Source organism: Triticum urartu, chromosome 2A (genome assembly GCF_056163025.1).
Source record: "Triticum urartu cultivar PI428250 chromosome 2A, HENAU_Tu73, whole genome shotgun sequence".
NCBI classification, from domain to species: Eukaryota; Viridiplantae; Streptophyta; class Magnoliopsida; order Poales; family Poaceae; genus Triticum; species Triticum urartu.
Window position 1 is genome coordinate 44,250,618 of NC_141874.1, and position 72,089 is coordinate 44,322,706.

Below are 72,089 nucleotides of genomic sequence, written 5' to 3' on the forward strand. Positions count from 1 at the left end.
GGTATGCCTTGGTGCCAGAACTCCCTCTCGTATCCGATGAACACCATCTTGGTGCTACGATCAGCAAGCTTTGAGAGATGCGGCTCCGCCGTCTTCACATGCGCCACGCACCCAAATGTCCATAGATGAGACACATTCGGCTTCCGTCCGTAAATTGCTTCATACGGAGTCTTACCGATCACCGCCTTCGTTGGAGTTCGGTTGAGAAGATAGACCGCCGTCGAGATAGCTTCTCCCCAAAAAGTCCTCGGGAAGTTCTTGCTCTTGAGTAAACTTCTCGCCATGTCAACGACGGTTCGATTGCGCCTTTCAACAACCCCGTTCTGCCGCGGCATATAAGGTGCCGTGAGGAACCTCTTTATGCCAATCTTCTCGCAGTAGTCGTTGAACTCGTTTGACGTAAACTCTCTGCCGCGATCTGTCTGTAGAGCGCGAACCTTCAACTTGTGTTCCATCTCCGTTGTAGCCTTCAACTTCTTGAACGCTTCAAACGCCCCATCTTTAGATCATAGGAGAACGACCCACATATATCTCGAGTAGTCATCTACCACTAGGAAGAAATACTTCTTTCCCCTGTGAGTTGCTGGGGTGATAGGGCCACATAGATCACCATGGAGCAGCTCGAGTGCATCACTTGCACGATAGGTAGACTGAGCAGGGAACGGCCTGCAGTGCTGTTTTTCAACCAAACACCCATCACATACTCGATTAACATGGTCGATAAACGGCATCCCCGATACCATCTCCATCTTCGATATCTTCTTCAAGGCGTAGAAGTTGACGTGTCCAAATCTAGCATGCCATAACCACGAATCATCATCACTCTTGGCAAGCCAACACTCCGGTTGAGATTGATCAAGGTTGAGGATATAGAGCCTGTTCTGTGTGCGATTAACACGAGCTAGCACATTTCGGAGGTTGTCGAAGATCGTCATCACTCCGTTCTCAATGTCCACCTTGCATCCATTCTCATCAAGTTTCCCGACAGAGATGATGTTATTGCGAAGCCTTGGGATGTAGTATACTCCGATGAGTATGTGATGTTCTCCTGTGAGACCCTCGAAAAGGATAGAACCTTGCCCGCAAATCTCCACATTTAAACCATCACCGAACTTGACCAAGCCTTGAACATCATATTCCAGCTCGAGGAACTTCTCCTTGCACCCCGTCATGTGGTTACTGGCCCCTGTGTCTAGATACCACGACACGTTCTGGCTTCCGGATAACTTTGGTGTTACCTTTTTCTCATGAAGTAGCACCTTCCTGTTTGGTTTCACAACCGCTGTTTGGATGAGATCACAAACTTCGGCCATCAGAAGACCTGGACGTTCGTCTTCCTACTTTGCCAAATTTGCCTTGATCTCCCGCTTGTTAGGCTCCGGAAAATTCTTCGCAAAGTGACCCATCTCGTTGCAGTTATAGCACTTGACCTCGAACATAACCAAGTTCCATGGCTTCCGCTCTTTAGATCGGTCCGCCTTACCACGACTTTGTGGCTTTCCTTTTCCTTTGTCTTTTCCGGTTTGTCCGCCACGCTTCGCGTTGCTTGAGCCTTCACCACCGTCACACCTTCCTTTGCTACTTGGAGCCTCCCAATCTGCGCGCGAGTACATGAGTTGGTCGCTACCTCCTCCTTTGCCTTTCCGACAGCCACGAGCATTCTCTTCCCATGTCCGCAAGCGTCCGATCGCCTCCGTTATGGTCATGTCGCCGATGTCGTAAAGTTGCTCGAGCGTGCCGATGATGTACGTGAATTTATCAGTCACCGAACTGAAAAACTTCTCCACAATCTCGGCTTCCTCGAGCTTTGCACCAAGCGCGCGGATCTCTCCCACCAAAGTAGTCAGACGCATGGCATAGTCATTCACCGATTCAGTTTCCTCCATCTGCAACTTGTGAAATTGGCGCTTCAGCACTTATGCCCGAGCCTTCGTGACGCGATCTTCTCCGATCCTCATCTCTTTGACTGTGTTCCATGCCTCTCTTGTTGTCTCGAACTCTGCCAATGACATCAGCACGAAATCTGGCACAGACTGGGCTATGGCGGCTATGGCACCTTCGTCCCACTTCTCGTCGATGTCGTCGTCCGTGATGGCCTGCCACACTCTTAGGGTTCGGAGAATGATCTTCATCTTCACTGCCCACACGCCGTAGTTGGCGTCGGTGAGCATCGGGTACTGAATAGGGATGTTGCGATGCGCCAGTACGTTGGCGCCGCCCATTCCGCCACCACTAGTCGCTGACTTGCCGCCCTTCTTCATCTTGTCGCCGTTCTTGTTCGCCTTGGAACCGCCGTTGCCGGACTTGTTCCCCTTGGAACCGCCGTTATCGTACTTGACTGACTCAGCGTCGTTGTCCGTCATCGTAGATCGTCGAGGCTCTAGATATCAATTGGTTGTTTCCTGCCAAGTTACGCGAGAGTTCCGTCTGACGACGCCAACGTAAATCGATTAGATAAGAAGAGCTGGCGTCCAGGTCGCTACGTGCGTGTACTGTTGCATGCAAAATCGATCAAGCTGCTAGCTTGTTTGCTTGCTAGCTTTGCACTACGTGTGTGTGAGATCCTGGGTGATTTGATCTAGGGATCAAAAGCCAATAATGCTGTTACAAAATACATGTTCTAGACTGCAATATATTCAGTACAGTAAACTGTGTACATAGTATGTCGATTTTTTTTGAGGATGGTTAATTTGTATTTTCAACATGCTTGGGGCTGGTTAATTTGTATTTTCAACATGCTTGGGGCTGTTCTTCCATTCTACTAGAATTTGGGGTGTGCTTATCTCATGCGTATGGGACGTCCGTGTCAGCCAGTTGGTTGAGCATAGAAGTTATATATTGATGTCCTAGCTGCATGATTGCCCTTCTGCATGACAAAGTAAGGTAGGTTCATCATAGTTTTATGGCTGCTCCAGCTATACTGCTATAGTAGCTAACACAGTAGTATAAATACTATGCACTTCACTGGTTTAACCCATCCTATATTTGCTATTATAGTTCAGAACTATGAAGTGGATACATATATATATATTTCCTTTGCATATTATATAGAGTATGCATGAGATATTGGAGTATAACAAAATACAACTTCTGTAACGAAATAGCTAAAGCTTGCTAAGTTGGTGCAGGGAGTCTTCTCGATCATTGTCAGCAGTGTTGGTAAACAAGGTTGTCGACCGACTTTCTAATGGATCCAGGCGAAACCTCAGCTCTCCTCCCTGGGATCCAAGCCAATCACGACGATGTAACTGCGGCTTCGTGGTCTGTTGGTTGCTTTGGTTCAGGATGCCCGGTTGGAACTCCCACTTGAAGGTCATCGAGCCCAGAATCTTACACCATTAGAGCAAAGCGGTTCAAAAAAAAAAGACACCAATAGAGCAACAAATAGGGAAAAAAAATGCAAGAAGCAGCATGCTCGATCTCCCTAACCTATGCACTTGTACGCAGAAGCAGGTTATTTTTTTATGAGACCGTTTTAGTACGAATAACATGTCAAAGCACGCATTGTACTAGGAGGAAAGCTGTACATTAACACGGGGATACAAACACACTTAGAGTATAATTAAGGAAGATGCGCTCAACAGAGTATTGACTATTTTCTCTTGTACGATCTAGGTTTTGGGGTCCACTTGTGCAACTACCATGCAGATGAAGAGGACGGCACACAAACTGAAGGTTTGCATGCTCTAATACACCATGAAAACACTTCTAAGTCTGACGTCCTCCAGAAAAGTTTCATCCTGTCATAACCACTGATTCTCGTCCCATCGGCTAGTGCATGCATCTTTCACCGCCGCATCATTTAATTCCAGATACGTGAGATGTCATTTTGTTACCAAAACTTCATTTTGTGAGATGTCTTTTTATTCCTTGATGCAGATATTTCGGTGCTGCATTGTATGCTGACTTTTGGCCATGTCATCTTGTGGTAAAGTTTGGCGGATATTGTCCAGTCTCCTGCAATTAAATCTTATGGGATTGGAGTGGACTGGACAAGGAATGGTGGAAATGACCGACGTGCCTGTTGTGATTGTTCCACCCTAGGAGCTCATTTTAAGACAAGAAATAGGTGAGCTCGGTCCGTGACTGGTACAATAAAAAACACAGAGAATCCCTGCGAAATATTTCTTACGCATGTATGCCTATCCAGTTTCAGTGCAAGATTGAGCCTACCTGATGGGTTCAGGTGTAGTACATTATGGCTTGATTGCAATGTCCGTCGAGGGTAAAGCTGCTGCCGTTGAAGGTCTCGCTGAAGCGCCAGTTTGAACAGGGAAGGAGATGGCAAGGATGGCGTTTCACTGCTAGTTCTGCCCGCCCCGTGGCTGCGCGACACGGGAAAGCAGGAATGCTTGATCACGATCAGCGTATCTTGCAGATGCAGTAATTCATTTAGTGGAGAGTAATTCGCTTCCTGCTGTATTTTGTGGTGGCCACTGTCATGTTACTAATGTATGTACAAATGCCCGTGCCATTGAAGTTTCTTTCATTGGATGTACTATAGTAATGTGGATTTTTTTCGATGTAGCGTGTACTGCAATATACACCATGGAGCACACAAAGTGCAATTCCTTGGCACAATCAAATCCCCTATGGAGCACACTGTGTGGAGGGCTTGGGCTCCTCCCAAAGTCAAGTTCTTCGCTTGGCTGGCTATTCAAAACAGAATTTGGACGGCGGACAGATTGGAGAAGCGCGGATGGCCAAACTGTGGCCTTTGTACACTTTGCAAGCGGGAGCAAGAGTCTGTTGACCACCTTTTCTACAAATGCCGCTTCTCTATCCGCCTATGGGGATTGGTCAAGGACTGGTTGCAACTGGTGAGCATCGATACATCCTCATGGCACCTCTCGGACAACATCGAAGAGTGGTGGGTGGGCCTCTCCGACACATCTACCCCCAACAGGAAGGCGATGACCTCGCTCACCATGCTCGTCGCCTGAACCATTTGGAATGAGAGGAATGCGCGAGTGTTCCATCAGAAGAGCGCCCCACCGACGGTCCTACTCGCCAACATCAAGAAGGAGGCCATGCTTTGGGTAACTGCGGGTGCTAGAAAGTTGGGATACTTGATGACGCGAGAGTAGTTGGTCACATTCATTTGTGTTGTTGCGGCGCTGTCTGTGTTGTAACACAACCATAAACTCTATTCCTTTTATTAAATGAATGAGGCAAATCTTTTGCCTCTCTTCAAAAAAAAAATACACCATACTCTGTTCCAACAGATCTTAGTGTCATTACTCCGCTTTGACAGCAAAGTGTGCTAGCATTATCAATGAGTTATACTTATTATTTGCTAGTATTATTTGCAATAAGCTACCGTACTAATTTATGAAGACGATATGTAACTATGTATCGCAAACTCCTATAACTAAATGTCTAGTATTGTGATAACAAAAAGGTATTGCCATGCTTCTCCACTCATCAAGCACGCTTGTCTGCTAGTCGGTTGAGCATAGAAGTTATATGATGGTTCTAACTATCATGATCTGCATGCCAGTTAGTTAGGTTCACCCAAGTCATATGACATATTATGAGGGTAATAGCAATCCTAGTAGTATAAATACTTCTCCAAAAAAAGTAGTATAAATACTAAGCGCTTCTTCCCATTTAAGCTGTTATCAGTTCCACTGATGTTGAGGATTAAGATGATACATACATTTCTCTATATTTAAGAGAGTATGAGATATTGGGGGGTATACCAAAAGATAGAAGGTTTAAGGATCCGATTTCTCCGCAGCAGCATTAATGTCTCCTCTTCCCTCTAGTATTTGTCTTCCCGGTAGACATTCTCCCTCTTCCCGCTAGTATATTTCTTCCTCGTAGACATATCTGGCCAGAACATTGGAGCCATTAAATTGCTTTGTGTCGTCGGAAGCTTCAGCCAGGAGTGCCACGACCAAGGGATGTGCCTTCGTCTAGTTGCCCCTTCCAAGGAAATCTGGTCGCTGCTAGACGGCCGTACGTGTGGAAGGCTACATATTGTTGTTTCTCGCTTGTCGTTGTGGAATTTGTTGTAGTGCTGTCCACGAAGCAGCCGTTGTTGCCACTGGTCTTTTGCATGTAGGGAACCCAGTCTGTGCAGGTACTGCTAGCACTTGTGATTGCTGCACAAATAGGTGCTTTATTACATGCATATTCTTCTAGTCTGCCTCACACCTTGTGAGTCATGAAAGCTAAAAGTGCAGAGATGTCAGAGGTTCCAGTGTTGACAAATCATGGGAGAGTATGCATAAATTGTTTGCTCAGCTTGTTGAGTAATCCCAACAAAAATCTAAACAAACCATCACTTTGGAGCCTAATCCGGTCAAGTTTTCTGGACCGCATAATTATTTCAGTTGGTCACGGCATGCAACTCTGATTTAGGATCTCATGGTCTGAAACATTTTATAGACACCCTCACACACAAAAAAAAAACATTTCATAGACGGAGCGTTTGTTAAACCAGATGATAAAGTTGAGTTAGAGCAATTTTAAATTGAACGAGCACCATGTTTTGGCGTGGTTCTTGGGGTCGATGGAGCCTTTAGTTCGTGAGCAGGTTGAGAATCTACAAACTGCAGCAGAAGTGTATAAGGAAATTGAACAATAACTCTTGGGGAAAACAAACATAATGAGTGACACGAGTGCTCCATGAGATGAGATGAAACAAGGTGAGAGGTCTATATAACTAACAAATGGAAGAAAAATACATACATCGTCAAAGGGTCTTCTATTTAACTGCCACAGAACATCCAAAACTACAGTTGCACACTGATGAATATTGATGTGCAAATTAGTCGACTTAAAATTAAGGGTGAATTCCGATTTTTACCCCCTATTTTAACATTTTTGACACTAATTACCCCATTTAACGGGATTTTATCTGCTTTACCGCATTTAGCAAAAGTGTTGCCACAATTTACCCTGTTTAAAATTGTGTGAGCGTTCTGGCCGATGGGTCCCAATTGTAAGGTCCAGCTGGCATGCCACATAGGCGGATTTTTTTCCTGATGGTTTTTCTGCACGCTGAACCACATCGCCGAGCTTCTCCCGACCGGCCAACCTCGATATGATCGCACCAGAGCAGCTCGCCGGATGGCCAAGTCGCCCAGGTCGGGCTGCACCACATTGGGCTCCATTATTCACGGCACACATCACTCGCATTCTAATTGCATGCATGATCCTGCCCTAGTCTGACCCAAAATGACTGCCTCATTCATTAGGAGGGGGTAGGAAGATGTAGGCGACAGCGGCAGGCAGGACTTCAAGGTGTGGCCACTGGCGGTCGTCGAGCAAACGACAACTAGTACGACAATCTTTTCCCGTCCCATGCATGCTGCATCCTCTATTTGTCACCCCTGGTGGTTAGGTTTTTTGTGGCTAGATTTTCTCTCAGTCTGGGATGCATATTAGATAGGTTTAGGCTACTCGTTTCTAGTTCAAAGAAGTATTGTGATAAGATGACTGTACTTGATCAGCGTGGCATGTTGTCATTGAATAAATTATAGGAGGAACTTTTGCTGATATAATATGAAATCACATATGTTTTTCTTCAGTATTATCGTATACGACCTTAAGTATGAATGATTCTGTGGATCAGATTAAAAGTGGTGTAAATATACCACTTCACTAAGTCTGATGCGTACATATCTACATACCTGGTCAAGAATGAACTAGGTAAATGATGTTTTAGAAGTTTCCTTTCCAAGTATTAGAAATATATTGACTTGTAGAGAGTTACTATGTGTTTCCCAAGCTGCTCTGGTGCGATCATATCGAGTTGGCTGGTTGGGAGAAGCTAGGGCGATCTGGTTCAGCGTGTAGAAAACCGTTGTGAAAAAACCCGGTGACTTGGCATTCTAGCTGGACCTTACAATTGCGACCCATCGGTCAGAATGCTCACAAAATTTTAAACAGGGTAAATTGTGGCAACACTTTTGCTAAATGTGATAAAATGGATGAAACCCCGCTAAACAGGGCAATTAGTGTTAAAAATGTCAAAATACGGGGTAAAAACCAGAATTCACTTTAAAATTAATCAGCCAGTCTAGAGCAATCTTCTGATAATAATTAAATTCAATATTTATAAAGTTTAGAATGTTTTATATCTTAAGAAAAATTCATAACATGGCCACTAAATGTCGGGAAGTACACAATACGGCAGGTAGCAGGGATTGCTCTAGAGACACTGCCTTTGAGTTCCTGCTCAACTCTTTGTACATAAGAGAGTGGGAACAACAGACCAAGTGCATGCAAGTCTGTTATTACTATCTTCCACACAATAGCTCATGCTCTTGTTAATTTCATTTGGCGATTCCTCTCAAGCATTGAATGTACTCGTCTGCCACTCGGCTGAGCATAGAATTTGTATGACAGGTCTAGCTGTATATGACTTTCCTGATCTGCATGATTAAGTTAGTTAGGTTCATCTAAATCGTATGACATATAGCTGTAGTAGTAATGCTAGTAGTATAAATACCGAGAACTTCTCCACACTTCTTCAAATTGCACCCACTCTCAATTCTACTGCATATATTTCCCTATATTTAATAGTGTATGAGATATTGGAGTACACCAAAAGGTAGAAGGTTTGAGGTTCCGGCTGTATCCTATATTAGGATTAAAATATTGTCTTCCCACTAATGTCTGCTTCTCTTGTGGACGCCAGTGTGTGGTGGCGTGCAGTTTGTGCACCATATGTTGGTGAATCGAAGTCTGAATAGGCTAGTTACTATCACATTCATTTTGGCACAACAAGGATGAATAATTCAACGTTTGGTAGCAAAGGCAGTTGATAGCAACTCAAATACACACCACACGTGCAATATCTCCATTGTTGACCAAGATCCTGGTGCCGCACCGAGGATTCCTGGGTGCATCCAAGCGCGGCGGAACGCCATGGTTGTGCTTTCGGGTCACGGACCACAGTTCAGACCTCCCTCCCAATCGCATCATGTGTGCCCTCGCAATCACCTGGTGGGAGCTTTTTTACAGTACCCTATACTGCTAGGGGTGAGACGACCAGTATAACAAAACCCGAGAGTTGATTTCGTGTGGGTAGGGGGTTGTTGACGGGCCAAGATGCCAGGCTATTTCGTACTAATAGCTGGGAATCGACATCCCTTGCTCGCTCCCATTGCCGCCATGGTAGAGTTGACATTGCTGCCACTACCGCCACGCCGTAGTCGATCTTGCTGCCGCATACTGGGACCAGCACCCATGAGACAGGCTGGCACCGCCACCAGGTCCTTTTTCAACGTCTCTGCCGCTCCTTGACCTCGCCGCGACCGCCACCATGCTCTCGCTGACCTTGCTGGCGCGTACTGGAACCGGGCCGCGCGCTCATCTACCTTGGCGTCTCGTCCCCATTTGTCTCGCCACGGTGCTCAGCCCCATCACCTACATACGTGGACCAAGACATGGTCGCCATGACTCCGTCCTGCCCAAGCACCATGGCCGAGACGACGAGCTTCTGTACACGGCAAGCATCTGCGTCGACGGACAACAGCGCCAAGTGGTTTCTTCGCCACCGTTGTGAACCAGGACGAAACGAGCACGGTTTGGAGGTATGCTCAGCCATGGAAGGGGCACAGGGCAACGCCTCATTGTTGTCGGACCTAATTGAGAAGGAGGCTCGGCGGTGGCCGCCGGAACTCTACCAGCATCGGTGTACCAGAACAATGGGCTGGGTGGGTCGTAGAAATCCCAAAATGCCCTCAGAATATGTATACCGCTGGGCAAGAACGAGCAGTGCTATCTATACTGCTCGCCATGCTGCTGGCCTTACTGAAGCGGTACAAATCGGGCATGGCCATTGGATTTCACGGATGAAAGGTCTATATTCACTACAGGGTACCATAAAAAAGCTCCCTGGTGAGGGGAGGGTGATGGATGAGCTGTGGAGCAATTGCATTGAGGAGTAGGCGGTGCTCTTATGAAATGTGCAGACAGAGGAGATTGGAGGCGAGACACACTTGACGGAGAGGGGAGGGAGAGAGAAGTCAAAACCGCCATCAGCAAGGTGTCACCGGCACTAAGTGTCATCCCACGTTGCCCAGTTCTTTGAGCATCCAAGTTTATGGCTGTCCTAGCTGTATACGATTATACCGACAAAGTTACGTAGGCTCATCAAAGTGTTATGACTGTTCAAGCTATAGTAGTTAGTATAAATAGTAAGCACTTCACCTGATTTACCCGTTCCAAAGTCTTGCTACTGTTGTTGAGAACTATGAAGTGGACACATATGTTTCCTTTGCCTATTATATAGAGTATGCTTGAGATATTGGAGTACAACAAAATATAACTTCAGTTAGAAACTAGCCTGTTAAGTTGACGAAGGGAGTCTCCTTCGGTGGTTTTAGGAGGATTGTCCCGAGGCAGTGTTTTTTTTCTTTTCTTTTCAAAATGGTAGGATTCCTGCATTCAGGCCGATCACCTTGTAATGGCTCCAGATGAAAATTGATGTGCGCTCGTTTGATCCAGGGATACTGGCCGGTGCCCCAATGGGAGTGTCGTGCAATTTGGAGTTTGATCAAAATGTGTTTTCAGCATGTTTCAGCTGTGTTTTTGTTTTGGAATCCGGTGATGTACATGTTATCATCAGCCGTTGTTAGCTGGAATGGTTCGCTAGGTGTGTTTTGCCTGCCCCGTTAACCACCACCACCAAATTTTGCAATGAAATCCAAATCGTACTGGAGTAATTTGAATGGCATGTCGAAGCATGCCTACTAGGAGGAAAGCTGCACATAACCTGGACTCCTGGAGTACCCAACAACACATCACTAAAAGATCAAAGCCAACTGGGGCAGATCCATTTGGTTTGGGGAACCAGATATTTGGTCCTTTCCTTGGCACTTGGCATGTAAGCTAAAACGAGAACAAGAATGATAAATTGATGATTCATGAAAGTTGTGTGACCTTGGGTTGGGGTCCAAGTACCATGCGGATGAAGAAGACGACACACAAACGGAAAGTTTTCGCATGCTTGAATACAAAGGGCCAGAACGCTTCTCCTGTCGCCCGTCTTTGGAGCAAAGGTCGATGACCGTCGCCACCCCAACCTATAGAGCTCATATTGACGGTCCTCCTCCTCGATGCACTCCAGGTACTGGCGCAGCGGAGCTTCGCCATGTTTTCTTTTTAGAAAATAAGGATAAATCCTCTGGCCCCTGCATCCATCGTTGCATACAATCATCTTTATTAACTAGGACATATGCCCGTGCGTTGCAACGGGGGATGTACTTGACGTGTTCATCAAAAAGTTTATAATATCACGCTACGACATCATTCAGGAGATGCAACTCGGCGGCAGCAAAGAGGCGGAAGCCAAGGTTTAGCACAAATATATACCAGCCTCACATTAAGAATCATATGTACGATACTTTGTGTTATGATTTTTGTATGACATGTCCGATCATATTATCCATAATAATCAAAATGCAGCAGAACCATTAGATTATTTAAGGGTCATACTCGCTCCATCTTGCATGCTTCGTTGGGCGTTAATTCCTTCACTCCTCGCAAATGTCTTCTTCTAAATAGTTATTATATTATAGCATACCGTGCGTTGTAACGCAAGACAAACTGACATATACTCAAATTTATGCGCTCGCGACTCTTGAAGTGTCGTCTCCTTGAATTATCCTTGAATTGATGCGTCCTCATTTAATTATGCGCCATCAATCCATCTCATTGAAACAAAAGCTATATCGTCCCCTATTGCAACGCACTATACTAACAAATATGCCCGTGCCTTGCAATGGGGAAAACAAAAGCTTGCATGTCCGACTCATCCATGTTATCAATTCTAATCTTTGGTACCATCAGAAATGGTGGCCAACTTATCCATCTATTCAACACCGGTCTCTGTTATACTTGATCCATGCATTGTCTGAACTAAATCACCAATTACCGTGAAGTAGTTAAACGGATCAACTTATAAATAGTGAAGGAAGTCAAGGCCCTCCTGGTGAATGGATGATGAACCTTGTTAAGGTTCGTCATAGTAAAAAAATTGCTAGCCACGTTAAGGCTGTAGTAGGTAGACAACGCATGGCTTATTGGTTGTAAATTTTCGAATTCTTCTTTGAATGTTACAAAAGTTATACAACAATGTGACCAGTTGATGACATTCTAGTTTCCACACAAAATCCGGAAACTTTGCGAGCGCGAATGTGATCTCCATGCCAAGTATGCGATTGACACAACGAGTGAGATGGGGTGTTTGGTATCGGATAAGTCATCCGTAGCCATCCATTATTCTGATCTCTATCTCGATGGGTCAGCCCGAATGGGCGGAGCCCGACCGTAGTTGAAACAGGTGTCCTGCACCACGGTCTCTTTGACATCTAACGTGATAGAGTCGGATAGTAGAAACCCACATTTTTTTGTCAAAAGAGTTGAGTCCATATGTATTATATGTGTCTTTTTTTTGGAAATTATATGTATTTTATCAATAATATGCAAATAAAGTAATAAACCAATAAAATTATATTAGAAGTGAATAGTTAGTGTGTATATACCGAAAAAGGCTTTCGCCCCGCTTTATATATAAAGCAATGACCGACCACAGCTCAGATACAAATGCACACCACCACAACACACGCACACACCCAAGGCTGGATACATAGGCGCTGAGCGTAGCGACACTACCCCTAGTACTACAAGAGCAACCGGAGTCTTCAATCGTGGACACGCCAACGCAAAGAGAAGAAACCGCATATAATGAACCGTGTGCTCCAAAGCGGCGCCTTCAAGAAGATTATGACACTAGAGCGCCATCACCGCCCGACCCGAGGATCAGAGTTTCCCCTAGAGCAACACGAGGGCAATGAGAGCCGCGATGACGCCTTCAAGAAGGGAGCGAGCTTCGCCGCCGCCAGTCCGTCCGAAGATAGAACATGTTTTCACCCCGGCCAACACTCACCACCTCCGGACGACACATCCCATTGACCACGCCGCCCACACGACCATGGCCACCGGGCAGCACCTAACCACGGGCTCTGCCCAAGAGCACCGCGGAGCCACCACCAAGGCCGCCACCCTGGCATCCAAGACCTGGACACCACCTCACTCGAGACCCACCGCTACCCCAACCAAAGATACGAGCGGAAAGGAACCGCCTTTCGCACCCCTGGGCTGCCCCCGACGCCAAAACCCAGAGGCCGGCCAAAATTGGCCTCCATCGACCCGTCCTGCAGTCGGGCGCGAGACGAGCACGGTCCTGCAGCCGGGCGCGAGACGAGCATGGTCCTGCTGCCGGGCGCGAGACGAGGTCGGTCCTGCTGCCGGGCACGAGACGAGGTCGATCCTGCTGCCGAGCGCGAGACGGGCGATGGACCGAAGTCGGGGGAGGGCCGAACCTTCGACGGAGGTAGCAACCAGTCGATGAGGAGAGGGCCAAAGGTTGAAACGGGTCGCCTAGAGACAAGCCGACGCCGGAAAGCCAGCCGCTGCCCCAGTCGGCCCGCCGAGCTGCTGTGGAGTCGGCATGGCAAAAGCCACCACGCCGCCGGGACCGCAGCCGCGCCGGGGCCCCAAACCCGCGCCGCCGGCCAGAAAAGAGGCGAAATCCGGCCAGCACGCAACACCATCACCGCCACCATGCCGACGACGACGAGAGCATCAGCCGCCGCGCGCCGCCGGCAGGCCCTTGAGCAGCCGCCACCGCAGCAACCCCCACACGCCCCACCACCAACCACGCCGCCCGAAGCCCGACAGGAACACCGGAGCCCACCACGACCCCGTGCGCCGCCGCGCCGCGACGCCCGGCACCCACGCTGCGCCCAGGATGGAGGGGCTGCGCCGCGCCAACCGGTCGCCGGGGCGGCGGCTAGAGGCGCCGGATTTGGAGCCCACCGGTCGCCGCGCGGGGCCGACCCTGGAGGGAGCAGAGGGAGGAGGGAGGATCTTTACTGGGTACGCGTATCAGAGCTGCAACAGAGAGGTACTTGCTTTTGACAAAGATGGAAGCCTCATTTCTAGAGAATCGACTCTAGTGTGTATATTTATTTGCTCATCAGCAGATTTAATCGCATGATTCTTTCCCACTAATTCCTCCACAAATCCCATAATTTAATCCCATAATTTTCTCCCAGTAATCCCTTCATGATTTAATCAGCATGGCTTCAGCCAAATTTAATCCCATAATTTTCTCCCACTAATCCCTCCATGATTTAATATCGGCATGGCTTCAGCCAAGTTCTTTCCCACTATTTCCTCCGTGAATGCTCGGATCTCTCTCTCTTTCCATTAATTTCGGCCCACTCATTACCCTCTCCTTATTAATCTCAAGGCGCTTATTGATTTCAACTTGTACTCATATATAAATTGGTGAAATTATATGCAAAGACGCGAGGTGGTACTATACAATACATACGAAATCTCTTTTGTTCACACAAGCCTTATTTAGATCAGTTGGATCTATGTGAGAAAAACTGTTGGCGGATGGTGAGTTCGATCCCTGAAAGCAGCGCATGCCCCGCTGAAAGGCTGAAAATCTTGGACCAAAATTAGAGAGGAAAGAAGCAATAGCCCTTTAATTAATTAATTAGTAGAATGCCCGTGCGTTGCAACGGGCTGCATCGACAACTACTTTTTTACCCTTAAAGCTCTCTTCTTTTCTTTCTTTCTTGATTCTCCCAACTAAAAATTATTTATCAAAGCGATATATGAATCGATAAATTTATGACCATACCAAAATATTAAGAGCTAAAAACATATTTATCAAAGAACATTTTTAGACCACATTTGACATGAAAGTTGTCATGTCTGAGAGATTATGAACAAACACAACGGGCTGCATCGACAACTACTTTTTTACCCTTAAAGCTCTCTTCTTTTCTTTCTTTCTTGATTCTCCCAACTAAAAATTATTTATCAAAGCGATATATGAATCGATAAATTTATGACCATACCAAAATATTAAGAGCTAAAAACATATTTATCAAAGAACATTTCTAGACCACATTTGACATGAAAGTTGTCATGTCTGAGAGATTATGAACAAACACAACGGGCTGCATCGACAACTACTTTTTTACCCTTAAAGCTCTCTTCTTTTCTTTCTTTCTTGATTCTCCCAACTAAAAATTATTTATCAAAGCGATATTTGAATCGATAAATTTACGACCATACCAAAATATTAAGAGCTAAAAACATATTTATCAAAGAACATTTCTAGACCACATTTGACATGAAAGTTGTCATGTCTGAGAGATTATGAACAAACACAATGATGACTTATCACCAAATCCCATTTATATTTTAGAACGTGATTGAAATTATAGCCTTATAGAAAAAAAAACTTATCAGAAATGTGCTACAAAAATCACATCTTATGCTTAAAGCCATAGAAGCGAAGATCTTTAATAAGGCCATAAGACATGTAGAAAGCAACATAGTACTCCCATCGGTCCTTTTTACTCGCATATAAAATTTGTCTAAAATCAAACTTTGTAAAGTTTACCAACTTTATAGAAAATACAAATAATCACAATATGGAATCAATATCATTAGATGCATCATGAGTTCAACTTTTATAATGTATAACTTTCGTATTGCATAAGTTGATATTTTTTTCATATAAATATGGTCAAAAATATTCTAAATGTCTCAATATTAAGGGTGACGCTATATGTCAGACTAAGAAATTTGATGCAAAGTTGATTTTTCTGGGCTGTTGGATCTTCATCGGATGGTTGTTGTTTATCCTCTACCTCTGGTCTCTTCCTCTTACTGAACCGCCAACTACCACCGGCCGATCCACCCATTGCCGCCACCCCCGACCGCCTTGCTTCCTTGCCCTCCCCTCTCGCCATCCTCGACCATCCCTCTGGACCACTCCGGCGACCAGATTTTTTCGGCGAGCCATCGCACCCCCACCTACACCTGTCAACCCTCTTCCCGCCTTCGACTATGACGACACTCCTCGAGCAACGTTGGATCTTCATTGAATGGTTGTTGTTTGTCTTCTACCTCCGACTTCTTCCTCCTTAACAGCCAACCACCACCCGCCGATCTGCTAGCCGCGGCCGCCACCCCCGACCATCCCTCTGAACCAGCCTAGCGACCAGACTTTTCCAATGAACCACCACACCCTCACAAACCTTGTTCTTTGCCTCCGACTGTGACACCACTCCTCACTACCGCTTGAAGTGTCGTCCTTGTCTCCGACAAGGTCCTAGCTGGGCCTCGCAGTGCCATCAACGACTTTGGCCTTATGTTGCACTTGTGTTCTCCTAGAAATCAACTTGCACAGATTCAAAATTGAATTGAATTACAAATAGCTCATGCACAGTATTAATCATGTCTAACTTGTTACCTTTAAACACTTACATGGACATCACATTTCTCCCATTGCGCGTGCATTGCAACGGGGGCAGACTTATTCTGGTGATTTAACAGTGACCTTACTTAAATCTATCTACCACCAATACAATGTTGTCATCACCATACCCGACTCGCAATCTCTTCTATCCATGCCCCCATTCAACCAGAATGGTAATAGTCATTTTCAAACATAAACATCAATATAAATTAACTAAACTGTACTTGATATTGACCTAAAATAAGAAGCCGAAAGATCAAACTTCCTTTTGAACAAGAGCTGTTGTACAAAAGGTTTACCTAGCTAACCATGATTTATGTTGCAACGCACGGGCTGCATCGACAACTACTTTTTTACCCTTAAAGCTCTCTTCTTTTCTTTCTTTCTTGATTCTCCCAACTAAAAATTATTTATCAAAGCGATATATGAATCGATAAATTTATGACCATACCAAAATATTAAGAGCTAAAAACATATTTATCAAAGAACATTTTTAGACCACATTTGACATGAAAGTTGTCATGTCTGAGAGATTATGAACAAACACAACGGGCTGCATCGACAACTACTTTTTTACCCTTAAAGCTCTCTTCTTTTCTTTCTTTCTTGATTCTCCCAACTAAAAATTATTTATCAAAGCGATATATGAATCGATAAATTTATGACCATACCAAAATATTAAGAGCTAAAAACATATTTATCAAAGAACATTTCTAGACCACATTTGACATGAAAGTTGTCATGTCTGAGAGATTATGAACAAACACAACGGGCTGCATCGACAACTACTTTTTTACCCTTAAAGCTCTCTTCTTTTCTTTCTTTCTTGATTCTCCCAACTAAAAATTATTTATCAAAGCGATATTTGAATCGATAAATTTACGACCATACCAAAATATTAAGAGCTAAAAACATATTTATCAAAGAACATTTCTAGACCACATTTGACATGAAAGTTGTCATGTCTGAGAGATTATGAACAAACACAATGATGACTTATCACCAAATCCCATTTATATTTTAGAACGTGATTGAAATTATAGCCTTATAGAAAAAAAAACTTATCAGAAATGTGCTACAAAAATCACATCTTATGCTTAAAGCCATAGAAGCGAAGATCTTTAATAAGGCCATAAGACATGTAGAAAGCAACATAGTACTCCCATCGGTCCTTTTTACTCGCATATAAAATTTGTCTAAAATCAAACTTTGTAAAGTTTACCAACTTTATAGAAAATACAAATAATCACAATATGGAATCAATATCATTAGATGCATCATGAGTTCAACTTTTATAATGTATAACTTTCGTATTGCATAAGTTGATATTTTTTTCATATAAATATGGTCAAAAATATTCTAAATGTCTCAATATTAAGGGTGACGCTATATGTCAGACTAAGAAATTTGATGCAAAGTTGATTTTTCTGGGCTGTTGGATCTTCATCGGATGGTTGTTGTTTATCCTCTACCTCTGGTCTCTTCCTCTTACTGAACCGCCAACTACCACCGGCCGATCCACCCATTGCCGCCACCCCCGACCGCCTTGCTTCCTTGCCCGCCCCTCTCGCCATCCTCGACCATCCCTCTGGACCACTCCGGCGACCAGATTTTTTCGGCGAGCCATCGCACCCCCACCTACACCTGTCAACCCTCTTCCCGCCTTCGACTATGACGACACTCCTCGAGCAACGTTGGATCTTCATTGAATGGTTGTTGTTTGTCTTCTACCTCCGACTTCTTCCTCCTTAACAGCCAACCACCACCCGCCGATCTGCTAGCCGCGGCCGCCACCCCCGACCATCCCTCTGAACCAGCCTAGCGACCAGACTTTTCCAATGAACCACCACACCCTCACAAACCTTGTTCTTTGCCTCCGACTGTGACACCACTCCTCACTACCGCTTGAAGTGTCGTCCTTGTCTCCGACAAGGTCCTAGCTGGGCCTCGCAGTGCCATCAACGACTTTGGCCTTATGTTGCACTTGTGTTCTCCTAGAAATCAACTTGCACAGATTCAAAATTGAATTGAATTACAAATAGCTCATGCACAGTATTAATCATGTCTAACTTGTTACCTTTAAACACTTACATGGACATCACATTTCTCCCATTGCGCGTGCATTGCAACGGGGGCAGACTTATTCTGGTGATTTAACAGTGACCTTACTTAAATCTATCTACCACCAATACAATGTTGTCATCACCATACCCGACTCGCAATCTCTTCTATCCATGCCCCCATTCAACCAGAATGGTAATAGTCATTTTCAAACATAAACATCAATATAAATTAACTAAACTGTACTTGATATTGACCTAAAATAAGAAGCCGAAAGATCAAACTTCCTTTTGAACAAGAGCTGTTGTACAAAAGGTTTACCTAGCTAACCATGATTTATAAGAGAGTATGAAATTAGTCAGACAAAAATCCTCAAGAAGCACCTCCACCCTGTCCTTCTCCCTCTTTCTAGCCATATCCTCTTTCACCCCTCTTCTCTCTTCTCGCATCCATCCTCTTCCTTTTCACATCCATCCGCACTCTACAACCTTCTTCCTTGCCTAAAGAAAAATAGATAATAAGATGTTAAGGTAAAAACGCATCAACATGGAGTCCCAAAGCTGAAAAAACGTTATGTAATAAAAATAGATGCATGTAACATTAAAAAATGCAGACACCAATACAGAAAGCCTCTGAGTAACTAATAGGTTGTTGTATCAACTACTTGCACGTATACATGAATTCAACTTGTATTTCTAAGAAAGGAATGCAGGTTGTGGGGTTTACCGTTATTGCCCTATCAGCGGAACCAAGACAAAACCATCTGTTCCCTGGATCAAATGGTACAGATCACACCCATCCCAAGTGACCACTAATGACCTGTATTACGGAAATAGAAACTGTATTTTATCGCTTACTGAAAACTAAGGTGCTCTCATAGACCAATATAATTCCAAGAAAATATGCAAAAGAATCTAGAAGATTTAACTATTTTGACCAGTATATAAAAGCTCAGAGTAGGGTTATTGCAATTGCATGCATGATCGAACTAAATCTTATTTTTCTAATCCAAATATGACATTGGTATTTCAAGAACTTATCCGAGGTGCCAAACCTATCAGTTACAACATAAATTGGAAGGTCGCACTTGAAAATCGTACAACAAACAAAATACTCCGATGGATCATGCCATGGAGGTTTAGGCTATTAGTGCAGATGTCAAGAATTTGAAAGACATATGAAGACATGGGAAATTTAAAATAACAACCAAAAGTGCACATTACGTCCTAAAAGTACAATGTCCCAAAGTACAATGATCGGACAACCATAAATAGCCCCACGTCTGCTTGTCCTCTCACATGCCACCGCATCCCTACAAAGAGCAGTGATATACATAAGACATTATGTCGTCTGATACCAGCGACACGAGCATCCATGCCCATGGGCCATGGTTATCCCAGGAGAAGAAAGATCAAGTAAAGAATCAAGTGAATCTGCTAGCCACGTTGAGTCGTACAACCATCAGGGTAAAAGTATAGTACACAAGGCATTACCGAGCATCGAATTGCAAAGGTTATCCAGGAGCTCGCCTAGTCTGAAATCAACTGAGGTGACCTTGTGGTAGCCTGGTAGGCCTAGTCTGAAAGGACAAGCAAGGGTTGGTAGTATATATACTCATCTAAAGCTCGAAAATACATGAACAGATTCATAAACATCATTATATGTGACAAAAAATTGTCCAGTGACAAAAGAATGCCAATGTAAATACTAAAAAGAATGTGTTAATCATAGTTGTATGTGTTACATTTTCCTATAAAGAGAAATAAATATGCAGCACTTGGTCGTCAGTGGCAGCATTAAGGACCAACAGAATATGCAAGAACATAAATGATAATGCAGCATCTCGCAAAAAAATATATGCTAATGCGGCAATAAAGTCCATAGTAGAATAAAACAGATACCTTGGACGTTCAGAATCAGTTAAATAAAAAAGTCAACCGTCCACCTTTGAAATAAAAATGAATTTTGACCTTTTTTCTAATTCTTCAGATTCCATGAGTTGTATCTTCAATCTCTTGCATTAATCAACGGTTCAAATTGTCATGTTTTAGCTGTGAGTGTAGATCGAGAATTTAAGTCTGGTGATACCCAGACACAAAAGATGGTCTAGATTTCGGAGAAGAGAATACCCGTGGTTGGCTTGACCGCCAACACCTACGGCCGAGATAAAGAGGCCCCAAAAGATGGGAACAACCACACGGAAGAAACATGTCTAGACTCTATACCCGGGAAAGACACCCCATCAGCGGGAACAAGTTAAGAAGCGGGGGAGGAATAAATCAAAATGCAAAAAGGCGAGGTAAACCTGAAGAACCCAACACAGGACGTTTTCCTTCATCAATCTCTCGACGGCGCCGCTACAATTCAGCAGAATTCTTTTGTCCTCCTAAACAAATTCACAAACAATTATTCCAAAGAGGAAACAACAATTAAAAATGGCTTGCGAGAACGGCAAAGTCAAGGAAAATTACTCACGAACAACAGTAAAATCCAGCACCAAATTATCCACAATGGGGACATGTACGTGAGAAGGATGCATACCGTCGTACGTGCTGCAGATCATCAGACCAATCCGAAGCACGGAGATTCAGACTGCTAGCTGACAACGAACCCTGACGCCCCCCTCTCGTGCGCACATTAGAACTGGAAGAAATTGTCCTTTGCAAAATAGATGGGCAGCCAGCATCTCCGTACATATGAATATCCACCAAGCAAGAAGAGCCCAAAGACGAAATATCTAGCACAGCAGCCAATGCACCAGCAAAGAGAGGGGCCGCAGGAACTGTCGGCGAGACAGCAGAATTAGGAAGACCGGCAATGGCCATGTGAAACAGAAGCACCACGCGAGGAAGATACAAGACAAAGGCCCGCGGCATAGCACCAGCTGAAACACCACTCAGACCAGGAGGAGGCGTGCCCAAAAATAGACCATCCGCAGAAGCCGAGGGAACATACTTTTTCTCTGGAATCTCTCGAAAAGGGTGCTTCCCCTCACAAATATCCCGACGACAGCGGCGCGCCTCAGCAGGATTAACAACTTCATCTGCAAAAATACAATCTTAAACACAAGAAGAACACAACATGGCAAGATGATCCATACTCTATGCCAATCATGCATCCTGATTACAGAACATTATTTTGAGATGTGAATAATAAAACATAGATGTACAAAATATTCGAGCAACTATTCAAGAAAATATTTGTATAAATTTGAATGCCTTAAGTCAAGAGCTTTGACAACTATTATTTGATCCAGGGTGACAAGAAAAGCACATCAATAGTTAGGTTCCGGAAAAGAATAGAAGGCAACATGCCTTGTTGTTGCTGTCACCGGAGAGTGGTAGCTGCTTGGTACTGCCTCTTGTGTATCCGGGCCTCCATCTGGTAGGTCACATGATTATAGTACCAAGAATCAGCATACTGATTTATGAAGCATAAAGCTGGAAATAAATAATTCAAACAAATCAAAGCCATGAATCAAGATCTCTCTTGTAACACTAAATCATATTTCATTTTCAGCCCGGCAAGTTTTGATAAACTGTACACCACATGTTGGGGAACGTTGCAGAAAACAAAATTTTTCCTACGGTTTCACCAAGATCCATCTATGAGTTCATCTAGCAACGAGTGATCAGATGCATCTACATACCTTTGTAGATCGCGAGCGGAAGCGTTCAAAGAACGGGGATGAGGTAGTCGAACACGACGTGATCCAAATCACCGGAGATCCTAGCACCGAACGGACGGCACCTCCGCGTTCAACACACGTACGGTCTGCGTAATGTCTCCTTCTTCTTGATCCAGCAAGAGGGAAGGAGAGGTTGAGGAAGATGGCTTCAGCAGCAGCACGACGGCGTGGTGGTGATGGAGCTGCAGTACTCCGTCAGGGCTTCGCCAAGCACTATGGAGGAGGAGGAGGTGTTGGAGAGGGAGAAGGAGGCAACCAAAGGCGTGGATCAAAAGGCCCTCCTTCCCCCACTATATATAGGGGTGCCAGGGGGCGCCGGCCCTAGGAGATCCAATCTCCTAGGGGGGGAGGCGGCCAAGGGAGGTTTCCCTCCCCCCCAAGGCACCTAGGGGTGCCTTCCACTTGTGGGACTCTCCCCTTTGGAAACCCTAGGCGCATGGGCCCCTTGGGGCTGGTGCCCTTGGCCCATGTAGGCCAAGGCGCACCCCCTTACAGCCCATGTGGCCCCCCCGGGGCAGGTGGACCCACCCGGTGGACCCCTGGGTCCCTTCCGGTGGTCCCGGTACAATACCGGTGACCCTGAAACTTGTCCCGATGGCCGAAACAGCACTTCCTATATATCATTCTTTACCTCTGGACCATTCCGGAACTCCTCGTGACGTCCGGGATCTCATCCGGGACTCCGAACAACATTTGGGTTACTGCATATACATATCCCTACAACCCTAGCGTCACCGAACCTTAAGTGTGTAGACCCTACGGGTTCGGGAGACATGTAGACATGACCGAGATCGCTCTCCGGTTAATAACCAACAGCGGGATCTGGATACCCATGTTGGCTCCCACATGCTCCTCGATGATCTCATCGGATGAACCACGATGTCGAGGATTCAAGCAACCCCGTATACAGTTCCCTTTGTCAATCGGTATGTTACTTGCCCGAGATCTGATCGTCGGTATCCCAATACCTCATTCAATCTCGTTACCGGCAAGTCACTTTACTCGTACCGTAATGCATGATCCCGTGACCAGACACTTGGTCACTTTGAGCTCATTATGATGATGCATTACCGAGTGGGCCAAGTGATACCTCTCCGTCATACGGAGTGACAAATCCCAGTCTTGATCCATGTCAACCCAACAGACACTTTCGGAGATACCCGTAGTATACCTTTATAGTTACCCAGTTATGTTGTGACGTTTGGTATACCCAAAGCACTCCTACGGTATCCGGGAGTTACACGATCTCATGGTCTAAGGAAAAGATACTTGACATTGGAAAACTCTAGCAAACGAACTATACGATCTTGTGCTATGTTTAGGATTGGGTCTTGTCCATCACATCATTCTCCTAGTGATGTGATCTCGTTATCAATGACATCCAATGTCCATAGTCAGGAAACCATGACTATCTGTTGATCAACGAGCTAGTCAACTAGAGGCTTACTAGGGACATGTTGGTGTCTATTATTCACACATGTATTATGATTTCCGGATAACACAATTATAGCATGAATAAAGACAATTATCATGAACAAGGAAATATAATAATACTGCTTTTATTATTGCCTCTAGGGCATATTTCCAATAGTCTCCCACTTGCACTAGAGTCAATAATCTAGTTACATTGTGATGAATCGAACACCCATGGAATTCTGCTGTTGATCATGTTTTGCTCTAGGGAGAGGTTTAGTCAACGGATCTGCTACATTCAGGTCCGTGTGTACTTTACAAATATCTATGTCTCCATTTTGAACATTTTCACGAATGGAGTTGAAGCGACGCTTGATGTGCCTTGTCTTCTTGTGAAACCTGGGCTCCTTGGCAAGAGCAATAGCTCCAGTGTTGTCACAGAAGAGTTTGATTGGCCCCGACGCATTGGGTATGACTCCTAGGTCGGTGATGAACTCCTTCACCCATATTGCTTCATGTGCTGCCTTACGACGAGCTCTTCGTCACCTCCATAAACGAGAAACATTTCCTTAGTCCTTTTCAGGTACTTCAGGATATTCTTGACCGCTGTCCAGTGTTCCTTGCCGGGATTACTTTGGTACCTTCCTACCAAACTTACGGCAAGGTTTACATCAGGTCTGGTACACAGCATGGCATACATAATAGAACCTATGGCTGAGGCATAGGGGATGAGACTCATCTCTTCTATATCTTCTGCCGTGGTCGGACATTGAGCTGAGCTCAATTTCATACCTTGTAACACAGGCAAGAACCCCTTCTTAGATTGATCCATATTGAACTTCTTCAATATCTTATCAAGGTATGTGCTTTGTGAAAGACCTATGAGGCGTCTTGATCTATCTCTATAGATCTTGATGCCTAATATATAAGCAGCTTCACCAAGGTCCTTCATTGAAAAACTCTTATTCAAGTAGGCCTTGATGCTGTCCAAGAGTTCTATATCATTTCCCATCAAAAGTATGTCATCTACATATAATATGAGAAATGCTACAGAGCTCCCACTCACTTTCTTGTAAACGCAGGCTTCTCCATAAGTCTGCGTAAACCCAAACGCTTTGATCATCTCATCAAAGCGAATGTTCCAACTCCGAGATGCTTGCACCAGCCCATAAATCGAGCGTTGGAGCTTGCACACCTTGTCAGCATTCTTAGGATCGACAAAACCTTCCTGCTGCATCATATACAATTCTTCCTTAAGGAAACCATTAAGGAATGCCGTTTTGACGTCCATTTGCCATATCTCATAATCGTAGAATGCGGCAATTGCTAACATGATTCAGACGGACTTTAGCTTCGCTACCGGTGAGAAAGTCTCATCGTAGTCAACCCCTTGAACTTGTCGATAACCCTTAGCGACAAGCCGAGCTTTATAGATAGTCACATTACCATCCGCGTCTGTCTTCTTCTTAAAGATCCATTTATTTTCTATGGCTCGCCGTTCAACGGGCAAGTCAGTCAAAGTCCATACTTCGTTTTCATACATGGATCCTATCTCGGATTTCATGGCTTCTAGCCATTTGTCGGAATCCGGGCCCGCCATCGCTTCTTCATAGTTCGAAGGTTCACCGTTGTCTAACAACATGATTTCTAAGACAGGGTTGCCGTACCACTCTGGTGCGGAACGTGTCCTTGTGGACCTTTGAATTTCAGTAGGAGCTTGATCAGAAGTATCTTGATCATCATCATGATCTTCCTCTCTTGTCGGTGCAGGCACCTCAGGAACATTTTCTTGAGTTGCGCAATTTTCTGGTTCAAGAGGTAATACTTCATCAAGTTCTACTTTCCTCCCACTTACTTCTTTCGAGAGAAACTCCTTCTCTATAAAGGATCCATTCTTGGCAACAAAGGTCTTGCCTTCAGATCTGAGGTAGAAGGTATACCCAACAGTTTCTTTAGGGTATCCTATGAAGACGCATTTCTCCGACTTGGGTTCGAGCTTTTCAGGTTGAAGTTTCTTGACATAAGCATCGCATCCCCAAACTTTTAGAAACGACAACTTAGGTTTCTTACCAAACCATAATTCAAACGGTGTCGTCTCAATGGATTTCGACGGAGCCCTATTTAAAGTGAATGCGGCAGTCTCTAAAGCATAGCCCCAAAAAGATAGCGGTAAATCGGTAAGAGACATCATAGATCGCACCATATCTAATAGAGTGCGATTAGGACGTTCGGACACACCATTACGCTGAGGTGTTCCAGGCGGCGTGAGTTGTGAAACTATTCCACATTTTCTTAAGTGTGTGCCAAACTCGTGACTCAAGTATTCTCCTCCAAGATCTGATCGTAGGAACTTGATTTTCCTGTCACGTTGATTCTCAACCTCACTCTGAAATTCCTTGAACTTTTCAAAGGTTTCAAACTTGTGTTTCATTAAGTAGACATACCCATATCTACTTAAGTCATCAGTGAGGGTGAGAACATAATGATAGCCACCGCGAGCCTCAACACTCATTGGACCGCACACATCAGTATGTATGATTTCCAATAAGTTGGTTGCTCGCTCCATCGTTCCTGAGAACGGAGTCTTGGTCATTTTACCCATGAGGCATGGTTCGCACGTGTCAAATGATTCGTAATCAAGAGACTCTAAAAGTCCATCAGCATGGAGCTTCTTCATGCGTTTGACACCTATGTGACCAAGGCGGCAGTGCCACAAGTATGTGGGACTATCATTATCAACCTTACATCTTTTGGTACTCACACTATGAATATGTGTAGCATTACGCTCGAGATTCATTAAGAATGAACCATTCACCATAGGAGCATGACCATAAAACATATCTCTCATATAAATGTAACAACCATTATTCTCGGATTTAAATGAGTAGCCATCTCGAATTAAACGAGATCCCGATACAATGTTCATGCTCAAAGCTGGCACTAAATAACAATTATTGAGGTTTAAAACTAATCCCGTAGGTAAATGTAGAGGCAGCGTGCCGACGGCGATCACATCGACCTTGGAACCATTCCCGGCGCGCATCGTCACCTCGTCCTTCGCCAGTCTCCGCTTATTCCGCAGCTCCTGTTTTGAGTTACAAATGTGAGCAACTGCACCGGTATCAAATACCCAAGAGCTACTACGAGTACTGGTAAGGTACACATCAATTACATGTATATCACATATACCTTTTGTTTTGCCGGCCTTCTTGTCCGCTAAGTATTTGGGGCAGTTCCGCTTCCAGTGACCACTTCCCTTGCAATAAAAGCACCCAGTCTCGGGCTTGGGTCCATTCTTTGGCTTCTTCCCGGCAGCTTGCTTGCCGGGCGCGGCAACTCCCTTGCCGTCCTTCTTGAAGTTCTTTTTACCCTTGCCCTTCTTGAACTTAGTGGTTTTATTGACCATCAACACTTGATGTTCCTTCTTGACTTCTACCTCTGCTGATTTCAGCATAGCAAATACTTCAGGAATGGTCTTTTCCATCCCCTGCATATTGAAGTTCATCACAAAGCTCTTGTATCTCGGTGGAAGCGACTGAAGGATTCTGTCAATGACCGCGTCATCCGGGAGATTAACTCCCAGCTGAGTCAAGCGGTTATGTAACCCAGACATAGTGAGTATGTGCTCACTGACAGAACTATTTTCCTCCATCTTACAGCTGAAGAATTTGTCGGAGACTTCATATCTCTCGACCCGGGCATGAGCTTGGAAAACCATTTTCAGCTCTTCGAACATCTCATATGCTCCGTGTCTCTCAAAACGCTTTTGGAGCCCCGGCTCTAAGCTGTAAAGCATGCCGCACTGAACAAGGGAGTAGTCATCGATACATGCCTGCCAAGCGTTCATAACGTCTTGTTCTGCAGGGAGAACAGGTGCATCACCTAGCGGTGCTTGTAGGACATAATCTTTCTTGGCAGCTATGAGGATGATCCTCAGGTTCCGGACCCAGTCCGTATAGTTGCTGCCATCGTCTTTCAGCTTGGTTTTCTCTAGGAACGCGTTGAAGTTGAGGACTACGTTGGCCATTTGATCTACAAGACATATTGTAAATATTTTAGACTAAGTTCATGAGAATTAAGTTCATCTAATCAAATTATTCAATGAACTCCCACTTAGATAGACATCCCTCTTCTAGTCATCTAAGTATAACATGATCCGAGTCAACTAGGCCGTGTCCAATCATCACGTGAGACGGACTAGTCAACGTCGGTGAACATCTTCATGTTGATCGTATCTTCTATACGACTCATGCTCGACCTTTCAGTCTTCTGTGTTCCGAGGCCATGTCTATACACATGCTAGGCTCGTCAAGTCAACCTAAGTGTTTGCATGTGTAAATCTGTCTTACACCCGTTGTATGTGAACGTTAGAATCTATCACACCCGATCATCACGTGGTGCTTCGAAACAACGAACTGTCGCAACGGTGCACAGTTAGGGGGAACACTTTCTTGAAATTATTATGAGGGATCATCTTATTTACTACCGTCGTTCTAAGTAAACAAGATGCTAAACATGATAAACATCACATGCAATCAAATAATAATAGTGACATGATATGGTCAATATCACATAGCTCCTTTGATCTCCATCTTGGGGCTCCATGATCACCTTGTCACCGGCATGACACCATGATCTCCATCATCATGATCTCCATCATTGTGTCTCCATGAAGTTGCTCGCCAACTATTACTTCTACTACTATGGCTAACGCGTTTAGCAATAAAGTAAAGTAATTTACATGGCGTTTCTCAATGACATGCAGGTCATACAAAAAATAAAGACAACTCCTATGGCTCCTGCCGGTTGTCATACTCATCGACACGCAAGTCGTGATTCCTATTACAATAGCATGAACATCTCATACATCACATATAGATCATTCATCATTCATCACAACTTTGGCCATATCATATCACAAAGCACTTGCTGCAAAAACAAGTTAGACGTCCTCTAATTGTTGTTGCAAGTTTTACGTGGCTGAAGTAGGGTTCTAGCAAGAACGTTTTCTTACCTACGTGAAAGCCACAACGTGATTTGTCAACTTCTATTTACCCTTCATAAGGACCCTTTTCATCGAATCCGCTCCAACTAAAGTAGGAGAGACAGACACCCGCTAGCCACCTTATGCAACTAGTGCATGTAAGTCGGTGGAACCGGTCTCACGTAAGCGTACGTGTAAGGTTGGTCCGGGCCGCTTCATCCCACAATACCGTTGAAGCAAGATAATACTAGTAACGGCAAGAAAGTTGACAACATCTACGCCCACAACAAATTGTGTTCTACTCGCGCAAGAAGAACTACGCATAGACCTAGCTCTGATACCACTATTGGGGAACGTTGCAGAAAACAAAATTTTTCCTACTATTTCACCAAGATCCATCTATGAGTTCATCTAGCAACGAGTGATCGGATGCATCTACATACCTTTGTAGATCGCGAGCGAAAGCGTTCAAAGAACGGGGATGAGGTAGTCGAACACGACATGATCCAAATCACCGGAGATCCTAGCACCGAACGGACGGCACCTCCGCGTTCAACACACGTACGGTCTGCGTAACGTCTCCTTCTTCTTGATCCCTACAACCCTAGCGTCACCGAACCTTAAGTGTGTAGACCCTACGGGTTCGGGAGACATGTAGACATGACCGAGATCGCTCTCCGGTCAATAACCAACAACGGGATCTGGATACCCATGTTGGCTCCCACATGCTCCTCGATGATCTCATCGGATGAACCACGATGTCGAGGATTCAAGCAACCCCGTATACAGTTCCCTTTGTCAATCGGTATGTTACTTGCCCGAGATCTGATCGTCGGTATCCCAATACCTCGTTCAATCTCGTTACCGGCAAGTCACTTTACTCGTACCGTAATGCATGATCCCGTGACCAGACACTTGGTCACTTTGAGCTCATTATGATGATGCATTACCGAGTCGGCCCAGTGATACCTCTCCGTCATACGGAGTGACAAATCCCAGTCTTGATCCATGTCAACCCAATAGACACTTTCGGAGATACCCGTAGTATACCTTTATAGTCACCCAGTTACGTTGTGACGTTTGGTATACCCAAAGAACTCCTACGGTATCCGGGAGTTACACGATCTCATGGTCTAAGGAAAAGATACTTGACATTGGAAAACTCTAGCAAACGAACAATACGATCTTGTGCTATGTTTAGGATTGGGTCTTGTCCATCACATCATTCTCCTAATGATGTGATCTCGTTATCAATGACATCCAATGTCCATAGTCAGGAAAGCATGACTATCTGTTGATCAATGAGCTAGTCAACTAGAGGCTTATTAGGGACATGTTGGCGTCTATTATTCACACATGTATTATGATTTCCGGATAACACAATTATAGCATGAATAAAGACAATTATCATGAACAAGGAAATATAATAATAATGCTTTTATTATTGCCTCTAGGGCATATTTCCAACACCACATACTTTTCGACCAGATTTTCCCTTTACTACTGTCTATGACAAATGAAAAACAATACCACATGCTGCATTGCTTAAAAAAATATATGAGCTCCGATAATCATATAATCACATAGAATTATCACTCATAAGAAAATTAAGTGCATCACGCTATTACAATAAAATAGGAGATGCACTTGTATAGTGCTAAGAACAAAACTTGGATTGTTCTAATATATTTTATCAGAAGAAATACCATCCTACCATTTACTAAAAAACTTGGGCTAATTAAAAGGGATCACATGTACTTATGTTTATGATAGAAAGAAGTCTAAAAATATTGCAATAAACTGAAACTAATGCAGAAAATATAAAGTATGATGGTGTATTATGTCATTTGCGGAAACATCTCAATAGTGGCTTTCCCAAATAGTGCCCCCATTTCTTGAATTGATAATGCACAAATTCCACCTCCAGACAAATCAGTAAAACTCAAAATATGTGTTAAAATTGATGGTGTTGTTTTGTTCTCAAGAACAACGCTGTTAGCATATAAAAATGTAGGCTCATCTCTAGAAAAAAGGATCTATTAATGTATCTTCTGGAAGAACAGAGCAGGGAATTTGGAGGTTCAGAGTACTAACGTGTATGTTATCAATCGGGAGGCTTCAGCTACTGAATATCTGCACACATTTGCCTCAGATCATAGTTCCATCACTACTTCAAATTCAGTAAGCCACATGGAAGATCGAGGACTAACCCGCGGAGCCGATTCCTATAAGAAAGAAGGCGTGTAGATGGAGCAGCACACAACATCAGATCCTTGTATCGCCCAACAGAAGGAGGAGGCTGCGGATCCCGCCGTCGATGTAGGGAAGGAGCAACACTGGACCTGATGAAGCCCGTATACAATTTACCAGACTTAAATTCTCGATCTACGTGCCTGGGTATGCTTCATCTAGAAAGATGGTCACCTCCATCATTTCATCATGAACATATGGGCGGCTCATCCTCTTAAAATGCATAGGAAATCTAGAGAACAAAGTAGGTATCTGTACCTGAAGGTGTGTATGAATCTTAGAAACTTATCAAGTTCGTGTCCTTGGAGATGGTTGTTGCTATGGTAGACTGTCAGGCCATCCAAGTTTATCAGCTTCAGAACTCCCATTTGAGTCACAACTGCAAGTGTTGGATGCCATGATAAAAGCAGCGACATTCGATGGTACATGCCAGCGAAAAATCGTATCGGACGGTGCTCGTTGAAGATGGCAATGAAGCAGCCGAGTTGCCGACCATCGATCATCTTCTTGCAGAGTCGCGAACAACCATGACTGCCCATGATGAATAATTGTTTTCTGATGTGAGGTCAACCATGAAAAGTTGGGAGTGCAGGAACCATGCTGAATCTATTTTCAAGTGTCTTACTTCTATAATATACAGGCACCAATTTATCTGCGAAGTTTGTAAATAGACATTTACAACAAACATGGTAATATTATGATTAATATATCAAGCTGAAATCAAAACTTCACACGAAACAGACAGTTTCCATAAAATAGTGATGCACTGACTATTTCGTGAACGTGCATTAAATCATAATGTATATTCAAGTGACGATAACATCAGGACATAACTATGATTTACTGAAAGCTCAAGGAAAGTGGCACACCTTTAAAAACAAAAATACTAATACCATGCCATTTTAGATGCAGATAGTTTTATGCATCAGTACAAACACTCAAGAACAAAACTCCACACAATCTCTTTTAGAAACAAAACTCCAAAACACCCCATGTAGTAAAATAAGTTGGCTAAGTAAAAAAGAGAGCAAATGTTCGACATGCCTGACATTGACAATACTACGAAATATCATGGCATTGTCAACACTGACAATTCTCTTGCTGGAAACATTACCTTCACTCAGGGATAGTATTAGTTTAGTCTACGGACATGGTTACAGGCTTCTAGGTTAGTGCACAGCAGGAGGAAAACAAACATAGACCTGAATGACACAGCAGGAGGAAAACATAGTTATGAACAAGCAAATGGAGTCTGCGGATGTAAATGAACCTGATATTTGTCCCTTGCTCCAGCAGGAATATAGCTACAATTACTAAATTGACATGGGAATCAACACACTTGCAGGGGCATGTAGTCAGCACACATATATGTTTGGTTCATGCAAGTGAAACAAATGAAATTCCATTACAGGTGACATGGTATTTCCCTCTACTGAACTATGATTTAAAGACCTTATTAAAAAAATGAACCTATTCTATTTCAGATCTCTAGCTATTGGTTGATTCAGTCGATCCAAATCCAGATCAGCAAAGAGACGCACAACAAAGAGACGTCGGGGCATCAAACCTAAGAGAGATGAGAGGGTGTAGAGGGAAACGAAACATACTTGACATTGGGGCCGAGATGCTGCACGACCGCCGGCCGCACCGGCCGCTATACATGCATGTGCCCACGAATCCATCAAAACTGGTCGTGCAGGAGGAGCTCACCCATGGCGGCGGCTGCAGCTGTAGGCGGCAACGAGGGAGACTTTGAGCCGCCCCCTCCTTCCTCGGTGGAACATGGCGGAGGAAGAGATTCTGGACAAGGTGGGGGATTAGTATTCCGCGGCGACGGCGGCCACCTTGTGTCCCTTCCGCCACAGCCGCGCAAGCGCAGATCCAGGAGCAGCTTCCTTGACAAGCACGCACAGGTCACAGATGTGGAGCTCCGCTGCCTAACCTTGATGATCTGCAAGCGGATCCGACAATGGGGAGTAGGGTGGGGGTGGTGGACGTGGCTGAGCGGGCGGGGGGGGGGGGGGGGGGCGGTGGCGGCAGAGCGAGAGATGGGGGCGGCGCCGCATCGCGAGGAGAGGGAAAGAGAGCGGTCACACAGGAGGGGGTGGATCGAGAGGAGAGGTCGCTCGTACGTGCGGGCGATAGCTTTAGGTTTGTTTGTCGCTGGTTAACCTTCGTAGGTCTTTTTTCGTTGGTTAACCTTCGTAGATTTTTTTTTTTGGTATGTGGATGGGTGCGGGTTGGGGCCTCAGGAGGAGGTTTTTTCGGTTTCTGGTGGATAAGTCAGAGGTGGGAGGAGGTACCAAAATAAACCAGGGGAGGTGGGACGAAAATTGACCGACGGAGACTACCAACTGCTCAATTAGGAGTAGAGATTATTAGGTAAAGATAAAGGTCTCAAAAAAAGGTAAAGATAAAGAGGTAAAGAAAAGATAAAGATTATTCAACGAAGGTCTAACAAGAACATACATGAAGCCACCCGAAGCAACCACATACATCTACAAACTCGATAATACAGAGTGCTCTCACTCTTAATACATATCTAAAACCGGTGTCGCCCGCTCCATCCACATAACGTATCGGAACCAACAACTGGTATAGCAGACCTAAAGCGTACACCACATGCACACGTTTTAGAAGCCGTCATCATCATCGCACCGCTGACCCATCTTCAGAAGAAAGATCCGCATCATCCTTGCCAGTCCGGCCATCTGTCGACGCCACCAGGGCGCCCAACGGCACCACCGCCCAACGCTTGTCTATCCAGACGCGAAGAATCTGGAAAATCTGTCATGCGTAGCACCTACCGATCAGGCATGACACAACGTAGCACCTGTCGGCTAGGCATGACTTGACATCTCCACCGAAGCTCCGTGCAAGATGAAGCCGCTCCGCCTCCTTCCTCTGTCTTCCAGTGCTGCTCCACAAACAATGCTCCTGAAAGAGAAATGACACCGCAGTACCACCATCATACGATCTGGAAGACTAGATCCTAGGGTTTCCCCCGGAGCATCACGAGTGGGTTGACAGTAGTTACGCGACGATGCCTTCATCAAGGTAACGGTGCAGAACGCCGCCATCGCCCGTCATCGGCTCAGTTTTCACTGGCAACTATGTCTCCCCGACTCGCACCCGTGACTAAATGATGGATCTCGAGATCCGACCACCCAGCCTCAGGCCGACCACCTCCGACGGAGGAGATGGCCACCACCGCCATAATCCTCGTGATGCGTGGCAGACCCGGAGTGATGTCCTAGCCGCCGCTGCCCGCCATCCACGCCGCAAGGGGGTGAAGATCTGGCCACCGCCATCGACTCAGATCCCCGGATGCCAGAGGAGTTCCGCCGCCGCCGCGCCACAGGCCCGATGCCCGGCGACGTTGTTGGCGGCGGCGGAGGGAGGGGGTGCATAGGGGTCGAGGGGAGGATGGGTGGTTTCCACCAGGTGCGGCCTGGCGGCGGCCGCACGGGGTCGGGCAGGAGCTCCGCAATGTACTCCTCGTCGGCATGCTCCGCACCGAGGCACTCGTGGACCTCCTGGTCTTCTCTCAACTCACCTACGGAGGGTCGACGGGGATCAATCTGCAGTTCGTGAGCAGGTTGGCAATCTACAAACTGCAGCAGAAGTATGGAAGGAAATTGAACAACAACTATTGGGGGAAACAAAGATAATGCAAGTGACAAGAGTGCTCCATGATATGAGATGAAACAAGATGAGAGATCTATAACTAACAAATGGGAGAAAAATACATACGTCGTCAAAGGGTTCTATTTAACTGCCACGGAACATCCCAAAGTGCAATTGCACACTGATGAACATTTATGTGCAAATTAGTCGACTTAAAATTAACTAGTCATTCTTGCGAAACCTTCCGATAATAATTAAATTCATTATTTATAATGTTTAAAATGTTTTACCTCTTAAGAAAAATTCATATCATGGTCACTAATTTAAAAGGATGGAAAAAGAATAAGAGATTTCCGGACTAAATGTCAGGGAAGTACACAATACGTGAGGTACCAAGGATTGCTCTATATTTAATAGTGTATATGAGATATTGGAGTAAACCAAAAAGTAGAAGGATTGAGTTTCCGGTTGTCTCCTACAATAGCAGTAACGTCTTGCCACCCTACTATTTTTTGTCTCTCTTGTGTAGACTAGGTACAACCACGTCTGTAATTTCCGGATCAACAATCCCGAGCGTTGTTCCTCTTGCCTCCTCAGCTTTCTTTTTGCGAGGGAAAAAGCAATTCATTGATTAAGTAATAATGATTTTACAATCATCTAGAATAGTGTTGCTAATCTCTGGTGGTACATTACCCAACCAACAAGATGTACTATTGTTGTGCTCGTCCAATTGCTGCCATTGCATGCCCAGCCTTGTTTTGTGTACTGTGCGATGGCGGAAAGTGTCCTTGGAATGTATGAACCGAATGTCTAGAAGTTTACTAGCAACTCTTTCTCTGACAAAATGAAAATCTATCACAATATGTTTTGTTCTTGCATGAAAAAATGGATTCACTGAGAGATACGTTGCACCCAAATTGTCACACCACAGACATGGAGCTTGAGTAGTTCTCACACCAAGCTCCTTAAGAATGGATTGCGCCCATATAATCTCTGCAGTAGCATTACCTACTGCCTTATACTCTGCCTCTGTGTTGGACCTGGAAACATTAGCTTGTTTTCTGGCACACCAGGATATCAGATTAGATCCAAGAAACACTGCAAAACCGCCACTGGAGCGTCTATCATCCAAACATCCTGCCTAATCTGAGTCAGAGAATGCACTAACAAGAGTGGAAGATGAGTTGCTAAAATTAAGGCCAATGCTCATAGTATCTTTCACATATCTGACTATAGTTTTGCAGCAGTCAAATGAACTGTGGTTGGTGCATGAAGGAATTGACACACCTTGTTGACAGCAAAAGAAATATCAGGTCATGTGAGAGTTAAATATTGAAGTGCACCTACTAGACTTCTGTATCTTGTGCTGTCTTCTGAGGTCAAGGGTGTTCCTTCTATGAGAGAAAATTTTTCTGTACTAGACAAAGGAGTAGTCGTAGGTTTACAGCCACCCAGTTTTTCATACCAAATCATTTGCATACTTTTCCTGGGAGAGATGAAGTCCATCCTTGTGCTTCTTTACTTCAATCCCTAGGAAATAGTGCAAGTCCCCAAGATCCTTTAGAGCAAACTCAGCACTTAAGTCCTTCAACAGTCCTGTTATTGCCTCATCGGATGAACTTGTAACAATAATATCATCAACATATATAAGAACAAATATTGATGTATTGGACTTATTGTAAATAAACAATGAAGTGTTAGACTTTGAAGGAACAAAGCCAAGCATTTGCATCTTCTTGCTGAGACGAGAATACCATGCTCTAGGGGCCTGCTTCAATTCATACAATGCTTTATCAAGCCTGCATACGTGAGAGGGTGCATGTTTGTTTTCAAACCCAGGAGGTTGTTTCATGTAAACCTCCTCTTCCAGAACACCATAAAGAAACGCGTTCTGAACGTCTAGCTGTCGAAGACTCCATCCCCTGGAAACATCAATAGATAGGACAAGACGAATGGTTGCAGCTTTTACAACTGAACTAAAGGTATCCTCATAGTCTATGCTATATCTTTGTTTAAAACCTTTAGAAACTAGCCTTGCCTTGTAGCGATCAACTGTTCCATCAGACTTTCATTTAATCCTAAAAACCCATTTGCAATCAATGAGATTTTCACCTTGCCTTGGAGGAACTAAATGCCACATTTTATTTTTCTGTAGTGCCACATATTCCTCACGCATTGCCTTTCTTCACTTCTCATCACCAAGGGCCTCCTCAAGTGTGTTGGGCTCACCTGGTTCACCTGTAGAACAGATCATACCATATTTTGTTATGTGCTTGTAATTAACTGGCTTAGTTACCCCTGACTGCAATCGTGTGCGACGCTGTGATGCAACGGGATTGTTCTGCGCCATAGAAGATCATGCGGATGAGTCCTCCCGCGCCAAATCCGAGGCAGATCCGCCTACACCAGTAGTTTTGGCAGGTTCCGCAGCTGGGTGATCTTCTGTGGCTCGCGGCTGAGACGTTGGAGAAGAGTCCGGCGCAGAAGATCCCACCCGACCAGTGGCCACGGGCTGGCAGAGATCTGCACCTGATCTCGCGCCTGCCTCAGCTGGGTCCGCGCCAGCCGATCGCCTCGCATCACGCCGCTTGTAGACAGCCGGCTGGCTGCCGAAGCGCGAGCCGATCGGGCCGATGAGAGCAGGGTGCGTGGCAGTCGCTGATTCGCGCGGACTAGTGGAGCCGCCACCACCAGCCACAGCTGGCCGCGTGGCTAGCGCGGAGCCGGTCGCTGCTGGCGCGCCGGATGCTGTTGCGCCAGGATCCGAGGCAGATCCGCCTGCCGCTGCTGACACGCTGGATCCCGAGGCGGATTCGCCTGCCACAGCTGGTGCGCCGGATCCCGAGGCGGATCTGCTCCCTCCACCATGACACATGCGATATGGGCAGTGTGTTGCACTATTTTCTTCATTTTCTTCACTGTTTTCACCGCTATGATCTCCTGGGGCATCACAAAACTCATGCAAATGGTTAGAAGGATTAGTCAACAAATGATCATCGCAGTTATCGTGCCCCCCTTGATCATAACCAGAAAGGTGAGGTGGAAAAAGGAGGATTTCTTTGCGAAGTAAGGCGCCGGTGTTGGGGTGTAGATCAGCAAAAGGGAACTTTGTCTCATCGAAAACAACATCTCTAGAGATGTAGACACGACCAGTAGAGATGTCCAAGCATTTGACACCTTTGTGCTGAGCGCTATACCCAAGAAACGCACACTGTTTGGAGCGAAACATAAGCTTGCGGTTGTTGTAAGGGCGGAGATTGGGCCAACACGCACATCCAAACAAGGTTTTGTGTGGAGAAGCCGTTCTATGGGAGTTTCATTGTTGATAACTCTACTAGGAAGCATGTTGATGATGTGAACGGCAGTAAGGAACACTTCGTCCCAAAATTTTAAGGGCATCGAAGCTCCGGCCAAGAGAGCAAGGCCAACCTCAACGATGTGTCTATGCATGCGTTCTGCAGACCCATTTTGTTGGTGAGCGTGAGGGCATGACACATGATGGAAAATTCCTAGTGTTTGGAAGAATGAGTTTAATTTTTCGTATTCTCCTCCCTAGTCTGATTGGACATCAATAATTTTCCTGTCAAACTGGCGTTCAACAAGCGCCTGCAAGTTTTTAAAGACTTGGAACACTTCTGACCTTTTTTAATAAGGTAGAGCCAGGAAAACTTGCTATAGTCATCAATAAAGCTAACATAGTATGTGTGTCTACCAACGGAGCTTGGAGCAGGACCCCACACATCACAAAAAAATTAACTGCAATGGTTGAGTAACTGGTGGACACGGGATAAGGGAGTTGATGACTTTTTGCTCTCTGACAAGCATCATAAAGGGTTTCAACATTGCGCTCACCAACAAACAAGAGCTTATTCTTTTTAAGTAAACGATCAACTAAGGAAAATGAAGCATGCCCTAAATGGTCGTGCCATCTTGTGGCTGAAAGCTTGATAGCACCAAAAGCTTGTTTATTGTATCTTCGAAGCTCTGCATTCAACGGATAGAGGCCTCGAACGCATCTACCTCGATAGAGAGTTTTCCTCGTGACCTGACCCTTGATCAAAAAGAAGAAGGGGTGAAACTCAATATAAACATGATTGTCAAGGGTGGTTCGATGGACAGATAGAAGATTCTTGTCGGTGCTAGGGACATGCAAAATTTTCCTCAAATGAAATTGTCTACGTGGGGTACGAAAAACTGAATGACCAATGTGACGTATCCTCATACCTGCACCGCTTGCGGTGTGGATCTGGTCCTTGCCATGATACTTCTCCTTGAGCGTTACCTTCTCTAGTTCGCCGGTGAGATGGTTTTCAACGCCGCTGTCAAGATACCAGTTGGTATCGACACCGTATGAGCCGTCAGCAGCAGCAACGATCTTTTCTTCATCTTCCGAGGAAGCCTCGTCCTCATCAAACCGGTACCAGTAGTCCCTCGCCGTGTGGCCCGGCTTGCCGCAGATCGGGCAGCGCACCGCGTCCGGGCACGATCTGGAGGACCCGCCACGGCGGCCCCTGGTGTTGGTCCGTCTGCGGGAGTTGGACCCACTGTTGCTGCCGCCGCTCCCTTGCTTGCCCTTGGAGCGAGGCGGGCCACGATGACGGGAGTAGCCACCGCGCCCACGCATTGCTGCGTTAGCCGACGACTTGAAGCGGCCCGATCCCTGGTACTGTGCCACCCTTTGATCAAAATTACTAAGCATTGAAAAGAGCTCATCGAGGGATACCGGGGAGGTTTGTGTGTCGATGGAGGAGATGAGCGGCTGGTAATCCATGTCGAGGCCATGGAGGATGTAGGAGATGAGTTCATCGTCCTAGAGAGGCTTCCCGGCGGCGGCCAGCTCGTCTGCGAAGCCGCGCATCTCGGCGAAGTGGGTGGCGACGGTCTTGTTGCCCTTTTGCGCGTTCACCAGAGAGGTTCTGATGTTGTTGACGTGACTGAGCGATTGCGAGGAGAACATCCCCGACAGTGCCGTCCAGAGCTCGTGCGCCGTGGTGATCGCGGTCACCTGCACGAGCACCTCCTTGGTGAGGTTGTTCAGCAGGTACCCGAGCACCTGCTGGTCCTCTCACACCCAGATGGCGTGGAGAGGGTTCGGCTCAGTCGATTCCTTCCCATCTTTGTCCTTGGTGGAGAGGATCCTGGCCGGCTCCAGAGTAGTGCCGTCGACGTAGCCGAAGACGCCCGCGCCCCTTAGCTGCGGCGTGATCTGCGCGCGCCAGAGGACGTAGTTGGTGCGGAAGAGCCTCTCCGTGACTTGGCCATTGAGGCTAGCCTGGGAGGCACCAGAGGAGGACGACATGATTTGCACTGGATGGAGTTTTAGGGTTTAGACGTTGTGGAAGAGAAGGGCTCTGATTACCATGTGCGATGGCGGAAAGCGTCGTACCTCAACTCAAGGGGACGCCGTACGTGTTTATAGGCAGGGGCGCACCTCCATGATAGCGCATACAGTTTAGATTACATCTTGGAGAGGAAGCTAGATAGGGATAAGATTACAAATGGAAGATAGACTCTAGCTAACTACCTAACCGAACTACCAAGATATGCATAGCAAGATATGGTGCGGCAGCCCCTTGTCACGTACACAGCAATATGGTGTTTGACATGTACACCTGATCTTCCAAACATGAACTTGTCGTTCCTTAAGCAGGCCAATGATTTTAGCAACTTGGTACATGTTTCTAGATTGCGCCAGCGTTGACGAGAGAGATGTTCTCCGCGCAATCGGTCTTTACCACCAATGGCACTTGGGACCAGTGCAAGGCTAGTCATAGTCCTTCCTCGCATGCCGCAAGCTCAGCTTTGAGTGGAGCCTTCCTCGCATGCCGCAAGCTCAGCTTCGAGTGGAGCAGGGCAATTGAAGAGTCATCTACATGCAGCAAAGATGACATGCCCATTGTGATCGCATAGTATCATGCCAACACCAGCTTCACCAATTGTTGCAACAAAGGAGCCATCAAAATTAAGCTTTACATACCCTTCTGGCGGGGGCTCTGAGAGAACATCAGTGGCCGGACATGCTTGTGTCGGCGTCCTGCTCATGTGACATGCAATGAAGTCCGCCTTCTGTTTCCATTTAGCTATATCCATCTGTGGGTAGTGTTTGATCATCGGCAAATAATCAACATACTCACATAGGAACCTTCTTGACGCTACGATGGGAATCATTGGCTTGTCATGAGTTAGTTCGTTGTGCACATGCCATACATGCCACAAGATCATGAGAACTAGCATCCGTTCTGTCTCATTCAATTTTTGGAGCAACATGAGCAACCAGTCAGGTTCAGAGTTACTGAGGGACTCCTAGGCTGGCAGCTGCCATACACTCCTCATTTCAGTCCATATATAGATTATGCGCGTGAGGACAACGGATGAGAGCGTGATGTGCAGTTTCGTCTTCCTGCCCACAGAACGTACAGGTTCCAGCCGTCTCCAGTGTCGTCGATGCATATTCGCTCGAGTAGCTAGCGCCTTGCGTGCAGCCTTCCATGCAAAAACACAAACTTTTGGTGGTGCACCACATCCTCACAGCAGTTTCCACGCCGGTCGTGATATGTCAGGTCTGGTGCTTGACTCACCCACACCTTGCCGAGCCATGACTTCATCACGGACCATTTGTAGGCTGAGTGGACAGAGAACCGTCCATGCTTATCCGGGTGCCATGCCATGGAATTTTCACATCCCATGCAACCATGCAGGAGCCATGGCGGTGATGGCCAGCAATTAAGCTGTGGCGCTACACAGGAGGGCGCACAGGGTCACGCGTCCGCGCTGGCTTACGCGGCGTTGGAGTGGATCCTTATCACAATGTTGTTGCATGGGTTAGGCATGGCGGCGGTGGTGGCCTCCATGGGTTACTGCGGCCTCCGTTGGCGTATTGTCGCCACCAAAATCTTGGGAGCAGCTGATGTTACAAGTAGACTTGTGTAGATAGATGTAAGGAGATAGAGAAAAAAATAGTTTAAACATATTGCAACTTATCTTTACTCTATTCTTATATGAAGGGAATCTCACTATCCAAGGTTGTGAGAATCGCGATTTTGAATCGGATCGGAGCTTCGATGGTAAGATCGCAAATCGTAGAATCTTCACTATCAGGATTGTAGAAACATAGATTTTATGAACTAAAATCGTAGAATCATAGGGGTTAGTTTGGATCGTAAAGTCGTCGAATCATATAACAGAATCGCGATCCTTTAGCTGTACCAACCGGCCGAAAATCGCACGCGAGAGGGAATTGGATCGCCGTTAACAATGCTTCAGATGGAAAAAACTAGAGAGGCTCCACCTTGCTTGGATCTCTCGAATGATCATTGACGATGCTCCTCTATACTTCCCCTTAAGATGACTAATAGTGGCAGAACAATCAGTAGCGACATGCATACTTGAAAGATTGAGATCAGCAGCTAAATAAAATCCTTCGCAGCAAGCAAGAGCTTCTAGGATTTCTGGGTCTGTTATTCCTTCATATCTTGTGGCCGCTGCACCAAGGTATTTCCCATTCCCATCTTTACAAACAGCAGCGCTAGCTCCTCGATATTCATGCAGCATCAGCATTGATTTTTGGTAAGCCTGCAGGCGCTTTTACCCATTTTCTCTCAACTCATATTTTGGGCTGCCCGTCTATATTGTAGGCTGAGTACATGTTAATAAAGTGCATGGTTGACAAGGGGATTTGAAAAATCTGTGACAAGTACCATCGCCCACCAGATAGCCCACATTGTGACAAGTACCTTGGCAAATCTCTTCTCATCCATCGAATCTTGGATCGTTGCCAGCCAAAGTTTTGCATCTTCCGTGCGACATGAATTATGTGTTCTACTAATTCTTCATCCACCAAAGACCACACTGATTTGGACATATGGCAATCAATAAGAGCATGTCCCCATGTGTCACTGGCTGGCACAAGCTGGGGATGCGCCCCTGAAAAGACCCCCTCCTCTCACGACCCCCGCGTCGCCTCCCCCGACGGCGGCGGCGGGGGAACCCTAGCCGCGCCGCCACGGCCCCCTCCCCACTTCGTCCCACCTCCTCCCCGCCGCCTGAGGCAGCCGCCGGGCAAGCCCGGGACGCCAAGGATGATGGCGGCGGGGCCTTCGTTGCCCTGCATCTGCGTGGGCCCTGGATCTAGAGCGGCGGCTCCATTGGCAAGGCACGGCCGGCTAGCAGCCATGCGGGCGGTGGATCCGGTGTCCCGGCCGCGCGGGCGGCGGGATCCGGTGGTCGTTGGCGGCCAGCGGCGGCCGATGCGTGCGATCTGGCGCCTCCCCTCCTTCCCTGTTCGGTGTGCGCGCCAGCTTGGTCGGACCGCGCTTTCTCTTGGTCGTCGGTTCTGTATAAGAGGCGCTGCTGGTGGCGGGGATCTATTTTGAGCGAAATCCCTGGCCGGTCTTGACCGGCCGCACCGACGACGACGCCTGAGGGTGTCGTTCCCCTCCTTGGAGGCGTCGGTATGGACCGATTTCCTCACTTCACCTTCCCCTAGGTCTCCCGGGTGAAAGCCCTATCTTTTTTGGGCGGTGGCGGCGCTCACGACGTCGTTCCCTTCTTGAAGACGCCGCTTTGGGAACCTTGGGGTTGGGTGGCACTTGTGGGTGGTGGGCGACGGCGGTGGTGCGGCCCTATCCTAGCATGGATTTACGTATGTTCCTTGGAGATGGACTCGCATAGGTGGAGGTCATTGGCTGGCGTCGTGGTGGTGTTAATGACGGAGGACCTGCCAAGACTCGCGTAGGTGGAGGTCGTCGTTTGGCGTCATGGTGGCGTCGATGGCAGAGGACCTGCCAAGGTTGTCACCTCAATCTGCTCTGAAGATGGACCAGTGGAAGACGGCGGCAACGACACATGTGAGTTCGTCGGACCGTTTTGAGCTTCGGACCTGGCAAATTATGGCTCGGTCGGTGCCTCCGGCTTTAGATGTTAGGCTTAGGTGAGATGTCTGGATATGTGGCCTAGCTTGCACCCCTTCATCTTTTGGATAGGAGTAGCGGCAGATGTTGGCAAGATGGCGGATTCATGCATATTGTTGTTCTACTTTATAAGGTCTTTAAAAATAATTAATAAAATGGCCATATGCATTTTCCAGATGCAGAGACCGGGGTCATCCTCCTTTTCCAAAAAAAAAATATGTCACTGGCTTGGCAGCAGATATCATATGTTTCCGAGTCCCCAATGTGCCTTCCGACAAGTGTTTCAGCAGTAGGGATGGAGTTCTTAGCGAGCCTCCAAGCGAGTTTTTTTTTATCTTAGCTGGTACACTTGCTCTCCGAAGTTTCTTCCACTGATTATGACTAGCTGCACTACCAGAATTAGCCGGTCTTCCTTCCAGTATCAGCAAGCAGTTTGGACGTTGATCGAATAGTGAACTCCCCACTTTTCTCGTAATGCCACACCCACTTTTCTTGCAGCGAGCAGGTCGCTCGGGTCGCCTGTGCGTCATGAGCTAGAGACAGAAGCTCATGCCTGTTTTTTTTTCATTTTGTTTCTTTATTTCGGTTTGTTCACTCGTAAGTTGAAAAAATTCACCAATTCAAAAAAATGTTGTGAATTAAAAAGTGTTACACAATTAAAAAAGTGTGAATTCAAAAAATCTTGTTGAATTCAAAATTGTTCATGGATTAAAACAAGTTCATGATACAAAAACTGTTCGTGGGTTTGAGAAAAAGTTCATGAATTCAAAAAAAGTGTACGAATTTGAATAAAGTCCGTGAACTCAAAAATTGTTCGTGGTTTTAAAAAAAATATTTTTTAATTCAAAAAATGTTCACATATTTAAAAATTGTTCGCAGATTTGCAACGAAGTTCATGAATTCAAAAAAAAGTTCATGAGTTTGGGAAATGCCCGTGAATTCGAAAAGCTTTTGTGGATTTCAAAAAATGTTTTCGAATTAAAAAAATATTCATGAATTCAAAAAAATCATGAAATAATGTTTTTATGAATTTATAATTTTATGAAAATTTCAAGAAATTTGTAACAATTTTGAAATACCGACTATTCTTTTGAAAAGAGCAAACGTTTTTTGAAAAACACAAACAATTTTTAAAAACAAGAACATTTTTTTTGTTGAAGATTATGAGTATCTTTTGGTAAAAAACAGAACAAGAAAAAGGATTACAGAAAAGAAAAAGGAAAGAAAGTAGATAGAATAGGAAAATAAAAAAAGCTTTGTGATTAGGAGGGGGGCCAGTGACATGCACATGGCGGTCAGGGCAGTTTGCTCGCTTCGCCTCGAATTATAGTGGGCTGGCCCAGGCTCGGCTCCTGCCGCTAGTGAGCGATCACTATGCAAATGATTGCTATAAGCAATATATAGCAGTCGTTACTCATGAATCAGACATTCTCTCTGGTGTCTTCTCATGGGCAGGCCATAGACACTAAATTGGGCTTTTGCTTTTGGTAATGAGATTTTGCATAGTACGCGTGCCGCCAACAGGATTAGTTTTGATAATGCAGCAGTATCACATGGAACCAGCTCAACCGTTGCTATGTGGGGGGATCATCTAGGGGCATACCTGGGATCATCGGCCTTTATCATTCGGGGTATGACGGATCCACCCAGTCTTGAAGCGATTGAGTGTCGTGAGGTTTTGTCACTCATGGAAGATCTCGCTCTCCAAAATATTGTCATTGCATCAGATTGTGCGACAGTGGTGAAACACATCAATTAAGTTCCAGGAGAAAATTATGGAGGAGTAGTTAAGGAGACTAGGGCTTGGAAGGATCTTTTCATTTCTTGTAATTTTACGAAGGACTCTAGGAGCTCAAATTTTGAGCCTCATGGGCTTTCATGGGATCAGGGACGCCAGCTTTGGATGGGGGCAGCCACATGATCCCAATGTTATTCCTGTATCTATAACATTTGATGAATAAAGCCCATCATTTTTTCTAAAAAAAAGACATTGCATGTTACTAAGTTGATACATATATAGTCCCTTTCCTAGCAAGGATGTCCACCATCATAGGGCGAGTCTGATGCATGCCAGTTATGTGGAGCGGTTGATTCACGACGTCATTCTTTGATTGAATGCTCCATGGCCAGTTGTGTTTGGGCTTTGGCCGATGAGGAATTAGCCGAGCATTTTGTGGCTACTACCATGAAACAATGGTTGTTCACACTAGTTGATTCTTATCATATGCCTCCCTAACGAAATTTGTGGTTTCCCTATGGGTGATATGGCACGCGAGGGGAAAATCAATTCATGAAGGTATTTTTCAAAACCCCCTGTCTACCCATCTATTTGTTGAAAGGTATATTTCTAAGCCCGAAGACCTAAAGCGTCCTAGAGCAGCAGCCCCTACGCCGCCAAGACATGCCAGGCAAAACAGGCTGAGGGAGTGGCGAAGATAAATGTTGATGGTGGTTTACCATGAAATGGGTAGTCTGCTGCCTTTGCTGCAGTCTGTAAGAACTATATGAGCATGTTCGTGGGATCCTCTGCTATGGTTTTCCATGGTATTAATGGTTTGGTCCACCTTGAGGCCCGGGCTTCTCGCGAAGCCCTAGCTTTGGCACAAGATCTTGTTCAAAATATCATTATTTAATGTGACTGCAAAACAGTGGTAGAAGAAATCAAGCATGGCACTAAGGGCAGGCATGGTGCTATTATCAGGGAGATTAGGTCCAAACATCTGTTCGAGAGTTGCGATATTATCTTCGAAGGGTGTGAGAACAATTAGAGTGCTCATAGTTCGGCTAAGTACTCAGTTTCGGTTGGTGAGGATTGCCATTTGTCACTTGGTACTCTGCACGACCCCTTTTGTATCCCTTTACACATTATCTATAGCTACTAATAAATAGATTAGTGCTTCTTAATGTATGTCCTAAAATAACCTCTGAAGTTGTCATAAATTACCCACTATGCCACCGATAACTGAAGAAAATGATTCGCTTTTTCCTTCACAAGTCGCCACCGGCTTTGCTTTTATTTCGGTCGATCCCATAATGTATTATGGGCGCAGAAGCACCGCAGTGACTAGAATGTACTCTTCTACACAAGAGACCAATGTTCAATCCTTGCTTCTCCCATTTTCAACCCCATTTTCTCTCTAAATGCTAACTGCGAGGCGTAGGATATAATTGCCTCGCTCAAGCAACACTTAGCAGATGGGCTGTACAATGTTGCAATTTCGGCCCAGCTACTCTATGTTTAACCTTTCTTTTTTTGGGTAGATTCAAATCCTTTTCAAAGTTAAATAAATATAACTTTTAAGCTCTAACTCCAAATCTAACATGTTATATATGGAACCCCTAAAAAATTTAGATTTCAAATATGCTACTATCTTGCATGTTAATAATTTCTAAAATTTCGTTTAGGATGCAACCTTAATTACTATCTTCTTTATATGGGGTATTTTGGAAATGCCTATTATATATGTTTCCTACCCCATTTTAATTTAGTAGATATTACAGTTTGATGCTCTTACGAAACTATTATTGGCACCATAGGGTGTTGTCTAATAAATTGGAAACACTTTGAGTACACTTCTAAAATCGTCCCACCTTTATTGTTTTTGTGCAACATCACTTATCACGTTATTTGCCGTGTGGAATCGTGAAAGATTCCAAGGGATTTGCTATTGTCAGTTGTGTGTATGCGGGATGATTTTTTTTCCTCCCACAGCAATGCACGGGCATGCTTTGCTAGATAGGACTATATTTAGTTTATCCCCCGTCAGACATTGCATTTATCTTTCTAGATTATCTTCCTTGACTCTTTAAAATATGTTAGAAAGAGATGCATAAATCATGTGCTATTTTTTTTTTGTGCATGTGTGTATTCAGTATCTGGATTGGATCCGATAGCGCTTCATCACACTTGAGCCAATTGCCTTACAGATTAAGGTAACAAATATATTTTAATGTTTGGCTAATTGTTATTTCTCAAGGCCTATAACAATATTTGTGATAAGGGAGTTGTTGACCTAAGGCAAAGCTTAGTTAGTATGATAATTTGGTGTCCGTTCTTTTACGAGATTTTGGCTGGAGTCCTCTGCCCAATATATGACGAGTAGGACGCCGTGTGGGTGGCATTGGGTTTGCTCGGTGCCTCCAGGATCCTCCGGACACCAAGGCTGCCCCGCCCTGCCATCGTGTGTAGCTAGCACAATGATGATGGACGGTCGGCTCCATGGCCGAGATGGGGTGGATTACTGGTAGGATCGTGGTCAATGTCGCAGTGAGAAGGTAAAAACACACATAATATTTCCATGTTTTCTCATTTCCTGGTTTTGTTATTATGAAAATGTGTGGCAATGTATCGCCGTTGCAACGCATGATCATTTTTTTTTGAATAAAAAGGCAGAGCATTTTCTACCTTATGCATTCAAAACGAGTAGGGTACCCGAATGACTAGAGTCATTTACATGAAAGTGATGTTAACGCCGCACACTTTGTGCAGCAGGTCATCACCAGACCTGGAAAAGGATACAAAGCAGAAAGGTTGGGAAGGAGAGGCGAGAAAACAAAAGGCTAACTAGGAGCAAGTGCATTTGCCCAGGGAGAAAAGCTATATCCATCATGCGGTTTAGCGCGCAGGCTCCATAGTTTGAGTAGCTCGGTAACCTTGCTGCATAGTTGCCTCTCATTCCAAAAGGATCCATGAAACACCTGGTCATTCCTGGCAAGTCTGTTCGTCCAGGCAGACTGGCATGATAGTACTTTTATGGTAGTTGATCTTAAGTCCGGTGAACTCACTGAAAGCCTGTAGAATCCGTTTGATAACCCGTGCTTGTTGGATATCTCCTTGCATTAAGATCAACGTGTCGTCCGCATATTGCAGGAGCGGGAAGGGGCCATCGCCCCCAAGAGGATGGTTGAGGTTTCCCGCTTGGTGTTCCTTTTTGCAGAGCTGTTGCAAAACGTCGGCTGCCAGGATGAAGAGGTAGGGAGAGAGGGCATCCCCTTGTCTTAGACCACTTCTTAACATGATTTTCTCTCTGGCAGACCCATTGATAACTATCCTGGACGAACTAGTTGATAGGATGTCGTGTATCCATCTGACCCATCTGCTCCCAAAACCTCTGGCTGTAAGGATGAGCTTCAGAGCATCCCAACTGACACTGTCAAAAGCTTTCTGAAAATCTAACTTGAGCACTAACATTGGCTTTTTTCTCTTCTTTGCTTGCTGAACCAGTTCTGCTGCCAAAGCGAAATTTTCAGCTATGCATCTTCTAGGCAGAAAACCAGATTGTAGAGGGTGTATGAGGCTTGGGATGATACGTTGAAGCCGGACTGCTAAAACCTTCGTTGTAAGCTTGGGTATACTATGGACCAAATCAATGGGCCTGAAATCCCGAATATCTGTTGGGTTCTCTTTCTTTGGAAGCAGCACAATATTGGCAGTGTTGATGCAGCTCAGATCACTGCAATGGTCATAGAAAGCTTGGAAAAAGTGCATTAAGTCTTCCTTTAGCAGCCCAGAAAATCTCATGTAGAACTCATTGGTGAAGCCGTCGGGCCATGGGCTCTTATTATTCGGAGCTTTCTATATCACTGTTGCTATTTCAGCCCAGGTGAACGGCACTTCCAAAGAGCTTAGATCAGTCCGGTCGTATAAGTTTCCGGGGTCCAGAGTTGGCAACGACACAGAGTGTGTGCCGAAGATGCCGGTGAAGAATTGTGTAGCAATTTGAAACTTGTCTTGATCTCTGTAAAACTCAGTATCGTTCTTAACCAGCAGCTTGATCTTGTTTTTTCTATCCTGGCAGTTGGCAGCAGCGTGGAAAAATTTGGTGTTCTCATCTCCCAGAGTGCAGCCTCTTATTTTGGCTCTTCTTCTCCAAAAGCTGGTTTGCCACAAAATAATTTGTTGGGCTTTTGAGTTGGCATGGTTTCTCAAAGAGGCCTCTAGCTTGGATAACTGCCTGCATTCCTCCACGGAGTCAAGGTACTGAACCACATGATTGCAGTTGGCTAGAATCTCTTGCATGGGTGACTTCTTGTGTTCCCAGACCCTGATAGCAGCTCTAGTCCTCCTTAACTTGAAATTTATTAGAGTGGCGGTTGACGCGAGCTGTCTGGTTCCTCTCTCCCGGCTCTGTGTTATCAGATTCCGGACCTCTGGAATGTGCAGCTAGTGGTTTTCAAAGCGGAAGAAAGAGCTCTTGGGCGCCTCCCTTAAGAAATCCACACAGATGAGCACGTGGTCTGATGTTGTAGCAGAAAGGGCAGCCGCGGAGGTGTTGAGGAACCCCAGGTTACAGTCAGCGTTGACAAGCACCCTGTCAAGCTTTACCAGGGTTGGCTCTGATCTCTTGTTGGACCAGGTAAAGCTTCTTTTGGCAACTTCAATGTCGTCAAGAGCATGGTCTCTGATCCATGTGTTGAACCTGTCCATCAAGGCCAAATTCTTCCTTCCTTGTGACTTCTTGTGCTCAAATCTGTACATGTTGAAATCCCCCATAGAACCAGGGGCAGCACCTGACGCATCAGAGGAGGACGAGCTTGCATCCGTGCAGACGGCCTCGAAATTCAGGTCGCAGCAGCGTGCGAGAAGCTTGGCCTTGCCCCTGGTCAGAGGCCTTGGGGTGCCCTGGAGTGGCAACTCGACGATCGAGGCCGCCTTGACGGTCTTGTACCTCTTCCGCCCCGAGGAGCGGCGGCTGCTGCCCTCATCGGCAGCCAGACTGGCGGAAGCCTTGCATTTGGAGGCGCGCTCGATGGGGTCAACGCGGACCCCGTCATACATCTGCCGAATGTGCGGGCTCCGGCGAGGGGAGGTAGCGTGGGCGCATGGGGCCGGATCCTCTACCTCCACCGTGCCTCGCGCCGCTGCCGCCACAGCGTGGGCACATGGGGCCGGCTCCGCTTCCTCCTCCGCGCCCTGTGCTGCTGCCGCCGCAGGCGCGGCCGGCTGAGGTGGCACCGGAGGCCCATCTGGAGCTGGAGGGCGATGGTAGCGGTCGCAGTCGGGGGATCTAGGAGCTGTAGGGTGGGTGGGTGGCTCTGCTGGTCGGCGGCGGAGGATTGGAAGGGTGGAGCACGGCAATTGCAAAAGCGAGTAGCAACCTCCAGAGGCAGGATTGCGCAGACCCCGTGCTGCATATCAGTGCACGCAATGGGCGAGAGGAAGCCCACGGGAAACAGACCGACAAACGGGCCGGGCACGGGACGAACAGGCGTCGTACAAATTAGCCTGGCCACCATCACCTGATGGGCCTGGGCCCGAATTTGCGCCAAAGGCCTGTCAAGCCTGGGGAAGCGGCTCTCGCCCGCAAGAGAAAGCAGAGGTCCATCATCAGGAATCACCGAGTTTGGGACGAAAGCTTTGGGTGGATGCCTGCAGTCGATAGAAGGTAGCAGTGGAAGTGTGCGGGAACAGAATTCTCCTGAGAGGGTGTTAGGCCAGAGCTCGAAGAGGATAGATCTGCAGGTATGGTGTTCGATCTTTCCCAGGGTGAGATCAAAGCAAAGGAAGTGGTTGTGGTTCGTGCTGGTAGGACCGACTACAACGATGCCGGAGGCCGTGCCATTGTTGCTCAGCTTGACAGAGAAGGTGAAGCTTAGGGTGTCGGCGTCAAAGGCGACCTCCACATGTGGCCGCCGGACCTCAGTGCCGAGGAGGACAGGTTTGAGGCAAAGCCGGTCCTCGTCCTCGTGTGCTACCTCGCCAATGGTGGGGATGGCGAACGTGTCTACCCTCCGAATCCTAGGCTTAGCTGATAGCTTGATCATAGCGAGGATATCGCCAAACGTGGCAAAGTGGGGGTATTGGAAGGCGCAGAAGGCCTGGTCAGCCATGGTTTCGTTTGATGCCCGCGAGGCGCGTGGGTTGGCATGTCCACGTCTGATCCCACGGGCCGGACCGTGGTCGCCGTTGTTGGGGTGGTGGTAGCTGTTGGGAGGGAGGGGTGGGGAGGAGTGTGAGCCCAGCGTGCGTGCCACGTCCCAGACTTCGTTAATGACGACGTCGGCATAGATGCCGGCGCCGTCGATGCGGTGGAAGGCGAGGTGGTGTGGGATGTGTTGAAGAGCTTCGACTTTGACGAGGACAAGGATGCTGAAGAAGTCATTCCCGTGGAGACAGGCATGACTCACCCCTAGCAGCCTAGCAAAGCCAGCCACGCTGGAAGAAACCCCTCGGCGATCCCATAGCTCGAGCGGCATCTTCTCAAGGGATAGGCTAACTATGTGACGGAAGGAGAAAGTAAAGGAAGTGTCGCCCGCATTGTGCGGCATGATGTCCACCCTACGAGTATCAGTCATCAGTGGGCTGGCTCGCAAGGCGGCCACTTGCTCCGCTTCGCAAAGAAAGACTACAAACACAGTGCCAGTGGCGCACCCGGCGAACCGGATATCTGTGATGTTGAGCCGATCCGCGAAGAGGCGTTTAAGCCATGGGAGAAAGCCGGACATGGGAGGAGTGATGTTGACGAGGCAAACTAGGGCATTCTGATCAGGGAGGAGGGGGTAGTGCACGTCCAGGGAAGTGGGGCGGCCTCGGACAACGGGCTCCATGGAGATGGGAGGTGCGGGCTTGGGAGGAAGCAGAGCGAGAGAGCTGGAAGGAGTGGAGCGGGCTGGAGAGCTTGGAGCAGCGGGAGGCATGGCGGCCGCATTATAAGGGGGTGAGGGGGCAGCGCGCGAAGATGAAGGGTCGCGTCGGGAGTGGCATTGGGAAACCACATGGCCCACACGTCTGCAGAGCCAGCAGACAACGGGGTCTCTACAGTCCTTGCGCCGGTGGCTGTAGGCTAGGCATCGAAAGCATCTAAGATGCAAATCTTTAGGCTTTGCAGTCCTCTCTCCTGTAACGGAGGCAATGCGTTGCGCAGGAATCGCGTGATTCCCAGGTGCCGGAGTGGACAGGAGGGCATGTAGGTAGGAATTATGACGCATGACAGGCGTGTCATTAAGTTGGTTTTCGCGATAAATGGCAGTAACGTCCTGGAAAGCCGGAAGGCCCATCTCATTTTATCTGTCGAGCGAGCGACCGGGTTGGGCGTCATGCGCGGCAGCCAGCGGGTGAAGAGGGTTTAAGGCATTGGCATGATTGCTATTGCATGGGGCATGCAGCCTTGGGGTCTCGCCCTCAACAGATCATGGGAAATCTGGGCTCGTGAGATCACGCACACTGCACGAGGGATTGGAGGGACGTTGCACCATGCCAGGGTGAGGTCCTAGCAACAATGGCAAGCGGGAGTGCGCGGTGAATGTTCGCGGTCTAGAGTGCGCCTCTAGGCTGGTACACTTTTCTTTGCTCAAGGAGACTGAAACGTATAACGGCCCCCAAGACCAACACTTCTTACGTGTGATCTCCCATGCAACACCTTCATGGGCAACTTCAAATTCAAAATGGCCAACGGTCAACGGCCGGACTCGGAAAACCGCCGGGTTCCTCCCAAACCAGTGGGAGAGCGTTTCTGCGAAGAAAGCCGGCGAGGAGAAAAGCCCATCCACGAGAACGGTGGCGTGCAGCACGGCGGCGCTTCTGGCACCGGCAACAACTTGGACAGTGCCACAACGGTAGCGGTCGAGCATGCGGTTCTCGAACCTTGCCCCGCCGCCGCCAGGCCTCCGCCTGGTCCTTCCAAAGCCGCCTTCCGGTGTGCTCATGGTTTACCGGAGAGCGAACAAGGTATAAGCATCAGCGGGCACGTAAGAGACCAACAAACCCCCAAGAGCGAGTGAAGGAATTTGAACGATCTAGCTAGGGAGCGATCATAAAGCCAGGGAGAAGGAAGCTATCATGCATCAAGGGTGGAGCAAAGGAACTGGAGAACTATGGCGGATTGCTAGCAACGAAGGGCTTGGAGAGCAACAGACGCAGCAAGTTAGGGCAAAGAGCAAACCTGCTGGCCACACCGGTGTGCCACCTACCTGGAGAACTAGAGGGAGCAGAGAGCTGTGGACAACGACAGCAGCTAGCTGGAACCCGCAGCAGTGGCAGCGGACAAAAAGAGCAGTCGCCTGCGGGGCGAGCTCCGGTCGCAACTTCTGCACCATGGCGAGGCACACCAACGGAAGGGTGTCCGTCGTAGCCGGGGTGGCATACGACGGGTGGGTGGACGCCGATCCCAAGAGGGTAGCGGCGTGTGATGGTGGTCGCCGGCGCCGGAGTGGCGGTCGGCGGGGTGTGCTCTCGTTCCTCTGCTCTGTCAGCGGTTAGCTGTGTCTGCCGCATGATCATTTTTTCTAGCACTTCCGCTTCGGTAGACCCCCTGTAAACACAAGGACGGCCGAGATTGCCCAATACCCCTTCATAACAAAGGGTAGGATGGGCATATTTTGAAAAAGCTTCCCCCGCCGGCTCGACCGCCCGCAAAAAAAAAGGCGAAGCAATACGTATATGAATACAGCCCGCCCGCCCGGGAGGGAAAAAAATTAAACCGGCCGACCGCATGCGCCTGGTGACGTGGCAGGCATGCAGACGTGCCCGCCCGCGATCACGGCGGCAGTCCCCGCAGTCAACGCGTCGCGCCGCACCCGTCGCGGCCCCACCCGCCCACGTCCCCCGACCGCACGCCAGCCCGCACCCGTCCGCCAATCACGGCGCCCGAGGCGCGCATGCACGTAGGCGGTTGCACGCGCGTGCCGCCTGCCGGATGCCTCCACTGCCGCGTGCCGCCGCGCCTGCCGGACGCCACCGCTGCCGCCTGCCATCGCTGTCGGCTCCTCGCCTGCCGCTGTCGCCTGGCCTGCCACCCGACCGGCCCGCCGCCTGGCCTGCCCCCTCCGAACGCGTCGTTCGCGGCGCCCGACGGTCAAACGTCGCCTCGCCTGCCGCACGGTCATTAACGCGCCGGCGTTAATAGCCGCGCTGCCGCCCGCCCGCCTCCTCCCCCGTCCCGCCCCGCCCTGCTATAAAACGGCGACGCCCCACCCACGCCCGTCCCATCGTGTTGTCGCCTGCCCGCCTCCTCCCCCGCTCCCGCCCGTCGCCGCCTGCCCGCACCCGATGTCGTTCTTCCGCGGCAGCAGCACCGGCGGCGGCGCCGCCGACGATGACGTCCCCGGCGCATGGCCGACGAGCATCGGTGTGCCGGAGACGCTGGAGCTCCACCGCTACTGCCTCCTTGTGCCGTCGGGCTGCCGTCTTCCATGCAACTGGAAGATCGACGCCGACGGCTACGCGACGCCGGGTCCCGGCGCGACGGAGGAGGAGCTCCGCAACCACAGCGGCGGCCGGCACGATATCGAAGGCCGGAAGCGGTTTTGGTGCGGGAAGGACTATTGGGAGGTCATGGCCGCCTTCCACCTTGCGGCGGCCGACGAGACCCCCGACCTGACGGGCCGCAGCGGCCGTCTTCGCGCACCGCCTCCACCGCACGATCGCCACAGACATGGCGGCGGCCACGGTGTGCACCCGGCACCGGCGCCCGTGCCGGCCGCCGCTCCCTCGCCGCCGGGGATAGACTTGCCGCCGGAGCAGGTCATCCTCCGCGAGGACGGCGACCCGGATGACACGCCGGGGTACCACGTGGCCGTACGGGCGTCGGAGGCTGCAGCGGCGGCGGAGGCGATGGAGGCCGCCGAGATTGCGGCCGCAATCCAGGCGGCCGAGGCGGCGCAGCAGGCGGCGATGGCGGCGCCGGAGTGGCAGCAGGTGCCGCCGGAGTGGCAGCAGGAGTGGGAGCAGGCACCGGCGGAGTGGCAGCAGGCGCCGACGGAGGAGGAGGATTCCGACGACGATCCGGTGGACTGGGACGACCTCGCCAACCGGTCCAGCAGCGACGATGACGGCGGCGACGGCCCGGCCGTGATTGACCTCGTTGATAGCGACAACGAGTAGTTTTTTTACTGTGTTTTTTATTTAATTTGGTTATGTCGTTGTAAGCCTAAGTAGTAGACTTTATGTATGAACTTGTAATCATCGAGTTCGCTCGACTATGTAAAATATTTTATCTATGTTGAATGAAATTTAAGTGAAATTTCTTTTGTCCTTTTCATTCAAGAGTTTTGATTTGATGATGAATTTGTACACGAAAATATGGTAAAACATAATAAAATAGTAAGGACGCTAAAGTACGTGATTGCATGCATGTAACAGAACAAAATTTTGCGAGTGTGTGTGCATCCCGAATGTAGTCCTACACGCACGATATGAACGAAATCAGACAGGAAACACACGTAGCTCAGTGTGTGTCCGGACATTGGTGTAGGGTACTTTAGCCTAGGAAACCCTAGAAAATGCATCGAGGGTTAAAAAATTGCGAGAATTGGCGTGGGTGCTGTGGATGGTGATGGCAACGTGTGAAAAAAGTGTCGTGACGTTTGACAGAGTAGAAAAAAACCGTAGTTGGGAACCCCCTCCCCGGCAGACCGAGAAGTAGCTGGTTGCACTGGGGCTACGTGATCTCATGCATGCAATTGCACCAAAGTGTGCGTACAGGTGGGCATGGCCAACGTAGCCCCCCACCCAAGGTTGGAACGAAAACGGACACAAAACGGACGTTGCGTCACGTCCGGGCAGTGTTTTTGCGATTTTTGACCTGGAAAACCCTAGAAAATGCGCCGAGCGCCGGAAAAATACGAGAATTGGCGTGTGTGCTGTGGATGGTGCTGGCAACGTGTGGAAAAAGTGTCGTGACGTTTGACGGAGTAGAAAAAAAACCGTAGTTGGGAACCCCCTCCCCGGCAGACCGAGAAGTCGTTGGTTGCACTGGGGCTACGTGATCGCATGCATGCAATTGCACCAAAGTGTGCATACATGTGGGCACGGCCAACGTAGGCCCCCGCGCAAGGTTGGAACGAAAACGGACACAAAACGGATGTTGCGTCACTTCCGGGCAGTGTTTTTGCGATTTTCGACCTGGAAAACCCTAGAAAATGCGTCGAGCGCTAGAAAAATACGAGAATTGGCGTGTGTGCTATGGATGGTGATGGCAACATGTGGAAAAAGTGTCGTGACGTTTGACGGAGCAGAAAAAAACCGTAGTTGGGAACCCCCTCCCCGGCAGACCGAGAAGTAGCTGGTTGCACTGGGGCTACGTGATCGCATGCATACAAATGCACCAAAGTGTGCGTACATGTGGGCACGGCCAACGTAGGCCCCCACGCAAGGTTGGAACGAAAACGGACACAAAACAGACGTTGCGTCACGTCCGGGCAGTATTTTTGCGATTTTCGACCTGGAAAACCCTAGAAAATGCGTCGAGCGCCGAAAAAATACGAGAATTTGCGTGTGTGCTGTGGATGGTGATGGAAACGTGTGGAAAAAGTGTCGTGACGTTTGACAGAGTAGAAAAAAACCGTAGTTGGGAACACCCTCCCCGGCAGACCGAGTAGCTGGTTGCACTGGGGTTACGTGATCGCATGCATGCAATTGCACCAAAGTGTGCGTACATGTGGGCACGGCCAACGTAGGCCCCCACACAAGGTTGGAACGAAAACGGACACAAAACGGACGTTGCGTCATGTCCGGGCAGTATTTTTGTGATTTTCGACCTGGAAAACCCTAGAAAATGCGCCGAGCGCCGGAAAAATACGAGAATTGGCGTGTGTGCTGTGGATGGTGATGGCAACGTTTGGAAAAAGTGTCATGACGTTTGACGGAGTAGAAAAAAAACCGTAGTTGGGAATCATATTTAAAAATAATTTGTTTTCCGTTTGAAGTTAAAAAAATATCATAAGATATGACCATGCATGGACTACTGCACGCCGACGCTAATCAACCCGTGTCGTCTGGGGCCCGGCCCAATCATTGCGTACCGCAGTGGAGACAGAAGCGACGCGGGCCCGACCGAATCTATCGTGATTAGCACCTGGCACGCCCGCCGCCATATGCCCTCGTCACCCACGACGCCCTGCCCCAAGACCTAACCCACGCCGCCATCTGCCCCCGATCCCCTGACACCCCTCACCCTGTCCTCTTCAGCACGCCGCCGTCCATCCACCCCTTCTGGCCCCGTGACGCCACTCCACCGTCTGTCCGCCGCCAGTGGAGAACACCTCATCTGCCATCCGTCCACCGCCGTTGGAGAACATTAAATCCGCCGTCCACCGATCGACAGCACACCATCCAACGTGGTCGTCCGTCTACATCACGCCAGCCGAAGATTCTGACGTAGGCGGCCGCGGTTCCACAGCACGCAGTCGGCGTCGTCATCACCACCAGCACACCCCCCCCCCCCCCCGCCGCGGCCACCGACGGCCGTACTGGTGGGAGGTAATTTTTATGTTTTTTCAACGATGCAATCATCATGTTCATCATGTACACATGAAAAGTAGCTAATATGTTATTTGCTCCTATTCGTAGTGATGGAGGACTACGGACAGATTTTCTGTTCTGTTGAGAAGTGGTGTCTCCTCGTCAGCAAACTGACCTCTAGGCAAAAAAAAAACGATTTGCAAGCACTAGACTAGGACAAATGTTGATGATTCATAGTGTGCTCATGCGCAAGTGTCTGCTAAAGTTTATGATTAAATCATACGCAGTGGACGCAGAAAGGTTCATTATGCCATCAAGAAACGGTGCGATATCATTGCGCGCTGAAGATGTGTTTGATATTTTTGTCCTAGTGAACAAGGGCAGAGATGCCATGAAAGCTTTAGGTAAAGGGGGGCTAAAGGCAAAAGTGAAGGTGCCGAGTCGTTTCATAGATTCGAGTATGAATGAAATAATGATAGACCAGCTTATACAGGACATCACTACTGGTGGATTGTATGATGATGATTTCCTGCGTCGAATTATGTTGGTTCTTCTAGGCACTGTTCTTGCACCACACTCCACGGTAGAAGTTCCTAATGCTTTTTACAAGCTAGTGGGGGATGTGGAGAGCATTAAATCATTTAACTGGAACGCGTTTACTTTACGCGTTTGCGTCGATGGCATCACGAAGACTTTATCGGATCGTACAAATTTTACATGGCCGGTGGGAAACCTTGCTCTCATACAAGTAAATTGTATGTTATATATGTTATTTCGAACTATAGTCTGGACTGTTAAGATTGCTAATATATTTCATGTTCATGCAGTACTTGTTTTGGGAGAAAGTGCAGCCACTTGATGAAGAGTCTTTTGATCCACTGGCGCATGAGTATCCGTTGATGCTTAACTGGCCAGAAGTCGAGGCTATGAAGCGTGATGCGTACGACACATCGTACGGCCGCAGGAATGGGAGGGTAAGTATTTATGGTTTGCATGCATGGAGTTATGGAACGTTTTTCATGGTGAGTAATTTAAAATGATTTAACATGGCACAGGTTGATGACATGATAAGTGAGAAGCACAGACAGATGATAATTGCTCAAGAGGGGAAATTTGTGGAGGAAGAATCTGAGCCAGTTGATAGAACAGGTCGTTCGCGGAAAAGGAAGGATAATGGAGACGAGGCTTCATCGAGCAAGGACACGACCTTAGATCAAATTATGAAAAGCATCAAAGACATGCAGAAAGAAATTCGCCTTGTCCCTAAGAAATGTGATGAGGTAATTAGTGATGTGTTATTCAAATTATATGAGATTATTCATATTCTTTGCATGTACTTACTGCTTCCCATGTGTTATTGCAGATAATACTAGAGGAGCTGGAGAACAAAGGTCTTGTCTTCAAGACAAATAGAGGGTTTAGTGATGTTGAGTTTGTGGAGCACAGTGAGAACTGGATGAGGAGGTATGGTCCGTCAAAATATTTTCCAGATGTAAAATCAACTCCTGCAAAGGACGATATGGACAACGGGGTGGAGGCATCCTTCACCAATGGGAACGGGAAGAAGTCCGCACATGAGAAAGGTATGCATCTCAACACACCCGGTACAGGAGATGAAGGGGACCCCTTCGTTATTGACGAGAATGGTAATTCAACCGACCCATATTTTGCAACGGTACGCACGAATGACTTTCCAGCAGTTACTTCAACCCCCAAGAATATAAATGCAGTGTCAGACGGGTCTAGCGCCGATAAATCTGAGGAGATTAGTATGGATAGTCTGAACACACTTATTAAAAAAGCGAAAGAAAGTGGCACTAAGGAGAATGATAGGAATGAGAAAGAAAGTGGCACTAAGGAGAATGATGGGAATGCGAAAGAAAGTGGCACTGAGGAGAATGAAGGGAAACGCAAGAGAAAAAAGTCAAAGCATATTCTTTCACCCTTCCAGCAGATCGGTGGACGTAAACGTCCAAAGAAAAGTAAGTGTTATGTACTTTGTTTTGAAGATAATTTCATTCCTTCCATGCACAATTTATTTACTCATTGTTTGATTATATTTTAGGTTTGTTTGGTATAAGAGACGTTCTGATTAATACCGATTACATTACTGAGGATCACATAGAGGCCGTGAAGGTTTATATCAAGACACTATCAGACTCGGCGAAGCTTAGTAGGAAAACTTGTTAGGAACGTTGCAGAAAACAAAATTTTTCCTACGGTTTCACCAAGATCCATCTAGGAGTTCATCTAGCAACGAGTGGTTGGATTGCATCTACATAACTTTCTTTGTAGATCACGCGCGGAAGCGTTCAAAGAACGGGGATGAGGAAGGCGTACTCGACGTGATTCGAATCACCGAAGATCCTAGCACCGAACGGACGGCACCTCCGCGTTCAACACACGTACGGTCAGCGTGACGTCTCCTTCTTCTTGATCCAGCAAGAGGGAAGGAGAGGTTGAGGAAGATGGCTCCAGCAGCAGCACGACGGCGTGGTGGTGATGGAGCTGCAGTACTCCGGCAGGGCTTCGCCAAGCACTATGGAGGAGGAGGAGGTGTTGGAGAGGGAGAGGGAGGCACCAAAGGCAAGGGTTAAGAAGTCCTCCATCTCCCCCACTATATATAGGAGGGCCAAGGGGGGGGGGCGCCGGCCCTAGGAGATCTAATCTCCTAGGGGGGTGCGGCCAAGGGGAGGAATCCCTCCTCCCCAAGGCACCTAGGAGGTGCCTTCCCCTCCTAGGACTCTTCCCTCCTTGAAACCCTAGGCGCATGGGCCTCTTGGGGCTGGTGCCCTTGGCCCATGTAGGCCAAGGCGCACCCCCTACAGCCCATGTGGCCCCTCGGGACAGGTGGCCCCACCCGGTGGACCCCCGGGACCCTTCCGGTGGTCTCGGTACAATACCGGTGACCCCGAAACTTGTCCCGATGGCCGAAACAGGACTTCCCATATATAAATCTTTACCTCCGGACCATTCTGGAACTCCTCATGACGTCCGGGATCTCATCCGGGACTCCAAACAACATTCGGGTTACTGCATATACATATCCCTACAACCCTAGCATCACCGAACCTTAAGTGTGTAGACCCTACGGGTTCGGGAGACATGTAGACATGACCGAGATCGCTCTCCGGTCAATAACCAATAGCGGGATCTGGATACCCATGTTGGCTCCCACATACTCCTCGATGATCTCATCGGTTGAACCACGATGTCAAGGATTCAAGCAACCCCGTATACAATTCCCTTTGTCAATCGGTATGTTACTTGCCCGAGATTCGATTGTCCGTATCCCAATACCTCGTTCAATCTCGTTACCGGCAAGTCACTTTACTCGTACCATAATGCATGATCCCGAGACCAGACACTGGGTCACTTTGAGCTCATTATGATGATGCATTACCGAGTGGGCCCAGTGATACCTCTCCGTCATACGGAGTGACAAATCCCAGTCTTGATCCATGTCAACCCAACAGACACTTTCAGAGATACCCGTAGTATACCTTTATAGTCACCCAGTTAAGTTGTGACGTTTGGTATACCCAAAGCACTCCTACGGTATCCGGGAGTTACACGATCTCATGGTCTAAGGAAAAGATACTTGACATTGGAAAACTCTAGCAAACGAACTATACGATCTTATGCTATGTTTAGGATTGGGTCTTGTCCATCACATCATTCTCCTAATGATGTGATCTCGTAATCAATGACATCCAATGTCCATAGTCAGGAAACTATGACTATCTGTTGATCAACGAGCTAGTCAACTAGAGGCTTACTAGGGACATGTTGGTGTCTATTATTCACACATGTATTACGATTTCCGGATAATACAATTATAGCATGAATAAAGACAATTATCATGAACAAGGAAATATAATAATAAAGCTTTTATTATTGCCTCTAGGGCATATTTCCAACAGTCTCCCACTTGCACTAGAGTCAATAATCTAGTTACATTGTGATGAATCGAACACCCATGGAATTCTGGTGTTGATCATGTTTTGCTCTAGGGAGAGGTTTAGTCAACGGATCTGCTATATTCAGGTCCGTGTGTACTTTACAAATATCTATGTCTCCATCTTGAACATTTTCACAAATGGAGTTGAAGCGACGCTTAATGTGCCTTGTCTTCTTGTGAAACCTGGGCTCCTTGGCAAGAGCAATAGCTCAAGTGTTGTCACAGAAGAGCTTGATCGGCCCCGACGCATTGGGTATGACTCCTAGGTCGGTGATGAACTCCTTCACCCAAATAGCTTCATGCGCTGCCTCCGAGGCTGCCATGTACTCCGCTTCACATGTAGATCCTGCCACGACGCTCTGCTTGCAACTGCACCAGCTTACTGCCCCACCATTAAAAATATACACGTATCCGGTTTGTGACTTAGAGTCATCCAGATCTGTGTCGAAGCTAGCGTCGACGTAACCCTTTACGACGAGCTCTTCATCACCTCCATAAACGAGAAACATTTCCTTAGTCCTTTTCAGGTACTTCAGGATATTCTTGACCGCTGTCCAGTGTTCCTTGCCGGGATTACTTTGGTACCTTCCTACCAAACTTACGGCAAGGTTTACATCAGGTCTGGTACACAGCATGGCATACATAATAGAACCTATGGCTGAGGCATAGGGGATGACACTCATCTCTTCTATATCTTCTGCCGTGGTCGGACATTGAGCTGAGCTCAATTTCACACCTTGCAAGACAGGCAAGAACCCTTCTTAGACTAATCCATATTGAAGTTCTTCAATATCTTGTCAAGGTATGTGCTTTGTGAAAGACCTATGAGGCGTCTCGATCTATCCCTATAGATCTTGATGCCTAATATATAAGCAGCTTCTCCAAGGTCCTTCATTGAAAAACTTTTATTCAAGTAGGCCTTAATGCTGTCCAAGAGTTCTATATCATTTCCCATCAAAAGTATGTCATCTACATATAATATGAGAAATGCTACAGAGCTCCCACTCACTTTCTTGTAAACACAGGCTTCTCCATAAGTCTATGTAAACCCAAACGCTTTGATCATCTCATCAAAGCGAATGTTCCAACTCGAGATGCTTGCACCAGCCCATAAATCGAGCGTTGGAGCTTGCACACCTTGTCAGCATTCTTAGGATCGACAAAACCTTCCGGCTGCATCATATACAATTCTTCCTTAAGGAAACCATTAAGGAATGCCGTTTTGACGTCCATTTGCCATATTTCATAATCATAGAATGCGGCAATCGCTAACATGATTCAGACGGACTTCAGCTTCGCTACCGGTGAGAAAGTCTCATTGTAGTCAACCCCTTGAACTTGTCGATAACCCTTAGCGACAAGCCGAGCTTTATAGATGGTCACATTACCATCCGCGTCTGTCTTCTTCTTAAAGATCCATTTATTTTCTATGGCTCGCCGCTCAACGGGCAAGTCAGTCAAAGTCCATACTTCGTTTTCATACATGGATCCTATCTCGGATTTCATGGCTTCTAGCCATTTGTCGGAATCCGGGCCCGCCATCGCTTCTTCATAGTTCGAAGGTTCACCGTTGTCTAACAACATGATTTCCAAGACAGGGTTGCCGTACCACTCTGGTGCGGAACGTGTCCTTGTGGACCTTCGAATTTCAGTAGGAGCTTGATCAGAAGTATCTTGATCATCATCAGTAACTTCCTCTCTAGTCGGTGTAGGCACCTCAGGAACATTTTCTTGAGTTGCGCCATTTTCCGGTTCAAGAGGTAATACTTCATCAAGTTCTACTTTCCTCCCACTTACTTCTTTCGAGAGAAACTCTTTCTCTAGAAAGGATCCATTCTTGGCAACAAAGATCTTGCCTTCGGATCTGAGGTAGAATGTATACCCAATAGTTTCTTTAGGGTATCCTATGAAGACGCATTTTTCCGATTTGGGTTCGAGCTTTTCAGGTTGAAGTTTCTTGACATAAGCATCGCATCCCCAAACTTTTAGAAACGACAGCTTAGGTTTCTTCTCAAACCATAATTCAAACGGTGTCGTCTCAACGGATTTCGACGGAGCCCTATTTAAAGTGAATGCGGCAGTCTCTAAAGCATACCCCCAAAAGGATAGCGGTAAATCGGCAAAAGACATCATAGATCGCACCATATCTAATAGAGTGCGATTACGACGTTCGGACACACCATTACGCTGAGGTGTTCCAGGCGGCGTGAGTTGTGAAACTATTCCACATTTTCTTAAGTGTGTGCCAAACTCGTGACTCAAGTATTCTCCTCCACGATCTGATCGCAGGAACTTGATTTTCCTGTCACATTGATTCTCAACCTCACTCTGAAATTCCTTGAATTTTTCAAAGGTCTCAGACTTGTGTTTCATTAAGTAGACATACCCATATCTACTCAAGTCATCACTGAGGGTGAGAACATAACGATAGCCACCGCGAGCCTCAACACTCATTGGACCGCACACATCAGTATGTATGATTTCCAATAAGTTGGTTGCTCGCTCCATTGTTCCTGAGAACGGAGTCTTGGTCATTTTACCCATGAGGCATGGTTCGCACGTGTCAAATGATTTGTAATCAAGAGACTCTAAAAGTCCATCTGCATGGAGCTTCTTCATGCGTTTGACACCTATGTGACCAAGGCGGCAGTGCCACAAGTACGTGGGACTATCATTATCAACCTTACATCTTTTGGTACTCACACTATGAATACGTGTAGCATTACGCTCGAGATTCATTACGAATAAACCATTCACCATCGGAGCATGACCATAAAACATATCTCTCATATAAATAGAACAACCATTATTCTCGGATTTAAATGAGTAGCCATCTCGTATTAAACGAGATCCTGATACAATGTTCATGCTCAAACTTGGCACTAAATAACAATTATTGAGGTTCAGAACTAATCCCATAGGTAAATGTAGAGGTAGCGTGCCGACGGCGATCACATCGACTTTGGAACCATTCCCGACGCGCATCGTCACCTCGTCCTTCGCCAGTCTCCGCTTATTCCGCAGCTCCTGCTTTGAGTTACAAATGTGAGCAACTGCACCGGTATCAAATACCCAGAAGCTACTACGAGTACTGGTAAGGTACACATCAATTACATGTATATCACATATACCTTTTGTTTTGCCGGCCTTCTTGTCCGCTAAGTATTTGGGGCATTTCCGCTTCCAGTGACCACTTTCCTTGCAATAAAAGCACTCAGTCTCGGGCTTGGGTCCATTCTTTGGCTTCTTCCCGGCAGCTTGCTTGCCGGGCGCGGCAACTCCCTTGCCGTCCTTCTTGAAGGCTTTCTTACCCTTGCCCTTCTTGAACTTAGTGGTTTTATTCACCATCAACACTTGATGTTCCTTTTTGACTTCTACCTCTGCTGATTTCAGCATTGCAAATACTTCAGGAATGGTCTTTTCCATCCCCTGCATATTGAAGTTCATCACAAAGCTCTTGTAGCTCGGTGGAAGCGACTGAAGGATTCTGTCAATGACGGCGTCATCCGGGAGATTAACTCCCAACTGAGTCAAGCGGTTATGCAACCCAGACATAGTGAGTATGTGCTCACTGACAGAACTGTTTTCCTCCATCTTACAGCTGAAGAATTCGTTGGAGACTTCATATCTCTCGACCCGGGCATGAGCTTGGAAAACCATTTTCAGCTCTTCGAACATCTCATATGCTTCGTGTCTCTCAAAACGCTTTTGGAGCCCCGGCTCTAAGATGTAAAGCATGCCGCACTGAACGAGGGAGTAGTCATCGGTATGTGCCTGCCAAGCGTTCATAACGTCTTGTACTGCAGGGAGAACAGGTGCGTCACCCAGCGGTGCTTGTAGGACATAATCTTTCTTGGCAGCTATGAGGATGATCCTCAGGTTCCGGACCCAGTCCGTATAGTTGCTGCCATCGTCTTTCAGCTTGGTTTTCTCTAGGAACGCGTTGAAGTTGAGGACTACGTTGGCCATTTGATCTACAAGACATATTGTAAATATTTTTAGACTAAGTTCATGATAATTAAGTTCATCTAATCAAATTATTCAATGAACTCCCACTTAGATAGACATCCCTCCTGTCATCTAAGTATAACATGATCCGAGTTAACTAGGCCGTGTCCGATCATCACGTGAGACGGACTAGTCAACGTCTGTGAACATCTTCATGTTGATCGTATCTTCTATACGACTCATGCTCGAGCTTTCGGTCTTTTGTGTTCCGAGGCCATGTCTGTACACATGCTAGGCTCGTCAAGTCAACCTAAGTGTTTGCATGTGTAAATCTGTCTTACACCCGTTGTATGTGAACGTTAGAATCTATCACACCCGATCATCACGTGGTGCTTCGAAACAACGAACTGTCGCAACGGTGCACAGTTAGGGGGAACACTTTCTTGAAATTATTATGAGGGGTCATCTTATTTACTACCGTCGTTCTAAGCAAACAAGATGAAAAACATGATAAACATCACATGCAATCAAATAATAATAGTGACATGATATCGCCAATATCACATAGCTCCTTTGATCTCCATCTTGGGGCTCCATGATCATCTTGTCACCGGCATGACACCATGATCTCCATCATCATGATCTCCATCATTGTGTCTCCATGAAGTTGCTCGCCAACTATTACTTCTACTACTATGGCTAACGCGTTTAGCAATAAAGTAAAGTAATTTACATGGCGTTTCTCAATGACACACAGGTCATACAAAAAATAAAGACAACTCCTATGGCTCCTGCCGGTTGTCATACTCATCGACATGCAAGTCGTGATTCCTATTACAATAGCATGAACATCTCATACATCACATATAGATCATTCATCATTCATCACAACTTTGGCCATATCATATCACAAAGCACTTGCTGCAAAAACAAGTTAGACGTCCTCTAATTGTTGTTGCAAGTTTTACGTGGCTGAAGTAGGGTTCTAGCAAGAACGTTTTCTTACCTACGTGAAAGCCACAACATGATTTGTCAACTTCTATTTACCCTTCATAAGGACCCTTTTCATCGAATCCGCTCCAACTAAAGTAGGAGAGACAGACACCCGCCAGCCACCTTATGCAACTTGTGCATGTTAGTCGGTGGAACCGGTCTCACGTAAGCGTACGTGTAAGACATTGTCCGGGCCGCTTCATCCCACAATACCGTTGAAGCAAGATAAGACTAGTAGCGGCAAGAAAGTTGAAAACATCAATGCCCACAACAAATTGTGTTCTACTCGTGCAAGATAACTACGCATAGACCTAGCTCATGATGCCACTGTTGGGGAACATTGCAGAAAACAAAAAATTTCCTACGGTTTCACCAAGATCCATCTAGGAGTTCATCTAGCAATGAGTGGTTGGATTGCATCTACATACCTTTGTAGATCACGCGCGAAAGCGTTCAAAGAACGGGGATGAGGAAGGCGTACTCGACGTGATTCGAATCACCGAAGATCCTAGCACCGAACGGACGGCACCTCCGCGTTCAACACACGTACGGTCAGCGTGACATCTCCTTCTTCTTGATCCAGCAAGAGGGAAGGAGAGGTTGAGGAAGATGGCTCCAGCAGCAGCACGACGGCGTGGTGGTGATGGAGCTGCAGTACTCCGGCAGGGCTTCGCCAAGCACTATGGAGGAGGAGGAGGTGTTGGAGAGGGAGAGGGAGGCACCAAAGGCAAGGGGTAAGAAGTCCTCCATCTCCCCCACTATATATAGGAGGGACAAGGGGGGGGGGCGCCGGCCCTAGGAGATCTAATCTCCTAGGGGGGTGCGGCCAAGGGGAGGAATCCCTCCTCCCCAAGGCACCTAGGAGGTGCCTTCCCCTCCTAGGACTCTTCCCTCCTTGAAACCCTAGGCGCATGGGCCTCTTGGGGCTGGTGCCCTTGGCCCATGTAGGCCAAGGCGCACCCCCTACAGCCCATGTGGCCCCCCGGGACAGGTGGCCCCACCCGGTGGACCCCCGGGACCCTTCTGGTGGTCTCGGTACAATACCGGTGACCCCGAAACTTGTCCCGATGGCCGAAACAGGACTTCCCATATATAAATCTTTACCTCCGGACCATTCTGGAACTCCTCATGACGTTCGGGATCTCATCCGGGACTCCGAACAACATTCAGGTTACTGCATATACATATCCCTACAACCCTAGCATCACCGAACCTTAAGTGTGTAGACCCTACGGGTTCGGGAGACATGTAGACATGACCGAGATCGCTCTCCGGTCAATAACCAATAGCGGGATCTGGATACCCATGTTGGCTCCCACATACTCCTCGATGATCTCATCGGTTGAACCACGATGTCAAGGATTCAAGCAACCCCGTATACAATTCCCTTTGTCAATCGGTATGTTACTTGCCCGAGATTCGATCGTCGGTATCCCAATACCTCGTTCAATCTCGTTACCGGCAAGTCACTTTACTCGTACCATAATGCATGATCCCGTGACCAGACACTTGGTCACTTTGAGCTCATTATGATGATGCATTACCGAGTGGGCCCAGTGATACCTCTCCGTCATACGGAGTGACAAATCCCAGTCTTGATCCATGTCAACCCAACATACACTTTCGGAGATGCCCGTAGTATACCTTTATAGTCACCCAGTTACGTTGTGACGTTTGGTATACCCATAGCACTCCTACGGTATCCGGGAGTTACACGATCTCATGGTCTAAGGAAAAGATACTTGACATTGGAAAACTCTAGCAAACGAACTATACGATCTTATGCTATGTTTAGGATTGGGTCTTCTCCATCACATCATTCTCCTAATTATGTGATCTCGTTATCAATGACATCCAATGTCCATGGTCAGGAAACCATGACTATCTGTTGATTAACGAGCTAGTCAACTAGAGGCTTACTAGGGACATACCAATTGACTATCTGTCTATTATTCACACATGTATTACGATTTCCGGATAATACAATTATAGCATGAATAAAGACAATTATCATGAACAAGGAAATATAATAATAAAGCTTTTATTATTGCCTCTAGGGCATATTTCCAACAAAACTGTCGTGCACATGATAGGAATTGCTGGGGAAACATGTACACCTGATATGCTTCAAGCCATCATTGCGAAAAAATGGTTGCATGGCGGTGTAAGTTTTACAACAATTATATGAAGTTGTACATGTCATATTTAATTTTTTCTAAGAGGAGTATTGCTGTTATGTTATTTTCAGGTCATCAATAGTTATTGCAACCATATGCAGACCCATAATCCTCGTCCTGACCGTCACATTTTATCATCTTGGGTGTCACACTGGCTTATTCTTCGTGCTGAAGGAAAGGTTAAGAACTCTAAGCACCATTTTATGGAGCATTTCACAAACCAAAATAAAATGGTGTCTAGAGTTAATGAGGAGTATTTCATTACAGATAAGGTATTTCACATTTGTATGATCCTTCGTAGTACATAACTAATTGTGTGTCCAAGAACTTGACTAAACTTTGTTGTAGGCATACTTTCCTTTTCATGTGGAAGAAAGTCACTGGATAACAGTTCTCATGCACAACAAGAAAAAAGAGTTTCAAGTTTTAAATTCTACTGGTAAATGCAGCAAGGCAGTTCTTAAAAAAAAGGCAGCTGGTAAGCTTCTTTCTTTACATGTAACAAGATAGATAGTACTAATTAGTTATGTACTTCATATGAACTTCACATCTATATTTCAGAGGGCAGAAATAGCTAAAGATACCTTGGAGGTGAACTCCCTTGTACAAACGGAACATCCAGACGTATCTTCGTGGCCAATAAATGAGTACGATATGCCGTTACAAAAGGATGGGTATGTTCAACTGTTTAAGTTCTAAGTACTTCTCTTACACAGCAATGCCTGACTCGAGGTTTTTTACAGAGTTTCTTGTGGTCTGTTTGTGGTGAAATGCATTCAAAACTGGAACGGAGATGAATGGATATTTGAGTTTGATCAAGCTGAGGTGAATGCTTCAAGGGGACGCATTCTAGCTGAAATACTTTTTTCAGAGTGCAACACGATGGAAACTGTGAAAGAGAAGATTTTCAAGATCATGGACAAGAATTCTTTTTCTTATTATCGCAACTAAATAAATGTGCCGTTGACGGCACTAGGAACAATTTTGATATTATGACATTTCTTATTGTAATGGGCATGATTATGCACGTCGGCAACTAAATAAAGGTGCCGTCATCGGTACTAGCTACAATATTTATTTTCCAACTATATATGTTAAGCTGCTATGTGCTATATGCTTATGTGATGATGATGCCGCCGTCTGCTGGCTCGTAGAGTTTCATATAAATGGAGGCAGACGGCTGGCTTTATGTGCAATATTATTATGTGATGATAATGCCAGCCGCCGTTTGTTGGTTCTTAGATGCACATATAAATGCAGGCGGACGCCTCCTCGTTTGCTAAAAAAAATTTGACTAGAAAAAAAAACAGCCCGACCTTCCCTTGTGGACCCAGGGACTGTGCATCCAACCAAAATCTAGCCGACAGGCGACTCGGGCGGTCGATGCGGACCCCACAAGGGCCCACAAGTAGGCCAACGGGGCTGACAAGGAGCTTGTAACAGAGGAGTTCGAGAGAAACAGCCGACGCGGCTATTTAAGTCGGTCGGTGCGCCCTTCCATTGGCGAGGTGGGATTAAATAAGGCGATGCGGTCGACGCAACGCTGACGAGGCTCCATTTCTTGCAACGTCGCCGCCCGGCCCATGTCGGCCCAGTACGACAGGGCCAGCCTCGCCCCTCCCCGGCCCAGTCATCGTCGTCTCGCGCGCCCGACGAAGGAGTTTAGTCCCACCTCGGAAGCTGACGGGGGTGAGGACCAGCTTAAATATGCCGGCGTGCTACACATGTCGAACTCCTTTGCTAGTACTCCTTGAAATCGCCACCCTGTTGGACCCGGCTGCTGGGCCCTTGATGGGCTTTATATGGACCTCCCGAGTCGCCTCGTTGGCTTGATTTGGGTTGGGAATATAGCCCAACTTGCGGTCCAGCAGCCGGTCGGGCATTTTTTTGCACAACGACGGTCGGCTATGTTTTTTTGCACAACGACGGTCAGCCATGTTTTTTGCAACAGGTACAATAACAAAAACGCGGCATATTAAAACTGTGAACTCTTTCACATAGCAGTACAAATAAGATGGCAATTCATTAAACAAATATGATGTGTCATATCACATATGTTCACATAAGTATTTTCATCACACATAAATAAATTGAGACATAAAGTTTTCTGCCACACAAGTACGAACAAGAAACAACATAGTTTATTCGGACTAGACTCATGCGACTGTTTTTATTCTTCCAACATAGCAAGATGCTTCTCTACGTCCAATTCCTGAACATAACATAAAAATATGGGTGAGAAAAAATAGTTTGTAAAACCGAAGTACCAACATAACAAAAAATAATAAGGTACCATCTTACTTCTGGTTTTTTCGACATGTAGCCTTGTTATGACCTGGTAGACTACACAGACTGCACAAAGGACCACTTTTTTTCTCTGTAAAATCTTTTGGCCTACCATTCTTTGTATCATCGGGGCCCCCCTTTGACCGCCCCTTCTTAGGTGCACCCTTCATCGAAACTTTCTCAGGATCACCAATACCAGGCTCAACTTGTTGCGCTTGACTTGCCTCCTTCTTAAGCTTAGCATACCTTCTACTTCCTATAAGTTCCTCCTCTAGTATCTTTTTCTGCGCTATTATGTTGTCTAGACACTTCATCAACTCGTCAAAAAAGAAGGGATCATTTGCTGCAACATGAGCTGCCTCTGCGGTTTTTATGCTTATTTGACTATACCGGTCTCTCTCTAATGGCCCTGACCAACCCCATCCAAACATATCACTCTTCCGCTGCACAGGCAATCCATCTCTCGCATTTTTTGACAACCGATGAAGGACACAACACTTTGGTATTTCAGTTATGCTCAGATGATGGAGAACAAAAAGAATGTGTTTGCATGGCAGGCCTTTCCGAACCATCCTAAGACAACTGCATGTTATAGTTTCTTCTGAGTTACCTGGTTCATAAACAACATTATACATGAACTTGTGGTTATCCTTCCATGTCACCATATATGTCTGACGCTCAATTCCCACGAGTGTCTCAAATATCTCCAGCTGACCCATCTTGTGCAAATCATCTTGCAGGATGTAAAAATTAGCAGGTGTGAATACTTTGGCGGCATGCTCCTCAAGTGCCTTATATTCAGTAACCGACGGTGGTTCTTTTTTGTGTGCCTCACAGTCATCGTACGCCTCATTCTCACGCAGGCGAACTATATAGTTCTCATAATGCACAACCAAATCAACTATTGTCATACCGTAGTCCAGGTGTAGGTGAAGGCAGGAGTTGAGGCTTTCGCTTCTCTGGTTACTTCGCATACCAAGGAAAAAACCATCGGAAAGATATGAAGCTGCCCAAAGTCTCTTCTTCCTGTACATCCTGTCAAGCCACTCTTTAGTTCTATCCGTCTTCCACTTATTATAGAAAGCGGTCCATCTCTGCTCAAAGTTCGCTTGAGAGGTGGCATAGTATAGGAGCGATCTGAACTCATTCAGTGACTTGTAATGCAGGTGCCTCTGCATATTTTTCTCGATATGCCAGGAGCAAAGACGATGGAAAACATCTGAAAGCACAGTCCAAATAGCCCGGATCATTGCAGCGTCACCATCTGTGATTATTGACTTTGGCTTCACCTGGCAGTTTGCCTT

General features: G+C 46.8%; 2 protein-coding genes across 2 annotated transcripts in view; both read right to left on the reverse strand.

Moving 5' to 3' along the window:
* Window positions 1-21,651: 21,651 nt before the first annotated feature.
* On the reverse strand, window positions 21,652-31,244 carry LOC147983481 (uncharacterized). Its single transcript, XM_087539511.1, has 3 exons — window positions 30,964-31,244; window positions 30,666-30,797; window positions 21,652-21,751 (listed from the first exon to the last, which is right to left on the reverse strand). Exons 1-3 carry the CDS (start codon window positions 31,242-31,244, stop codon window positions 21,652-21,654), a joined length of 513 nt encoding a protein of 170 aa, XP_087395637.1.
* Window positions 31,245-70,504: 39,260 nt separating this feature from the next.
* The window catches only part of LOC147983482 (protein FAR1-RELATED SEQUENCE 5-like), a 1,717-nt gene continuing 132 nt past the window's right edge, over window positions 70,505-72,089 (reverse strand). Inside the window, exons 1-2 of the mRNA XM_087542980.1 lie at window positions 70,801-72,089; window positions 70,505-70,711 (exon numbers count right to left, since the gene is read on the reverse strand). The exon at window positions 70,801-72,089 is cut by the window's right edge and continues 132 nt beyond it. Of these exons, the coding sequence (XP_087399106.1) occupies window positions 70,699-70,711; window positions 70,801-72,089 (1,302 nt within the window). The 3' untranslated portion in view covers window positions 70,505-70,698. The remainder of the gene's footprint in view (window positions 70,712-70,800) is intronic.

Excerpts from the sequence above, each read along its gene's own strand:
- LOC147983481 (XM_087539511.1), bottom strand. The coding sequence starts at position 31,244 with ATGGGCAGTCATGGTTGTTCGCGACTCTGCAAGAAGATGATCGATGGT. Across the intron at positions 30,798-30,963 it reads AGATTCATACACACCTTCAG|GTCCAGTGTTGCTCCTTCCC; the intron begins GTACAGATACCT and ends GGGCTTCATCAG. Across the intron at positions 21,752-30,665 it reads TATAGGAATCGGCTCCGCGG|ATGGAGGCCCGGATACACAA; the intron begins GTTAGTCCTCGA and ends GTGACCTACCAG.